General features: G+C 36.8%; 5 protein-coding genes across 14 annotated transcripts; 3 read left to right on the forward strand and 2 right to left on the reverse strand.

Moving 5' to 3' along the window:
- Nucleotides 1-2,494: 2,494 nt before the first annotated feature.
- On the forward strand, nucleotides 2,495-6,620 carry bokb (BCL2 family apoptosis regulator BOK b). The gene is made up of 4 exons (XM_056235571.1): nucleotides 2,495-3,002; nucleotides 3,430-3,558; nucleotides 5,083-5,246; nucleotides 5,941-6,620. The coding sequence occupies exons 1-4, from the start codon at nucleotides 2,768-2,770 to the stop codon at nucleotides 6,058-6,060; spliced, it is 648 nt and encodes a 215-aa protein (XP_056091546.1). The 5' UTR covers nucleotides 2,495-2,767; the 3' UTR covers nucleotides 6,061-6,620.
- Nucleotides 6,621-7,435: 815 nt separating this feature from the next.
- Nucleotides 7,436-9,118, reverse strand: thap4 (THAP domain containing 4). The gene is made up of 5 exons (XM_056235572.1): nucleotides 8,964-9,118; nucleotides 8,569-8,722; nucleotides 8,373-8,482; nucleotides 8,155-8,258; nucleotides 7,436-7,994 (listed from the first exon to the last, which is right to left on the reverse strand). The coding sequence occupies exons 1-5, from the start codon at nucleotides 8,986-8,988 to the stop codon at nucleotides 7,878-7,880; spliced, it is 510 nt and encodes a 169-aa protein (XP_056091547.1). The 5' UTR covers nucleotides 8,989-9,118; the 3' UTR covers nucleotides 7,436-7,877.
- Nucleotides 9,119-9,885: 767 nt separating this feature from the next.
- On the forward strand, nucleotides 9,886-19,022 carry zgc:161973 (uncharacterized protein LOC556635 homolog). Its single transcript, XM_056235510.1, has 10 exons — nucleotides 9,886-9,955; nucleotides 11,165-11,312; nucleotides 12,782-12,886; nucleotides 12,945-13,178; nucleotides 15,390-15,575; nucleotides 15,659-15,785; nucleotides 16,900-16,982; nucleotides 17,083-17,216; nucleotides 17,775-17,896; nucleotides 18,162-19,022. Exons 1-10 carry the CDS (start codon nucleotides 9,886-9,888, stop codon nucleotides 18,426-18,428), a joined length of 1,476 nt encoding a protein of 491 aa, XP_056091485.1. The 3' UTR covers nucleotides 18,429-19,022.
- agxtb (alanine--glyoxylate and serine--pyruvate aminotransferase b) lies at nucleotides 18,787-22,669 on the reverse strand. Its single transcript, XM_056235560.1, has 11 exons — nucleotides 22,370-22,669; nucleotides 21,522-21,714; nucleotides 21,372-21,436; nucleotides 21,136-21,236; nucleotides 20,733-20,803; nucleotides 20,537-20,621; nucleotides 20,326-20,424; nucleotides 20,167-20,236; nucleotides 19,470-19,565; nucleotides 19,249-19,377; nucleotides 18,787-19,161 (listed from the first exon to the last, which is right to left on the reverse strand). The coding sequence occupies exons 1-11, from the start codon at nucleotides 22,625-22,627 to the stop codon at nucleotides 19,054-19,056; spliced, it is 1,275 nt and encodes a 424-aa protein (XP_056091535.1). The 5' UTR covers nucleotides 22,628-22,669; the 3' UTR covers nucleotides 18,787-19,053.
- A 5,516-nt stretch (nucleotides 22,670-28,185) lies between these two features.
- kif1ab (kinesin family member 1Ab) lies at nucleotides 28,186-58,563 on the forward strand. Of its 10 annotated transcripts, XM_056235542.1 has the most exons (49): nucleotides 28,186-28,512; nucleotides 30,663-30,849; nucleotides 33,005-33,078; nucleotides 33,225-33,404; nucleotides 33,520-33,585; nucleotides 33,674-33,852; nucleotides 35,084-35,195; nucleotides 35,442-35,519; nucleotides 35,611-35,676; nucleotides 35,770-35,787; nucleotides 35,873-35,951; nucleotides 36,113-36,191; nucleotides 36,839-36,981; nucleotides 37,183-37,221; nucleotides 38,693-38,895; nucleotides 38,992-39,071; nucleotides 39,181-39,256; nucleotides 39,335-39,414; nucleotides 41,579-41,769; nucleotides 41,870-42,050; nucleotides 42,256-42,328; nucleotides 42,420-42,513; nucleotides 42,659-42,807; nucleotides 42,941-43,119; nucleotides 44,094-44,231; nucleotides 44,599-44,901; nucleotides 46,705-46,823; nucleotides 47,345-47,430; nucleotides 47,584-47,704; nucleotides 47,949-48,123; nucleotides 48,474-48,564; nucleotides 48,665-48,783; nucleotides 48,873-48,928; nucleotides 49,009-49,117; nucleotides 49,245-49,311; nucleotides 49,977-50,061; nucleotides 50,212-50,317; nucleotides 50,592-50,615; nucleotides 50,743-50,857; nucleotides 51,034-51,167; nucleotides 51,344-51,405; nucleotides 51,513-51,658; nucleotides 51,799-51,984; nucleotides 52,298-52,369; nucleotides 52,671-52,789; nucleotides 53,595-53,708; nucleotides 55,350-55,542; nucleotides 55,671-55,789; nucleotides 57,637-58,563. In XM_056235542.1, exons 2-49 carry the CDS (start codon nucleotides 30,744-30,746, stop codon nucleotides 57,677-57,679), a joined length of 5,427 nt encoding a protein of 1,808 aa, XP_056091517.1. In that variant the 5' UTR covers nucleotides 28,186-28,512; nucleotides 30,663-30,743; the 3' UTR covers nucleotides 57,680-58,563. The 10 variants fall into 10 exon arrangements, with proteins under 10 accessions (XP_056091517.1, XP_056091519.1, XP_056091520.1 ...); XM_056235544.1 differs by lacking the exon at nucleotides 37,183-37,221; XM_056235545.1 differs by lacking the exon at nucleotides 37,183-37,221 and having other exon boundaries at nucleotides 28,187-28,512; nucleotides 38,762-38,895.
- The last annotated feature ends 2,560 nt before the right edge of the window (nucleotides 58,564-61,123 follow it).

Here is a 61,123-nt window from a genome sequence, read left to right on the forward strand (position 1 = left end):
GGTTTGAACATAAAAGGCTAAAAGTTTTTGAAATTTTTAGTGCGTGTCTGGATGAGGTAATCGGAGCTGCTAATGCAAGAGCTCTTGAAGCTCCGCCCTCTGTGCCAGTAGAAGCAGCTAATTTGCATTTAAAGGAACACACAAAAACGGTCCGTTTTTGCTGTGGTTTTTGCACACCCTCAAATGCTATTTACAGTACTTGGTGCATGAGCAGGATAAACCAAATAGTCTATGAATTATAGTTTGCATTAATTTAATATCAAATGTCGGTCAAAACAAGCAGTTTTGCTACACACTGAATCCACACAAGTACTTTTTTTTATCAGTCAGATTACATTATTTTAGTTGTAGTATGGCATGCAGTGAATGAGCCAACTATGAATAAAACATGATGGACGCAATGAATGAAAGTGACATCTCTGTAAACTTGAAAAAAATGTAGCGCGGGACTTGATTTTGTCCATCGGGAATTGATTGGATTGTTGGATGGTTGTGGTTTGCTATTGCTGTGATCTCATATGAGTGACACTTTGTACCGCCCTCGAGCCAATAAACATGAATTTGAAAACAATGATGATATGCAGGGATTAATCATTTAGAATACTGCAATATTCCATAAAAAAATAAGCAGAGAAAGACAGTAACAAAGTAGGCATTTACTTGAATACTGTATATCTTGTGAAAAGGGCATTATACCACCCCTTTAAGTACACTTTTTGAGTATGTACTTTACTTGAGTATTATTTTTTCTAGAAACTTTTTACTTTAACTTCACTATTTGAAAGACAAATATCATACTTTTTACTCCACTACATTTCTGTCAAGGTCCTTGAGTAGAAAGTAGTACCGTCAGTCAGAGGATGATTTTTTTTCATCTCTAAAACGTGATTGAATCAGCCAGGTGACAGACAGCCTATCAGTAATCACTCTTGTAGGGTCACTTGTCGTGAAGTTCAGCGATTTTCCATCATTTTCTTTGAACACAAATCAACTGGTGGCAAAATGGACAAAGACAGATCCTTGGCGCATCCATGGCAAATAGGTATTTCTGTTTTGCTGTTTGTTAAAGCAGTATTGCTGTTATTGCAGTTATGCAGCTATGGTTGTGTAGCTGGGTTTTAAACCAGGTTAGATTTTTATAGATCACTTGATTCAAATGTGCATGAATGGATACACATAGATGTGTACTTCTTTTGTTGGGGTGGTAGGAGTGTTAAATAAAAAATAAAAATTAGGATGATTGTGGCTGTCTTTTTTTTGTCAATTCAGTTGTTTAATTTCTATAGGTTTTATAACATTCTAAAAGCTCTTAATTCCACAGATACTAACTGGTATAGGTGTATTCACTAGGTTGCTTCAGAGGCATAAGGTACTGTAAATATTACATACAACATGCAACAATAATAAAACAAGTATTGACATTTACTTTTGATACTCAAGTACTTTTAAAAATGAGTATTCTGTACTTTTACTTAAGTAAAAATAGGTCTTTACAACTTTTACTTGTAACAGAGTAATATTTGACCAGTAGTATCTGTACTTTCACTTAAGTAAGGAAGTTGTGTACTTTGTCCACCTCTGAAAATAAGTATTGTCAATTTTGATTTCATGGTGACTTTAACCATCCCTACCACTTAAATACACTAAATAGATAGCCCTGGCTTAAAGGGGTGGTTGATTATGATTTCACTTTTTTTTAACTAATTAGCGTGTAATGTTGCTGTTCGAACATAAACTGAATCCACACAAGTACTTTATTTGTAATGTATCAGATTACATTATTTTAGTTATAGTATGGCATGCAGTGAATGAGCCAATTTAAAACATTATGGATGCAAGGAATGAGAGTGACATCTCTGTAAACTTGACTTGCAATTGAACTGTCATACATTTTCAACTGTCTTCTGGGAATACCACTGTCACCATTATGTGAAATATGACTATCAGATAAAGATGTGCACACACACACACACACACTGAGGTCTATTCACGATCAGGACTTTAAACTGTTGTGTTGGTTTGTAGTGAGAGGATTAGCTCGCTAAACATAGACAGATAATAACTTAGCCTACATGGTCACCACTAGAGAAAAGCATGAATGAACTTCCCACTGATCCTTAGGGAAGAATCATTATATGAAATAATATGAGAAGCCTTCACGCCTGGGTCTGTTTGATAAAAGTCTCCTCTTTTAATACGAGTGTGATTTTTAACAAATTAATATTAATGTTGCATATTGTTGTATGATTTGATAAGTGACCTAGCATTTGAAGGAGTTGATATTAATTTATATAGTTCCATGGACTAAAAGCATTGTGAGCCGTGCCAGGATGCCATTTATATTCGGACTAAGCCGTTCACTTGGTTGATTAGTGGTTACCTAAGCGTTCCAGGTAGAGAGCAAAATCGCTTCCAAGTGGGAACAAGCGAACAGCAACCTCGGACAGAACGATGGAAATATTATATAACTAAAAGTCTATTTCAACATTAGGTTGTCGTGCGAAACATGGAAGAGACATTGGAGATGAGAAATGATAAAATCGGTAAGCGGAGCGAAAGTTGGTCGATTGATCAATTTGTTACCAAGGGAATTTAGTTTGGGTTGTAATTTGTTTTTCCTGATTGGCTCTTGACGTTTCGGCGAACCTGTTTCATATTTCATTTGACTAAACTTTCGTCGTAGGAATGCGCTCCGTATTGTTCGTGGAGTCTGTGGAGTGTTTATGTAGGCTACCTGTCCAGTGAACACAGCTCGTGCCAAACAAACATGCGGGACATGAGCGTGTTCGAGCGATCCACCGTGACCGTGTTCGCCGCGGAGATGAAGGTGTTTGATCGGACTCACACGGAAAAAGAGCTCGTCTTTCAGTCTATGGAACTTTGTAGAGCCTTCATTCACTCCAGAATCATAAGGGAAGGATTCAGCTGGTCAAAAGTTGAGCCAGATCTGCCGGAGCCACACGGTGCTCTTATAGATGTATCTGTGGTGCTTCTAAAACTGGGTAAGAGAACCAGGAGTGAGTGTGAATTGATGTTCGTAACAGGTGTGATATTTCAGTAACGTTATTTATCATCTCTGACATAGCAATCTGTGAAATTTCTTTCTTTCTTTCTTTCTTTCTTTCTTTCTTTCTTTCTTTCTTTCTTTCTTTCTTTCTTTCTTTCTTTCTTTCTTTCTTTCTTTCTTTCTTTCTTTCTTTCTTTCTTTCTTTCTTTCTTTCTTTCTTTCTGTAGTTTTCTTTATAGTTTATTTTATTTGGGGTATGGGATTAATTTGTCTTTAATGTTTTAATTTTATACTGTGATTTATAACAAGACTGTATCAAGGCTGCACTGTAAAAAAATGATATGATCAATAAATTATGACAACACATGTCCCTCTCATTGTGTATATTTAAGACATTTTACAGGTTTTGCTTTGTTTTACAGGTGATGAACTGGAGTGTATGCGGCCATATGTGTATCGTAATATCGCAAAGCAGCTGAACATCTGTGTAGCAGTCGAGGCTGTGGTTTCAGATGCATTTCTCTCTGTAGCAACAGAGATCCTAGCCATGGGTAAGTGAGCTTGAAGACAATATAACAGGTGTTTCATAGGCAGTGTTTGTGGGCATGACCTCGCAGGCACTGCATTAAAGTATTTTTGTTTTGTTTTTTCAAATATTTCGTGCTTTTAAAGTCGGCATGAAATATTGTCCATCCAGAATTGTGCCAAGAAACATGTCAGAAGAGATGTTTCAAGTTGAAGGTGAAGTTATTTTGATTAAAGTTTACGAGGGCATCATATTATGATGCCATGAGTAGGCTAAATCATTTATAATGAATATTGCAATGTTCCATAAAAACTTTGACTTTAAAGTATTTTATTATTTTTATTTATTTTATTATTATATTTTTGTTATTATTATTAATACATTACTATTATTATATTCTGTACATAATTGACAATTGAGGCTGTTTTGGGAACAAAAAAATAAACTGCAGCACTGCACATGAGGGCATCTTTACTATAAATGGAGGGAATTTGGAGATTGTGGGATTCGTTCCAAATGTAAATTAAGCGATGTTAGCCTGAGCAGAATTTGAGCTTTAAAAAAAGAGTTCAGGACATTAATTTCAATATGTTTGTTTTTATTAAGTTACAGTAAAATTGTCTTTACTGGAACAGCGATTGACTTTAACCTATTATTGGATTTCAGTAGTGTGTTTGAGAGGGCCACTTTGATCATTACCATCTCTTGTGGTTTAATGACAAGTTCTTCAGTGGTCTTTTTTCGGAACATGGAAAAAACCCTAAAAAGGACATACCCACATTCTTCTCTTTGTACATATTTGGTCACATATTTTATCTTGGTTCTGCTTCTTCTCGATGTACATGGTGGTTAGTGATTGAGCCCAAAACCATGGCAACATCATTCTACTCTGCCTGACAACCTTCCCACAACCTATCTTCTATAGTAAGGGATAGATCTGTGAGGAATTATCTTAAATGAATGCTGAAGATGTAATGTAAACAACTGGCATAGTCCCTGACTCTTGGCTCATCATTAGTGAAGCACGACAGTGAGTTAATGCTGAGACTTAATGGTTTTAGCCTTCCTGTTACATCATCAGCACAGCGGAGCTGTGCCTCTATGTTGTTGAATAGATTTTCAAGGAAACTAATCTAAACTGTTAGATGCTGTCTTAGATCTGGCACTGTTTTATAGTTCAAATGTTTTTCCTGGTGGAAAGTCTTTGTTGTAAGTTGTAGACAGTAATTGGAGGTTGCCAATGTCCAATTTAAATGTCCTCTGAAGACACTTTTGATTGAAAGAGCATAAAGAAATATGAATATTTTGTGGAGAAAAAAAGGTTTGATTTCTTATGCGATACATTGACATTTAATTTGCATTAGATATGAGCAAAGCTAGGATTTGCTGATTCTTTACTGAATTTCTCATTATAAACTTTTTAAAATATTATTTAGGAATTTCATTTCTAAAACGCTAGTATGATTAATGCGAAAGCAAGAGAGAGTTTGAGATGCTCATAGCTCAGTAGCCCTCTAGTTCTGCTCACAGAATTGCTTTTACTTTCAAGGGATCACATGGGGCAAAGTTGTGGCCATCTACGCTGTAGCTGCTGGGCTGGCGGTGGACTGTGTGCGACAGGGCCATCCAGTCATGGTGCACACCATTGTGGACAGTCTGGGAGAATTTGCACGTAGGAGCCTGGTCCCATGGCTCAAAAAGAGGGGAGGATGGGTAAGTGTTCATTCTCTGTACTGCCTTCTGCATAAACTAAGATTGATCCTGACCTCTAGAGGCCATATGAGGAAATGAAGTATTGCTACCCACCTGTGGCCATTCTGTTAAAAGCGCATCTAATTATGTTATTTGTGCTACTGCAATTTCATACTCGCATTTCAGAGCATAGCATACTACACACTACTGTTCAAAAGTTTGGGGTAAGTAACCCTAATTAAAAAAATGTATTCAGTTATTCAGCAAGAATAATGTCACAAAAGATTTCTGTTTTAAATAAATGCTGTTCTATTCATCAAAGATTCCTGAAATAAATGTATCATGGTTTCCACAAAAATAGTAAACGGCACACCTGTGTTCAACATTGATAATAATGAGAAATGTTTCTTGAGCAGCAAATCAGCATATTAGAATGATTTCTGAAGGATCATGAAGACTGGAGTAATGATGCTGAAAATTCAGCTTTACCATCACAGGAATAAATTACATTTTTAAAATGTAATAAAATAGAAAAGATATTTTAATAATGTTACTGTTTTACTGTATTTTTGATCAAATAAAGGCAGCCTTGATGAACATTAGGGAATTATTTAAAAAACATTAAAACAATCTTACTGACCCTAAACTTTTGAATGGTATAGTGTATGTAATGGCGTATCAAATGATAATGCTTTCTTTTCATCTTTCATTCCAGGGGGACATTTCAAAATGTGTGGTGAACATAGACTCTAGAGCTCATGCCCATTGGTTATCAACAGCTGTGTTAACATGGAGGGAATTCATAAAGACCATGTACATCTACCTGACGAAGTAGCCTTCTGCAGGAAGTCATCCTGTTGACTGAGAACTGAATCTTTCCATCCCAGAACTATTTGAATGGACCATTGTACTGTTTGTGAAGCCCTGGGGAGCAAACGGCCCCTCACAAAGGTTATAGCACGTCACCCAGGTTTAACTGCACCTTAATCATCTTTTACTTTTTATTATTTCTTTTCCTTAAAATACTAAACATAGAGTGAAAGAAATACTATGAGCTGATATTGTGTAGAGGGGATGTTACTGCTATATTCATTGGTGGAGGTACATAATGTCTGTCTTCCTTTGTTTAAAATGACCCTGAAATAAGCTCTGCAGGTAAAGGAGCTCCTTTCGTGCTGAAGATGCATTGCATGATGAATTCATTCTACTGAGATTTTATACTCTATAACTTTGGCATGAGTGAAACATTTTAAATGTTTGACAATGTTCAGATTTTTTTTTATTTTGACAAAACTGCTTAAGATGTTGTTTGGAGTGACACTTTGCACTTTCGGTTTATACAGTTTGTGTGGTGGTGTGTGTAACACTGTTGTCACCATCTGTATACATATTTAAATAAAGGCACTGAGAGAGAAACTCAAAGTTTTTACACAGAGTTGGTTCCAGCATGGAAAACCTGGAAAATAATTGTGTGCCCAAAAACTAATAAAGTCACAAAATACAATTTTAATTTCACTTGATTGGTGAAATCGGATTGGTTGATTTGTTTTTGAAAGAATTCTCATGCTCACAAAGGCTGCATTTATTTGATCAAAAATACAGTAAAACAGTTATATTATTATTTAAATATAAAATAACTTTTCTATTTTATTAAAATTTTAAATGTAATTTATTCCTGTGATGGCAAAGCTGAATTTTCAGCATCATTACTCCAGTCTTCAGTGTCACATGATCCTTCAGAAATCATTCTGAAATGCTGATTTTGTGCTAAAGAAACATTTATTATTGTTATTATCAATGATGAAAACAATTGTGCACCTTAATATTTTTGTGGAAACTGTGATAGTTTTTTTTTTCAGGATTTTTTCATGAAAATAAAGTTAAACGGAACAGCATTTATTTGAATTAATTTGATCATATTTTGTAACGTTATACATGTCTTTACTGTCACTTTTGATTAAATAAATGCATCCCTGCTGAATGATAATATTACTTTCTTTCAAAAAAATTAACAACCCCAAACATTTGAACGATATTACAGAGTGGATGTTTTTATTGACCTTATCATTGTGAGTGCAATCTCTATTAACTGAATTCTTTAAATTATTCTCCATTTGTTCATGATTAGTAGAAATGCCATGACAATTCATCAAAAGGTAAAGAGCTTTATTGACTCTATAAGTGAATTAATGCATCTCCATGAATTACCATTAAACATATGAAAGAAGACGTTTAGTGTTAAGTTTTACTGGAGAGAAAATGTATGTGATGTGACATATTTTGATTATTATTCAATTTGTAAACTTAATCTTACGGAAATAGACGTGATAACGAACAGCATTTTCTTCAGAGACAGACTTTCCCATGAGCTCCCTCTAAACAATTTAAATTTGTAAAGGGATTGATTTTTATACTTTCACTGTGATTGCTTTACATTATACCCCTTTATTTATTGTAACAATATTTGCAAAGCTTTTTTTGTTGGTAAGACAGGTCGGATCACATCTATTACTTTAGATTACATTCTTAGTCACAAATATATTGCCATCACCTGCAGGTTGCTATATATAAACCATCAATATTTTAGGTCAGATGAGTACATTACTTCCAAGTGCTTTTCAGAAATACATCTTCCTCCCATGTGACAGATAGTTAATCAGTCCTGCGGTAAGTGATGTGCAAATGCTGCGTCAGAGGCTGTCCTTCCAGTGCCATAGAGACGGTCTGTTCCAGCCTTCCATCCGGCTTCAACTGGATGTGCCTGGAGATCTGATTAAAAATCAAAATTCTTAGTCGAACATTTGTTTGATTAAATACACTAGTTCAGCACAATTCATGCCACATTTTCTGTATAAAAATATTGCTACATTCGAGTTTATTGTTTCATTGATCTAACAAGGCACAAGTCAATCAGTTTGATTCGTGAGACCTGTTGAACATGAGGCTGCTTGGCAAAAGATGTTCTAGCCAGGGCAGCACTGTGTAGAGTCAGCTGCTGTCCAGTGAGTTCCCCCTCCTCAATCTCCACAAGACCTGAAAGAGGTTTAAACAGATGCAAATTAAAAAAGAAAAAGAAAAGATATGCCGTAATATATATGTAGGCCCATAGATGAACCTATCTGATAAATGTTTTTATGAATCAGACACCTGAGTTCTGGGCAATGATGAAAGCCACCCTGTTGGTGCCCGGCTGAAGCCTGATGAATCCACACTCCCTGTGAAGAGGCCTTTTGCTCTCAGCATGGAATGCATTAAACCTGAGGAAAAAGTTCACAACTTTCTGAATGTCTGCACTGCATTGTGAGTTGCAATAACAATACCTCTGGTTTATTTGGTTACTTACATGAAATTGACCACGGGCTGTCCCACATGTGAGAAATGAAGAGTCTCTGTGTAACGAAAAGGTGCGATGGAGGGGAAGGAGCCCTCTCCTGGCTCATCGGACTGCCAGGTTCCCAGGAGCCAGTCCAGCGGCAGCACTGCGGGGTTCAGCTCCGCTGCGGAAACACAGGCTGTGGGTTAAATCAGATCGAGGAGCGCTTATCCGTGATATAAAATTATGTTCACGGACACGTTCACATTCTGATGCACCTGCAGTTTATTTAATGCTTGATTCATTTTAATGATAACAAATTTGATGTTTGATCTACAGACGACAGCTCGGAAATAATAAGCCATTAGAAATAAGACAAAAATCAGGCGTCTATTCATTTAAATGTAATCGTCATGTTGTCCTACCAGAGTGATTAAATGGGCATGACATTCCGCTTGAATAATTTCAAATAACTAAAATTTTAACTGTATAATTGACACTAAATGTATTACTCGCTGCGGCTGGTGAACAACTATCTGTTTGCCATCACAGTGCGTATCTACTTCCTGATTAGACACTAAGAACTCTGGGAGATGTAGTTATTAGGCGTTCTGATGATGACGCGGAATCAAGCTACGGAATCAAGTACGAAGACTGGAAAAAACATTTCCTCACTACGCATTTCACATAGCACAACAAAAATTCTTGTATATTTACATATTATATAAAAGTAATACAGTTTGATACAGGCTCGTCTGCAAATATCTGAAATTGTAAAAAAAACAATAATGCATTAATGAATGAAAAGACTTACCAACAGAGCTGTCAAGCTAAAATGTATAAATACACATAACGAGATTAAAAACATTTTATTTACTTTAATTTGTACTTTTAATTTAAAAATAATTGTAATTTACTATTAGCCTACTTTTATTTTTACTTTTAAAACACGGGGTGGTGACAAAGCCCTAAAAGGCTTCTTCGTGAAAAGAAAATATTTAAATAAAAGAAAAGAAAACAAAGCTGTTTATGTGTTGTTTATAGAAAGGAAATATATGTAGCACAAAGCAACACAGTCATTTAATACATATGAGGGAGATTAATATATCAAACTGTGAGAATCCAATATAACAGATACACAATTTTAAACCATTAACCATTCATGCATATGTCACAGTGGACAGCTATACAAAAAGCTTTTTCTTGCATTTGCATGGGTTTTGATGGCATAGTTGCACATCAACCTCCACAGTGGACCCTGGTGCATCATCCTGACCTATAGGCCTACATTGTCACTAAGTGGCAAGCCGTTGTGTGGATTTTTTCCCCTCCAAATCAAGATGGCCAATGGCCAGTCAGAAATGCCAAGTTGCTTCGGATATCCACCCATTCCTTCTATCCTCGGAGACTCTTGCAGGTAAAAAAAAAAAAAAAGAAAAAAAAAAAAAAAAAAAAAAAAAAAAAAAAAAAAGAAAAGTTGTTACATCGAGCAATGTAATGAGTCATATCTGTAGTGGACCTCATGCATCATGGCTATATTTCAGCTGTAATTCTACTATTACTGTGACTGTTGTTTTTGAAAATACTTAATCTGCAGTAACTTTTTTGACTGTAAATAAATATTTTATTAGAATGTAATTTGCATTGACATAAAAGTAATGTGATTACACAATGTATGTGACTTGTATTACTTTACTCATTACATCAAAAAGTAATCTGATTACGTAATGCACGTTAATGCATTACTTTACTCGTTAGATCAAAAACTGATTATGTAATGCACGTTACTTGTAATGAATTACTTGTTATATCAAAAAGTAATATGATTACATAATGCATGTTACTTGTAGCGCTGCTCATTAGATTTATTTTTTACAGCCATCTTTGATCATATTTACCAAGGGGGCAAATAATTCTGACCAGCACTGTAGTTGAGAATCATCTTTATACAAAAAATAAAATAGAAATTTGATTGGTGAATGAAAAAAAAAATCCCATTGTTTTTGCTATACATATAATTTCATGTCATTTTATTTTTTAAACAACTGAGTCCTGGTGTCCACTACAGAGGACATTGCATAACATATTAATGAAATAGGCTATAATTTTTCAAAAATGTTTTTTTTTTTACCATTTGTTTCTTATGCTCTAAAGTCTAAACAATGTGATGACATGGAAAAAACAAAACACTTTCAGGAGGATATATAATTTTATTGATTGGTTTGTTAAATACACACAATATTGCTGTGTTATTACTGTGTTTAATACGGTATATCTTGAGTTTAAACCATAAACGCATGATGTCCACTCAAGTGGAAATTTGAAAATCTCTTTGAAAAAATATGTGTAAAACAAACAACATTTTAAATCTTGTTTTTCATGGCCTAAGAGCAATAAAAACACATAAGGAAAAAATCCTGAGGTTAACATAATTCATGCATGAAAGGGTTAAACTGATTTTAATTTGATCTTACATTTCATATTTTAATTTAATATCTTAATTTTAACTTAATTCTAAAATCATCAGTTACATTTTAACTGGAAAAAAAACCATTGTCTGCGATATCTCTTCAATATATTATATTGCCCTCTAGTGTGTTAAGTTATCAGTCGGGTTATCGGTGAGTGAGTGAGTTCAAACGCCTCGAAGTCATCATGGCTACTGGTATTGGTGATATTGTCCGACGTTTAAGACAAGGCCACGTGAAAGATGAAGAAACTACACCCGGAGAGGCTCAGAAAGGGGAAACTGCGCGTCCTGAAGGTGCAAGAAGGTAGACAGCTGAGTTATTTATAAACTTGTGTTTTGGGCTACTCATTCACTATAGACTGAATGCTTATTTTCCATTTGGCATAGGCGGAGAGATCGTAACACCTCCTCGACGGAACCAGAGCCAAGTAAAACTTTGTCTGAATTTGAACAGTGCGGTTGGGGCAGCCATGGAAATTACATCGAGAGGCAAGTTAATCAATATTTTATACATATTCCCCCAGTTTCACAGACAACCCAGTCCCAGATTAAAATGCGTGTTTGAGTTTTTTTTTTTTTTAAAGGGGACCCTTTGACCTTATGCCCCTTTTTACAAGATGTAATATCTCAGGTGTCCCCAGAAAGTGTCTGTCATTTTTGAGTGGAAGGAAAAACATGCTGTTTTCATAGCTTAAAATGCAAATGAGTTGCTGCTCCTCACCTCTTTCCAGAAGAGGGCGGAGCCTATGTGCCTCTATCTGTCAAAAACGAACAAAAACATCTGTTTGGAAATTGGTTTTAATTATCATCTCTATCACGGTCAAGCTCACACGACATTGATCATCATGAAATTTTATTATCTGCATGCGTTTTAAAGCCATATCAGTTTAAACTTCTTTATTTATGGTTTTCTGAGCGCACACATCCGAAGCACACGGATGTCAGGCGGCGCATCCCATGAGTTGTCTTTTAAACTAGTTCTCTTTCACGTGTTATTGCACTTAAATTGTCAAATACACACAAGGTTATGTCAAAAACACACAAAGTCCACATCAACATTTGATGACAAAATATGTGAATGTAAACAGCAAGTAAAGAAATCACAAGTGTATATTAGATATGTGTATTAAAGTGCAAACAGTGTAACATATGCTGTTAAAATGAATTAAACAAAAGAAAAACAGAAAATCAAATAAATAACTTTAGTAGCTTTAATAAAAATAAATGTCTTACTCGAATGCTGCTGTTAAATGCTCTATCAAGGAGATAAACATGGAGGACTGTGTACAGCTCACTCAGCAGTTGTGGGAGAGGCCTAAGCATTTGTGACATCACAAAAGCTACAATCTGCAAATGGCTTGTTCTGAGACACTGCTTATGATTTATGGGGATTCAAAAAAGAGGAGTGGGTGGATTTTTACCATTATTGGGTGGCTGTGTACACACACTGCCGACACATTTATGTTCAAACACCATGTAAAAGTGAATTTATTATAATAGGTCCCCTAACTCAAAGTAAATTGCACTGACATATCTTAAAATTTGTCTCTGACATTGTTTCTAGTGCACATTTAAAAAACTACTCTCAAATGTCCTAATTAAACTAAGGCCAATTCCTGGCTTAATCTAAGCCTTGTCTGTGAAATCAGGCCTATAAGTTTAATATGTATTTTATTGCATGCCATGTTTTTATTGCATTTTATTTTGTTGCAGTTTTTATTGCATGCCAGTCTTTCATCATACAAAAAGCTGCACTATTCCTTGTCTGTCCAGGTTGCCTTCTGAGATAATCCTGAAGATTTGTTCTTTTCTGGATGCCTCCTCTCTGTTGAATATCAGCTTTATCAACAAGCGGTTTCATGATCTGGCTAACAGCAAGTGAGTTCATGATAAAGAATTCGAATAAGGAATAATATATATTAACATAGATGTCCAGTGCTCTGTGGTCTGTGTTGTATGCTTCTCAGCTTGAGAAGAAAAAGTGGAGGCCCAGAGGAACCGTGATGACAGAAGCCGTGAGCAGCACAAGTGTGGAAGAGAAACCTGCGGGATACTGGAAGAAGCTGCTACTCAAGGAGATGGCTGGTTACAAGGACACCATGTGGAAAACAGAGCTAAGACACATGAACCCGCGCACGGGCATGCCAGCTCAAACAGAGCATGTTCTCAGGTAGGAAATAAGTACTCACTGCCTTTCTTTGAACAGAGCAGAACAATAAATCTTTTGAGACCACAAAATGCATATTTCTTAACCTGCATAACATATATTTAATATTACCCAGAACTAAAGCAGACCCCAAAAGTAACTGAGGACTTTAGCCACACCTAAACTGTATAAATGCCTCAAAATATCAAACCAAGTGGGAAAAAAATAACACAAACACACATTAAGAAAAGCATTTATGAAACAACAAATTGTTATTCACAATTTAGTAGAGATTGAGTAAAATAATTTTTTTCCAATCAGTACTGATGTTTAAAAAAAAATTGTTTAATGTTTGTTTCCAATAACAGATATAACAAATATGCAGAATATTTGTAATCGAGCTAATATAATTTATTACAATAATAAATAAATAAGCATTGCTTCACCACGAAAACATAAAATGTATTATTAAATATTTTAAATATTATTTTAAAGCTGCAGTCCGCAGTTTTTCCTCTTTATCGCCATCTCTGTTCAAAATCTGCAATTGCAGTTATTCGCGGAATTATCAACTTTACGTGGGTTGTGCCTCGGCACGGCACAGCATGGATGAATCCAATGTTTTGAGGAGAATGTGCGGCTGTCAGTCACCGTGCCGGTGTGGATACTGGCATTTGGAATCACAGATTCTACTTTTTGGAAGTATGACCCCTAAAATGTAATTTGAACAAGTAAGTAACATCCACTTTTGTTCTTCTGACCAACTAACTGAAAAAAAGCATTGCAGTAAATCGCGCTGATTAAATCTAACGATCGTTTATCATTTCAAAAAAGCTAACTCCATTGGTACTGGTGGATTTCTGCGGGAGATTCGAGCATGTCTTTGCGTTATTACGTCACATCTGTACACATAAAGGAGTCTCGGCTAGTAGGCTATATTGCGTGTGAGGATGCTGGAGGTGGAGATTTATAGCCTTTTCTCACAGCACTTGATATAATTAAACTTATTAATTTGATGGCGCATCCAGAAAGTTTCAAACGACAATCACCAGTGACAACTGGAGATTCACCCAGTGTAAAATGCGAAAGACTTTGGACTTCGGAGTGGCTACAGAAAAAAGAGACTGCAACCGGCCCATGCGAAAACAAGGATAATATCTGAAGGGCTTTAAATGTAGTCACGCAATGGTGATGTTGTTAACATAAACATTTGAGAACAAAGTATAATTTGCACGGTTTGACGTGATATGATAAGCGATCGTTAGATTTAATCAGTGCGATTTACTGCAATGCTTTTTTTCCCTTAGTTGGTCAGAACAAAAGTGGATGTTACTAACTTGTTCAGATGACATTTTCCGGTGAAAATTATTATGTTGGTCATACTTCCAAAAAGTAGAATCTGTGATTGCGAATGCCAGAATCCACACCGGCACGGTGACTGACAGCCGCACACTCTCCTCAAAACATTGGATTCATCCGCGCTGTGCCGTGCCGAGGTACAACTCACGTAAAGTTGATAACTCCGCGAATAACTGCAATTGCAGATTTCGAACAGAGATGGCGACAAAGAGGAAAAACTGCAGACTGCAGCTTTAAATATATATAATAATAAAAAAAGATTTTGTAATCATATTGCATAGTTGCGCTTGGAGTCATTTGTTTTATTTGTGATAATGCAAATAAAACATACCAAGTTATGTGGACATTATTTTTGGCCAGGCTGTCTTACAAAGAAATAATGATCACATGCAAAAACAAGAGAGAACCAATGAAATATAAATAACTGATTATGTTGTAGTCAGTGTATGACTTATTGACAATTATGTATGACAATTTATTTTTATTTTTGTATAGTAAAATAAAACTTGTAGCTGTAGTTTGGTGCTTTTTTGCCTTTTTGTCTAAATGGTCAGACATTTAATTTCATTGTTTCTCTCCATTTATTTCCTTTGTTTTGGAATGCCTCATATAACATATTTAAACATATTTAAAATATATGTCTTGCTATGCTAAATTGCTCTAGCTATGATATGAGAGACAGATAAAAGTAAATGCATTTTTAAACCTAAATAGAGTAAATCTATTGAAGTAGAAAAGGGTGAATAAAGGTTAAAAAAAAAGTATCGGTTAAAATAATTGTTAGTCTATCTATAAAGTTTAGAGCATCTGTCAAACGTAAGTGGAACATCCATAGTAAAAACGAGGAACTACATCTTTGGTTGGTTTATTTTACAGGAGATTACACATTCAGTGGGAGATCACACTCATAAATAAGCAAGGACATGAAAGTGTCTATAAGCAGACGCACACTTTCTTTGAAGATTCATCGGTTACGGTGTACTGGAACTGTGGTTTCTGGCCGTTCATGAGCAGTCTTAATGGCATACAGCTTCATGGAATAATGTGTCCACCAAGAGACAAGTAAGGAACACAGCTGAAAAATCTGAAGCATGCATACGCTCATACATTCATACCCTCATCTGACTAATGCCTCTTACATGTAGGCCAAGGTGGCGCTCTCTGATTCACAAGACCAGTTTAAACAAAAGTGTACACTGGTCATTCCTTGGTGCTGACAAGCTTGTGAAGTTGCTGCGCTTTAATAATGGGATCATTGTCGGAGTCTGGCGGGTATGTTGATATATGTAGATAATTTCAATATATTAGGGATGCACAATTCAGTACTGTATTTCTGTACCATATATATATAAATATATATATATTTACCGGTTAATATCAGATTGGTTGATTGGTTAATATTGGATATTTATTTATGCATTTCCCATTTTACATTTAGATGCCATCATCTAAGCACACTTAAAGGTAATTATTAAAATACTGATAATAGAGCTGCACAATTAATCTTTAAAAGATTGTGAACTTGATTCAAACACCCTCGCGATCTTATTCCTAAAGGACTACAATTCAGCTATGTCTATTAAACCTTTGACAAGTACGATCACAGCGGAACATGAATATGTGTTGCCGCTTCCGCTAACCCAGAGAAAACCGTTGTCATGTTTAGTTATGAAACAGCTTCACAAACAAATTTTCAACCACACAGTATCATTATTTGCGTGTTACAATAATTCATATTATCACTGAAGTACTGGGATAAAAGTTTATAGTTCGAATACAACACTGTTGTCTACAGTCGTGATCAAAATAGAGTAAATCAGTTTGTGATAGTACTTTGATGCTTCAAATAAAGATTGTATCAATTATGCAAGATTAAGATTGTATTAAGCCTTTATGAGTCATTGAATCATTCATTCAAACGGATTTTTCTTATTTTCTATAATCGATTCGAATTAAAAACATTTTTTAAATAGACATCAACATTTTGTCAGTACCTAGTAAATGGCAAGTTATTTTGTGTAGTTGTCCATTCAATATCATGGGAGAATTGAGTTCTCTATTTTAAACAAAATTTCCAGAATTGTGGAGCTTTAACTTATTTAATAACACTGGAAAATCTAAAAATGTATGTCCATTATTCACATTGTACCTTTTTATATTGTGATGCCTATGTTTACTTGCAGCATTAAAACTAAAATCAGTCATTTAGACAAAATAGTGTAGTGTATTTGAATATCAGCCATTATCAAACATGAAAAAAAATATCTATTGGCTGATTGGTGCATCCCTAATATGAATTATTCAGATTTTCTTTTAGAAAATAAATAAACTTTATTGCAAACATTATTTAACTTCACGTCTATATGTTCATTGGTGGTGTTTGTAGGGCAGTTGGAGAATTGCCTTTGTCATGGTCAACCTTCACTTCCACAAACTGATTGAAAGAAGTCTCCTTGGGTCAACATTTTGGTACTGAACTCTTAATGGGCATTAGGGTTATTTAGTATTCTGCTGAAGTTGATAGCGTATAGTCCCTTAACATGTAAAGTTTCTTCGTTCACATCAATAGTCCCTACATCCCCACGGAGGACACTGCTCTGGACTCTGACAGTGGACAACATGGATACACCCTGCACATTGTGCTTCACAATCCACTTCAGCGAATCATGTGTCAGCGCTTTTCCCCACTCTACATCAGCAGAGGTAAATATATCATTCACTAATTTCAAAAAGTGTGCTAAAACTGTGCTAAGTTGTTTTCAACATATTTTGATCAACGTTTTGATATTTAAATAAAATTATATAATTTATTTTCAACATATTTTGATCAACATTTTGATATTTAAATAAAATTATATAATTTTAGTGTTTTATATAAATAAATAAATAATCATGTTTCACCACTAAAACATAAAATGTATCATTAAATATGATTTTCAATAATATATCATTAAATATGATTTTCAATAATAGTATTATTTTCAAATATTTTTAAATTCACACCATTTTATGGTCACGCATTTAATTTCATTGTTTCCTTTCATTTATTTCTTTTGTTTCGGAGTGTCTCATTTAGCCATAGCAAGGCGTATATTGACGAAAACCCATTTTTACTTTCTTTTTTCGTAGTCTAATGTGCTACAACTCGAAACTTCACTAAACGAATTTATTTTCAACAAATTATGATCTAGATTTTGATATTTAAATAAGATGATATGAATAATATGAGTGTCTGCACAATTTTGTTCTTGTGCTTTACAGTGCACGATCAAAGGGACTATGTGCAGTTGATCGCCATTGATTTGGCTGATGTGCCTCAGCACAAGCCTGTGGCAAAGATCAGTGTCCCGTGGCAAGCAGAGGGATTGCAGGGAAATGTTGAGGTACCTATGATTGATTCCTAATTCTTACACTCAAGACTGTATTTCTCCCTGGTACTGACTGGTTAGTGCTGGCATGCTATTCTTTGGATATTGTCTATAAAGAGATGGGTAGCTATCATGCTGTGTGTGAATGCTGAAGACTTACTGTATGCATTTTAATAGACAAGTGTGCACTGTTTATTATTATGTATTTTGTTTAGATATGTATGTCTTAAACATTCCTTCTTTATCGAAGTATTAATGTTTACTTGCTCCACCCGTCTAGCGTTGCTGCATGATGACTTTGACAGTTCTGGATGAGGCTCAGCGCCCCTTCTGGTGTGTGGGTTCTCCTGTTAAGATGTCCAATAAGCTCAGAGTGGTGGACTTGGAATACGCAGGTGAGCAGTTCGTCATCACGTACGAGGATTTGGAGGGAAAGGTCAAAATGACCTTTGTGTGGATGGAAGACCTTCAGCAGTGCTTTTTGGTGCAGTTAATTACTGCATTCCCAGCAGCAAAAGTGAAAAGGCACTTTGGGGGAGAATCTTGAAAATGTTGCAATATCTGGTTGGTTTCCATTTAGAAAAGTTGGAATGATTCTGCCAGTGCTTTGAGTTGTAAATATCCAAAGATGATTTTGAAATATTTTTATTTTCCTCAAGCTTATTTCTTGTTTCTTGTTTATGAAAATGTTGCCTCTTTGTCAGTTTGTTAATGTATATGTCTGACATTTTTTGTTGTTGTTGAGTTTCAGAGACTGTTGTTTAGCAGAAGTTTAAATTTGGTAAAAGTTGTTCATTTTTGGCATCCAATTTTTCATAGTTTCATGAAGTAGAGTAAATTCAGTTAAGACAATCAATAACACAATGGTGTGAACATCATGTTTACTGTGTAACTAAACTCAAATGTTGAATTTGTATGAATGATTTATTTCTCAGTAATGTTTTTATGAAGGTCATTCAAGTGATGGAGTGACATTGAGAAACACTGTTCAAAACAGCTGGTTTTGATTGATATAAGGAGGAGGCACAATTTAAAATTCTCCATTTCTCCATTATACCAGCCGTTATGAAAACATCATATATAATAGCTCTTCCTTTACATTAATGTGTAATATCCACACTACAAGCATCACCATAAGAAATTGCAAAAATGAACAGGTAAACATGTTGCCTTTAGGCGTTGGTCTTTCGACACTGCTTTAAAGCGTCTTCCAGAGCTGCGAGAACCTTCGCAGCATTGGCCTTGTTGCAGTTGTATCCCATGAGTCCAATCCGTATTACCTAGAAATCAGTTCAGCAGGTAATTATTCAGTATGTAGTTGAATGTGTTGTCGTGCACTTATGTCTTGTTGAATACCTTTTACTCACCATGCCAACAGACGGCCCTAGACCTCCTGTAAACTCTATTTGGTGATGCTTCAGGATGTAAGCCAGCATTTCCTTCCAGTTATATCCCTCAGGGATGGCAATGGTGGTTACTGAGGGTAATCTCAAATCCTTTGGAAATGGGAATATAGTTTAACTGCTTTCTCTTTTAGGGAATATTATTATTCTCAGAATTAGTAAGTGAATTCAGCAACAAAAGGTACCCTGTCCTTGATGAACAGCTTCAAGCCCAGGTCTTCTAAGCCTTTCCAAAGATACTCTGCAACTTCTCTATGATGCCTCCACGAGTTCTCAAGACCCTTGAGCAGGCATTTAAGAATTATTAACCCCATGACATCACATACTACTCATTAAAGATCCTTTAAATGTATTAACTGCCATATTGTGTGGAACCGATAAACCCTTCTGTTCAAAGGTTTACTGTCGGTAAGATTTTATTTATTTATATCAAGGACATGTTAAACTGATCAAAAGTGACAGTAAATACATTTATAATATTACAAAAGATTTATATTTCTATTTCTCAAATAATCCTGATAAGGACTGATAATAAATGTTTCTTGAGCAGCAAATCAGCATATTAGAATAATTGCTGAACTGTATCATGTGACACTGAAGACTGGAGTAATGATGCTGAAAATTATTTTAATTTGTAATAATATATCATAGTATTTCTGTTTTTACAGTATTTTCGATCCAACAAATGTAGCCTTGGTGAACATTAGAAAAAAAGGAAATCTTACTGACCCAAACGTTTGAATGGCAGTGCATGTAATATCATAAATTCATAAATCTAAGCACCCATTCTGTTATAGTTTAAACAAAAACACATAGTTAAGAAAACAAGCATCTAAGATTTAATTATTATGTCCAGCTAGGTGTTATACATCTAGTCCCTACCGTTTCAGCAAGGATGGCTAGACTTTCCCTCAGGGCAAAGAACCCAGACACAGGTCCTGTGTGATGATATCTGAAACATAGTTCAGTTAGTTTTACGCAATCCTTCACTCAATCCACTATTGAGTCTTGCAAGAGAAACCGTTTGTTTACCATACTTACATTCTGTCTGGCTTGCCATCATTGCCCCAGTAATTGGATAAGTAGGTCATATCAAGGAGGTAGGATACTGGCTTTGTTTTCCTGTTGAACATCTTGTGGCTATATCACATTTGAGGGGAAATAAATAACATTAGTTGATTCCACTAATTGTTAGAACGATTCTATGTGTGCAAAAACATACTCGTACATATATTCATAAGTCTCTCCTCACCATGCTCTTTCGTTAAATGAAATTGGTGCTGTGCCGGGTGGAGCATTTAAGGCTTTTTGGGATCCAGTATACAGAATATCAATATCTACAAAGAAAAAGAGGATTCATTATGTAGGACACAAAAGGTTGAATTTAATCCACAGGCTTTTACATTGAGATTTAGAATATGCATGTGATCAAATGGTCTTCCACTCACTTTGTTGGTCCATTAAAAGTGGTGCAGCTCCCAAGGATGCCACTGAATCCACTAAGAGCAAACAGTTGTGTCTGTATAAACAAAACCATGCAAGAGCACATCAGTGGACAATACAGATATTTAACTTTCGTAGAACACAAAACTACTTAATCGTGTTTTTAATTAACCTTTTATTTTCCCTTTACATTATTTTAACAATCCTCAGACCTCATTTACACCCAGTAGCCAGATGTGTGTTTATGTTGTTTTACACTCCTGACAGTTGATTTGTGAATCTCTACAGTGTAGCAGGCACCAATCATAAAATCTTCAGAACAGACCTCAAACAAAATCATTAACGTTTTTAGAAAAATAGCACAATAGAAGTCAGACATTAAGCTAAATGATTGTTGAATATTGTTACTTGTGACACGTTTCACCAATGCCGTCCATTGGGTGCGCCAGACCAACTGATGACTCTCCATGTGTGAGAAAGAAGAGAACAGGCTTATGTTTAGCCAGAGCCTGTAGAATGACAAATGTTGGTTACAGAGCAGTGATTTGCTTTGCTAGTCATATAACATACAGTGGCCATATTAGAAACAAAATGCAATGGAAACTTGGCTTAACATAATTTATGTATGAAGTGAACATTTTAACCTGTTCAATTTCTGCATTTGTAAAATATCCTCCAGGTGATTTTACCAAGGTGTGAACCTTTGCACCTATGGAAAAAAAGATGTTTAAAGTGTGCTCTCATCAACAGATAAAGAACCAAACAATGGGATGACATTATTATTAGATTCATACCCATCCGCTCAGCGATTTCTGCAACTCGTTCTCCCCAGATTCCATTGATGGCAACGAGAACACTTTCTCCAGGCTCCACAATGTTGAACACTGCACATTCCATCGCCGTGTGGCCAGAGCCACTCATGACCAGAGTCATGTTGTTACTGGTTTGAAAAGCATACTGGATTCCTTTCTTGATATCATTCATAATCTATGACAAAATGTGTGCATTGACTGTTAGAATCTTCAAAACAATAGTTTCAATAGAGTTCAATAGTTTCCACAAAGGTAGCTCAGATCTGTGAATCAATGATTAAAAATATATTAAAATGACTTGATTATTTAGATTTTTTGTTTTGTTTTGAAAAATCCAAACAAAAGTAAAACATATAGGTGGTGAAGCAGTCCAGAGATTGTGTCCAGAAGTCTCTTTTACAGGCTGGCATTCTTAAAGAAATGTTCGCACAAGTTTGGCATGTTTTTTTTTAAATTATTATTTCTTAAATGCTTCATTGCTTTTTTGTTTTAAAATATTATACAATTTATATAATAAAGTATTTGAAATTTTTTGTTAATAAAATATAATTTCATATTTCAATATTTCATTAAGCATCAATTTATTTTTTATTTTTATAAAAGGACGTTTTGAAGATATATTTTTTTTACCTTGAATAATGTTTTAAATACGTTTTTGAAAATGCTTAAGTTGTTTTTATAGTCATGCAATAATTTTAAACATAAATTATTAGTTTTAGGCTAAATGGTAGGCTATTAACGAGCGTTTTAAACCTAGACTTTCTTATTTGCCATCGACCCATATCGAAGTTATAAAATGCATTGGTGCAAAAACGCAGCGTAAAATTTACCTCAAACATTTCCGAGTGCATATGACCTATTATAGGTCTCCCCCCTGCCGCTAAAACACGAGGCGGCACATTGGAGGGTCCTGGTCCAAACAGGTACCGGAATGGAGCCTCGAGCGGCCGGAGCATGCACGCCGGTGGAGGGATAGTCACGGAGGAGGACATCCCGCGGTGGACGCTGTGTTTGGTGGACCGCGCGCATTCCAAAGGCACATTTTTCGCCAAACGCGCGCATCTGGATAGGACAGTCCTTGGCATCATGTTTCTTCTCTCTGCAGTTCGTTAAAAGGACAAAACTTTGAGTTCGTCCATTTTAAACAAACGGGTCTCTGACCCCTGGAACACAGAGCAACATGCGTCATGTTTTTTGGCACACAACCCCCCGCCCTTCATCTTCCAAACAAGGTACAACGGTTCAGAGGTAGATAAGAGTGATGCTCTGAACAGCATAACAAAATAGAACAGGGTGGTAGTAGCACAATGATCGAGAAGCTGTCCTGTATTATTATATAAGGATGTGTTTTTTTTTTGTTTTTTTTTGTCCTTTGATTCGAGATTTTAACCCTAGTTTCCTGAAACCTCACAAAAATACAGAGCACGTAAACAGAGCACAGGTGTTTATCTGAACTTTTTCACAAAGTTAAACTGCCCTGTACTGAGAGATTAAAATGCTGCAGTCGATTAGTCAGTGGGTCGACAGGGATTTAAATGCAGTATTTTATATTTTTAATGGCTATCTAGCCTATATTTATTCATATTGTTAGATTAGGAGATAAGTGAGTTCGATGCTGGTTTAGTTACTTTAAAACTTCTATCCTCTTCAGGTAAAGAGAAATATGTAGAAGTAATAAGGCCCATATTTGCATAATTGTTTTATCAAACAGACAAAAGTGAGTTTTTGTTTACATCCTTTACAAGGTGCTCTATTGATTCATTTACTGTCCACTTGTTTACCAGCTCAGTACAGTCAATTGGTTGTTGTAAACAAACACACATGAACAACATTGATACTTACAACTCATCTCATTTGTCTCTCACTTGGGTCTGTGTGCAGCACATTAGATCTTCAGAGCATGTTAATGTATGGCTGGTGCACATATAATGATATTTCAGTTTACAAACTTTAAGCACATTTTTTTTTTTTGATTCTCAATTTTTAATATGGTTTTATTTCAGTGTTTAAAAGAAGCTATAAAAATATTCAGAATTGTTTCGACATTTGTTGAAACAATTCTGAATATTTTTATAGTACATGGTAATATGGTAATAGTACAGTGAAGGGCAACTGGCTACTTAGAAAGTTCACATCAGCTGGACATTATTAAGACTTAGTATATATATACACTCACCGGCCACTTTATTAGGTACCCCATGCTAGTAATGGGTTGGACCCCCTTTTGCCTTCAGAACTGCCTCAATTCTTCGTGGCATAGATTCAACAAGGTGCTGGAAGCATTCCTCAGGGAGTTTGGTCCATATTGACATGATGGCATCACACAGTTGCCGCAGATTTGTCGGCTGCACATCCATGATGCGAATCTCCCGTTCCACCACATCCCAAAGATGCTCTATTGGGTTGAGATCTGGTGACTGTGGAGGCCATTTTAGTACAGTGAACTCATTGTCATGTTCAAGAAACCAATTTGAAATGATTAGAGCTTTGTGACATGGTGGAAGTAGCCATCAGAGGATGGGTACATGGTGGCCATAAAGGGATGGACATGGTCAGAAACAATGCTCAGGTAGGCCGTGGCATTTAAACGATGCCCAATTGGCACTAAGGGGCCTAAAGTGTGCCAGGAAAACATCCCCCACACCATTACACCACCACCACCAGCCTGCACAGTGGTAACAAGGCATGATGGTTCCATGTTCTCATTCTGTTTACGCCAAATTCTGACTCTAACATCTGAATGTCTCAACAGAAATCGAGACTCATCAGACCAGGCAACATTTTTCCAGTCTTCAACTGTTCAATTTTGGTGAGCTCTTGCAAATTGTAGCCTCTTTTTCCTATTTGTAGTGGAGATGAGTGGTACCCGGTGGAGTCTTCTGCTGTTGTAGCCCATCCGCCTCAAGGTTGTGCGTGTTGTGGCTTCACAAATGCATTGCTGCATACCTCGGTTGTAACGAGTGGTTATTTCAGTCACTGTTGCCCTTCTATCAGGTCGAACCAGTCTGGCCATTCTCCTCTGACCTCTGGCATCAACAAGGCATTTCCGCCCACAGAACTGCCGCTCACTGGATGTTTTTTCTTTTTCGGACCATTCTCTGTAAACCCTAGAGATGGTTGTGCGTGAAAATCCCAGTAGATTAGCAGTTTCTGAAATACTCAGACCAGCCCTTCTGGCACCAACAATCATGCCACGTTCAAAGTCACTCAAATCAACTTTCTTCCCCATACTGATGCTCGGTTTGAACTGCAGGAGATTGTCTTGACCATGTCTACATGCCTAAATGCACTGAGTTGCCGCCATGTGATTGGCTGCTTAGAAATTAAGTGTTAACGAGCAGTTGGACAGGTGTACCTAATAAAGTGGCCGGTGAGTGTATATATATATATATATATATATATATATATATATATATATAACTGCAAACTAGTTATTCCTTATTATTTGCATTTGAATAATTTCTATAATTTATTAATGTATCTAACTAAAATCAAATTTTATTATTTTAATTATGTAATGATTTTGTGAGTTTAAATATATTTAATATTCAGCTATATTTATATATCTGATCATTTTTGTATAAATGAATGAGCAAAGTGTTAACATGAATAGATTGTGCTGTTCCCATTCAGTACTAAAATGCTTACTCTGTACAAAACCTGATCAGAACACAGTGATTCTCCAAAACACACCAGTCTTGTGTCATAGGAAGCAGATGCTGATGTCAGAGCAGGAACTTTGACCAGAGCACTGGTCCCCATCACTTATCCTGCAGTAAATAATTAGTCTGCACAGTAAATAAGTGGAAACGCAATGTTTACCCTTGTGTGCCCTTTGCACTGGTGGGGCTCAACACCCACTTCACAAGCCAGAGTAAGAGAGATGCAACTCTTGCCATGCTTTTGTGAAAGACAAGACATGTATGCAATGCATATTGACTAATGGAGACGTGGTTGACCTTCAAATGCTATTTCAAAAATTGAGTATATATTTAAATTGACATCCACTTTTGTAATAGTGAGCAGAATGATGTCAGCTGCCCAGTAGATGGGGCTGTTCTGCTCAAACTATTTTAGTCCATTGAAATTATTACATTTTTAATTTGACTAGTACAATAATAGATTTATCTTCAAAATAGTTTTTTCTTGCTTATGCATCAGAGTAAAAAAGGAGATAATTGTGTTTATTTCACAATGTTACTTTTAATATTATCTCAAAATTACTTTTTATGTTTTACATTGAATATTTACCAAGGTTTCATTAACTACGGTTTTCCCCAAAATAACCACCAGATAAAGTCGAGATATATTTTTGTTGTTGCTATGGACTAAGTTGACAAGAGTGATTTAGAAGTATTCAATGTGAACAGAAAACGGATTTCACGTTAGTGATATAATTTTCAGCAATAAGAAAAATTACTAGGCTACTTGTTGTTTTGCAGAACATCACAGTTATAGATTATATGAGAATAGTAAGGGCCTGTAGTTAGGGAGTACACGTTATTTAGGGAAAATTTAATTAGCCTATATTTTTAGGATGAAAATTTTTCCCCCAACCTGGATAAAACGCCCCCAACTTGTGGTAAAACGCCCCCCCCAGGGGGCATTGCTTCCCACTATCATAATTACTGTAGTTACTATGGTCTGAACATCACATCCTTTGTTTTTCCATCAAATGTAATCTATCTAGGTGGTTGAATAAAAATATTTCGACTTTATATTTAAAAATTACCTCAAGTTAGCATCAGCTAACAAATATTTTTCAAATAGGCTGATTTTCAGCATGGTTCATAAACCATAAAGTTCATATTTATATTGTTATTTTGGCTGGCCTTTTTAATTTTAAGCTAAAACTGCTTGTACTCTGACTTTGCAGTAAATGTATAAAGCAAATGGCTTTTTTTTCAGAATGGGACATTTTACTGTAGCTGTGTGGGGCAAAACGAATTACACAAATACAATTTTTGTTAAAAATCTAATAACATGAAAACTCTGGACATTTTTCACACTTGGTTTATAATTTATGTCATTGTCACTGAAAACTATTCAAGACACATTTAACTTTTGTTTTTAGAGAAAAAAAAAATGACATGCTTAAAGGGTTAGTTCACCCAAAAATGAAAATTATGTCATTAATGACTCACCCTCATGTCGTTCCAAGCCCGTAAGACCTCCGTTCATCTTCGGAACACAGTTTAAGATATTTTAGATTTAGTCTGAGAGCTTTCTGTCCCTCCATTGAAAATGTATGTACGGTATACTGTCCTTGTCCAGAAAGGAAATAAAGACATCATTAAAGTAGTCCATGTGACATCAGTGGGTTAGTTAGAATTTTTTGAAGCATCGAAAAAAACAAAAACTACGACTTTATTCAGCACGGACGCACCAGATAACACGTCATCAGCGTCACTGAGCGCGGATTGACAACAGAACTGGAAGAGAATACAATGCTGAATAAAGTCGTAGTTTGTTATTTTGGACCAAAATGTATTTTCGATGCTTCAAAAAATTCTAACTAACCCACTGATGTCACATGGACTACTTTGATGATGTCTTTATTTCCTTTCTGGACAAGGACAGTATACCATGCATACATTTTCAATAGAGGGACAGAAAACTCTCAGACTAAATCTAAAATATCTTAAACTGTGTTCCGAAGATGAACGGAGGTCATCTTTGGGTGAACTAACCCTTTAAGGGCGTTTCCCCCCACTCTACCCTACACACACCATTGACAATGGTTCAGTCGATATTACTTTGTACAGCTATCAAAGTATTTAACATTTTTTACAAAAAATATACACACTGAACCAAAACTTTTGTATGGAAGATTTTTTATTGTTTTCGACATAAGTCTCCTAATGATCAATAATTTATGACAACATATGTTTCTACATTGCTTTAAACTTATCAAAATAAGTTAAGCAATTTGTAACTTTTTTATGTTATACAAGATTAAACTTTTTTTTAAGTCAATTTAATGTAATTTAAGTTGAAATTACTTAAACATCCAAAATGTTGTACTGAAAAATTTAAGGCAGCGACTTTTTTTAAAGTGCATGTTCACCAATTAAGGCGTTATTTATTTGATCAAAAATATAGTACAATTATGTGAATATGTTTAACTGTAACTTGGTTTACTTTAACTGTTTCCAATTTTTACTTATTTTAAAATACGATTTATTCCTGTGATGGCAAAGCTGAATTTTCAGCAGGCGTTACAGTCTTTTCCCCAATTTCTTACTATTATTATTATTATTTTAAATAATTCAGATCCCTTTTTTTAAGTGAACCCAACTTGTTTGTCTCCTTGCATAAGCTTAGCTGGCACCCTCTACCGTTCATGATGAGTTCATTGAGAGGGGTCTGTGCTGTGCAGGCTGAGACACAGACTCTGCTGGCTAAGCTTGGAATTTAAAATGAGCTCTTTGTGCTTTTAACACTGTGGTTTACATTCGAGGACACGGAAGCAAATCCATGACCGTGGTCTTTTTTAACAGCGTCCTCCTTTCTGTCTGTGGCTCTCAGCCTCCCATTCTCTCTTTCGATCCCTCCCTCCCTCCCTCCCACTCCCAGTGCTGCATCAATGCCGCTAGCTCCCACACTGATGATGTCATCAGCGACTCACGGCTGATCAGCATCCTTGGCTCCACCATAAGAGCCATTTTGTGTTAGTCTGAAGAAACACTCTCTCTCAACACATCCTCACATCCATTAACCCCTCCCTCTGCTTGGCCCTTCTTGATGCACCACTGCGTACCAGGCCCTGCAAAACCAGTCTCCCTCAGTCGGATGGTCTTGCCAGGGGGGGCTCCACCTGCATTGATGTCGCTGGACTAGGGAGAGGCTGAGAGCCTATAGATAGGAAAAAATAAAACAACTGGGTGAGGAAGAAGACGACGGATGGAAGCAGACTTGATGGAATAACTCACTGCTGTCCGCAATCTCAACAGGATATTGCCATCAGGAATCAGTTAAGTGAGGTTTTGATTATTGTTTGTTTAGGCCTATTTTATAATCAGTGTTGTTCATGTCTCTAATGAGAATAAGGAGGGTGGTGCACTATTCCACTCTTGTTTTGTCCGGAAAGCCACACAGAGGCTGGTGGAATACAAAACAGTCAGCAAAAAATGAAAAAGATCTGGAGATAGATCTAAAAGGAAAACTGTCTTCACAGAATGGATAGAATTATTTGTTCAAATTTGATCTTGTAGCTACTATAGTGATACTATTTTAGCACACACATAAATTGTTTTATTATTATTGGATATCAAAGGACATTTAATGTATGGCTTTAGCCAGTCTTATGTATTGACAGCGCTGAGATTGGCCACCGTGCTGAAGGATGCTGTTTATGTTGGAAGGGTGAGGCCATGAAATCGGGGCCTTTTCCGTTATTTAGATGTTTTCAATTTCAAAGGCCGGTCAGATTGAACTGATAATTACTCAGTGAAATGCCTTCGGTATGAATAACGATCGTATTATTTTTTTTATTTGTAGGCTATTATTATTTTTATTATTATTTTGAGGTGCTTTAGTGTATTTAAAGTAGCCTACGCACTAATATTTGTGGAGGAGGGAACGATTTACGTAGGATTTAATATCGGAAATTCGAAATTCTGTATTTGGTTATTCTGCTCTGGACTCAGGATTCTGAGAAAATAGTGCCATACAGACTTTAACACCACAAGTCTACCGCGACGCGACAATCTCGAGCACCCCTTTAAAGCCTATGCAAACTAGTAATGCCGATTATAATTGTGTAGATAGTTTCATAGATTATATTGGGAGCGTTTTTATTTGTCGCGTCTCAGTGTATATGGGGTGTTACTGCCGCATCGCAGCATCTACGCAGAGGCAGCTCTAAATAAACAGATGGAATACATATTTATATATTATAACCTTGTTTAGGATATCTGCTTGTCCTCCGTGATTTGCTTAATGGCCGTTGAAACGGATTCATTGCGTTTGTTTTGCCGGGTGGACTGAAGTAAGCTGACGCAAACGCCCGTCCATCACAGCTGATCATGACTGTATTGGCTGACGGTCAGGGCAGCCATTTTCAGTAGACTATACGAGGACTGTGTGCGCGAATAACAGTAGCTCAATGCGCCGTATTGTGTACAAACATAACTGTGATTTTCCACTCGAAGGATGGCACCCAGCCCAGTCTTTTTCAGTATGGATAAATCTTGTTCAAATTTAGGCTAACGTACCACCACAGCTTGTTTTTAGGCTACATTTTATTTTTCATTTTTAATATTTCACTTAATTATTTTTGACAACGGGTAGGTAGGCCATATATCCCACTTGAAGTTGCCAATAAAACAAAAAACGAATCAACTGTAAATGAACAGGATAATTTTTCCATACTAAATGTTGAAATATAGCCTATTTGGTTCTTTAAAGAACTTGGACAAAATTTCTAATGTAGTACAAAATAATTTAAGTTATATAATTTTGACCCACTTCCTTTTCTTTTCCCCCCTTTTTCCCCTTTAATGGATTAAGTTTTATGCCCACAGTTGGGCAGTTATCAAATGGGTTATTATGTAAGATGTAATAGTCTCTTAAGAGTTGTTAAAATGAAATGTCACTAACCCAGAGTATGATTTACAGCATGTAGGCATTGTAACATATGTTGTGAACAGGCTGTTGGTTATTTTATTAGTTATTAAATGTGCCCATATGAATCCTAAACCTGTTTGTAAGCCTGTTTTGCTATATAGCTAGTTTTAGAGGTTATGAATTCACATAGCCATATCAAGTGTACAGTAATCTGCTGAATGTGATAGTCCTGATTAGTCATGGTCTGGATCTCAGAGAGCTCCATTACCTAAATTAGATTATCAATAGCATATCTTAGCCAGTACAAGATCCTGAACAGATTCATGAGATTTTTCCTTAATTATTTATTTATTATTTCTAAGTGAATTGAGGTACTAAATCTAAAGTGTAGGCCTTAACACATTTCTTGCCTCGGTTTGCATCTATACTGTAGTATTCTATAGTGAAGTAAGTTTCACATATATTTAAAGAATAGAAATGCTCATACCCCTTTTTTTTTATAATGAAAAAAAAGTATGATTGCAACACATAGCATGTCAGTGTTTCTCTCTACAGGTGGCAGGTGGCCTCTGATTCCTGGCAGGGCTTCGTCCAATCAGATCCTGTGCAGTAGCAAAGCCCCAGCACTCAGACACCATGGCATGTGCCTCGGTGAAAGTAGCTGTGAGGGTCCGACCCTTCAATTCACGAGAGATTGGAAAAGATAGCAAGTGTATCATCCAGATGTCAGGCAACACCACCAGTGAGTGCTCTTTCAACACATCTGTTTTCACTTGCTGTCAATGATAATTTGAACTAATTTAAGTAAGAGATGCATGCCAGTGTGCCCAGTCTGCCCACTATGCTGTAGTAATAATTTATGATCGTAATGAAATATTTATTCTGATGGTCTCTCATCAGCACCCCCATGAGAGAAAACATTGCATCTCTAGGCTTACGGGTTTGAAAATGTCAAAGGGGTCATGCTTTTGGTTTCGGTAAAGGTTAGCTTTAATTGATTGGGTGTGCTGTCACCACCTGACTAGATTTGTTGACTTACTATTTGTTTCATAGTAAAAAAACTCTTTTTTTTTTTAGTATTTAGTATCGAATTTTAGTAATTTATATGTAATATTCTTGGAATAATCCATGAAAACAAAAATATGAGGAACAAAATCACATTTTCACTTAGAGATGGAGACTGGTTCATCTCATATAGTTTGATGCGGAGAGTGGCACAATAACACTTATTATTAGATTCTATGATGCTAGAGAAACACAACATAGCAAGATAATATTGCCATAATTATAAAAAAAGTGTAATATTTTTAATGGAAAATACTGTTTCATGGACAGTAAGAAATATGGTAGAAACACTTTATTTTGATGGTCCCTTTTGAATGCTTCTTGACTATAACTAATTTTGTAACTACATATCATTAGAGTATTAGTAGACTGACTGCTATTTGCTAATTCTTAATGGTGATGGTCCTCTAACAGACATTCTACTGACTATAAGTAACTTTGCAACTACATGTCAACTTATTCTAACCCTTCTAGTCTACTAATACACTCTAATGAGAGTTAGTAGACATGTAGGTGCAACGTTACTTTGAGTCAACAGAATGTGTTAAAGGGACCATCAAGATAAACTGAAACCAGAAATATTCATCTCTGTTTCATTTTCTTAACTCATGGAGCAAAAATCTTTGTATCCTAGCTGTACATGTTCAGAAACATTGCCCATTTCAGGCCAATCTGTTGCATTTCCAGCCAGCGTTTCTAGAGCAGCTCCAAAAACTGTAAAGCGTCCTATTGTTCTGCCTGCAGCATGAGTGGGAAAACAGAGTCAGCTGATGCAGAGTGTGAGGTCAGACACACTGCACGGCTTTGTGCTAGTGAGAGGATGCAGGGAGGTTCATGACCTCATTCCCAGAACCCAAGGGATGGCATGATTCACGCTTCCTTAGACTCATCTGTCTTGAAACATGCCTACATTATGCATATAGCCTTATAGGGTATATTACCAGTATGCTGTTAGGATGACTACATTGAGATATTGAATGATTTTTTATATTTTTTGTCATTTTTGGACATGGCTTTTGTGGATAAATAAACAGAAAGTCAGGTCTTAATTTATATAAATGCCATATCATTTATAATTATAGTTGAATATAAATTATTTGTTTATTTGGAGTGTACTTTACTGTTCAAAAGTTTGGGGTTGGCAAGTTTTTTATATAAGTTTTAATATTTAGGAAAGAAGTCTGTTATACTCACCCAGGCTGCATTTATTTGATCAAAAATACAGTAAAAATAGTAATATTGTGAAATGTTATTACAATTTAAAATAATAGTTTTTCTATTTTATTAAAAAAATATATATATATTCCTGTGATGTCAAAGCTACATTTCCAGCATCATTTCTCCAGTCTTTAGTGTCACATGATCATTCAGAAATCATTATAATATGATGATTTGCTGCTCAAGAAACATTTCTTATTATTTTCAATATTGAAAACAGTTGTGCTGCGTAATATATTTGTGGAAACTGTTTTTTTCTCCCAGAATTCTTTTATGAATAAAAAGTTTAAAGGAACAGCATTTAACATAAATCTTTTGAAACATAAATGTCTTTACTGTCACTTTTGATAAATTTAATGCAGCCCTGCTGAATTAAAATAATTCTTAAAAAAATTTTTTTTTTGGACAGTAGTGTAATATATTTACAAGAATAATGACGTTCTTCTATCCTCATTATGAGGTTTTTAGCACCATCTTTTGGCATAAGAGATTTCAGGTCTGATCATGAATGAAATTAAATGAAAATGGGGAAATAGTTTAATGTATGGTAGTTTGTTGTTTTGTCCAATAGATTGTAGATTTATTCTTATAGACATGTTCTTTTTGCTTTCTAGCAATTATAAATCCAAAACAGCCAAAGGAGAACAAGAGCTTCAACTTTGACTATTCCTATTGGTCGCATACGTCGGTGAGTTTCTTGACACATTAACTGGTGAATCTGCCTCTTATGCAACTCACTGCTGCTATTTTGAATTCTACTATGATCATGATGGCTGTTCTTGAGACATTTAAGATGATTTCCCTTGGGGCTCTGTGTGTTTCTGTCTTCAACAGCCAGAAGATGTGAACTTTGCATGCCAAAGGCAGGTTTATAAAGACATAGGGGAGGAAATGCTTCTGCATGCCTTCGAGGGATATAACGTCTGTATCTTTGCCTATGGGCAAACTGGGGCCGGAAAGTCATATACCATGATGGGCAAGCAAGAGAAAGACCAAGAAGGCATCATCCCATTGGTAGTATACTATAATACCATGTGTTATTGACATTATCACTGTCTTTGTAGCAAATAGCTCAGATGCTTCCAAGTTTGTGGAAAAACATTCTCAATGCTTAATCTCTCTGTGACAGCTATGTGAGGACCTGTTTACCAAGTTCAATAACAATAATGACAACAGCATGTCATACTCAGTTGAGGTAAGAGCAACACCTTCATCATAAATTGCATTCTTAACAGAATCTGTAGAGCAAGTGAAAATTGTTCTGTTTTTTTTTTTTTTTTCAGGTCAGTTACATGGAGATCTACTGTGAGCGTGTGCGGGACCTTCTGAACCCAAAGAACAAAGGGAATCTGCGTGTGCGAGAGCATCCTCTGATGGGGCCGTATGTGGAGGACCTGTCAAAACTGGCTGTTACTTCCTACAATGACATTCAGGACCTGATGGACTCTGGAAACAAGGCCAGGTGACACAAATTTAAGTGCAGTATGGGGCATCTCTGAATTACACTACCCTTCAAAAGTTTTAAATGTTTTTGAAAGTAGTCTCAAGACTGCATTTATCTGATCAAAAATACAGGAACAACAGTAATATTGTGAAATGTTATTGCAATTTAATAATAACTGTTTTCTATTGGAATAGATTTAAAATGTCATTTATTCCTGTTATGGCAAAGCTGCATTTTCAGCATCATTACTCATATATTTTCAGTACCACATGATCCTTCAGAAATCATTCAGATATTCTGATTGGCTGCACACGGAACATTTCTTATTATTATCAATGTTGAAAACATTAATATTTTTGTGGAAACCATGATACATTTCTTTTTTTTCAGGATTGTTTGATGAATAGAAAGTTCAGCGTTTATTTATTTTAAAGGGGTCATGAACTGGCTTTTTAATTTTTTTTATATTGTTGTCTGGGGTCAACTTATGACGTTCGCTTGGTTTTTACATTCAAAAACATCAAAATGAATAAGTAATAGGCTATTTTCTACCCTAGTTTTGAGCCTAGCTCAAAAACGCTCGGTTTTTATGGGCGTCTCGCATTGAAGACTTGGAAGTAAACACCCACTGCTGTGAGTGGATAATAGTTTTGCATATTATAATGAGTTTCGTGTAATGCGCGAATCGGAGGGCGGGGCTAAACCGGCCGTGTTGAAGTAGGCGTTGATGATCTTCTGCGGGGGTGATGTTTTATCCTCTTTGTCGTCATAGTTCCCCACTTTGAAAAATGAGTCGTTTGCTGAGCCTGGTGTCAATAAAAGCTTTTATTGGACTAACAAGGACGTTTTCAGTTCTGAAACTTACAGGATATTCTTATAATATGATGAACTCTTAGATGTCAAAAGCTCAAAGAAAATTTGATTTCTCAGTTCATCACCCCTTTAAATATTTTGTAATATTATAAACATTATAAACTGTCACTTTTGAATTAAACTATTAATTTCTTTAAAAATATACCGTATATACTACTGTCCCCGAATTTTTGAATGGCAGTCTATTGCTGCACATAATTTTGAGGGTATAGAGCCTAAATGTAAAAAAGTTGAAAGTTGTACTCATCTAAAAAGAAGCACAAATCCTTACTTTGTATTTGAATGGCAAGAAAATGTATTTATGTTAAATGCACTGAAATTAAACAAATCAATTCACCACTGCATCACTTTTGCTTACCATGCTGTTCATTCGCAGGACTGTGGCGGCCACCAACATGAATGAGACCAGCAGCCGCTCCCATGCTGTATTCAACATCATCTTCACACAGAAACGACATGATAGTGATTCAGAAAACACGTCTGAAAAGGTACCTCATCCTCTCCTTCAGCCTTTCCCAGCAGGCCTCCATGTGTAGCTGTGTTTAGCATTGTTCTATATGAGAATGTGTGACTGCCTTTTCAGAAATAGACTAGAATGTAGAGGTAGGTGAGTGGACTCCCTGCAGTTCGAACATCACTGATGGATGTTGGCAGTTTGACAGTTGCTGAACTTGCTGGTATGTGCATTAGAGCGCTTTACTGTTCTGAGACACAACATTTTCGTTCTCAAACAGGTCAGCAAAATCAGCTTGGTAGACTTGGCAGGGAGTGAGCGGGCGGATTCTACTGGAGCTAAAGGCACTAGACTTAAGGTGAGTCACTTTAAGTTCAACAGAGTTTCATGAAATGTGTCATTTCAGATGAGTGCATCCTTTAAATGTGAATGCTTTGTCCCTTTTCTAGGAAGGAGCCAATATCAACAAATCTTTAACAACACTGGGCAAAGTTATCTCTGCGTTGGCCGAGATAGTAAGAATTCTTTCAATTTAAATAGGAATGTTGTTGTTAAAAGAAAAGTAAAGATCTGTAAACGTTTTTAAAATGTTTTCTTTTCTTTTGTAGGACTCTGCACCAAACAAGGTGAGGATCGATTGAATCTTTCTGTAATAATCAAGCATTATGGCTGTAGCTTTGACAATTGACATGGCTTCTGTTCTCCCTACAGAACAAGAAGAAGAAGAAAGTTGAGAGCTTTATTCCATACAGAGATTCAGTTCTGACATGGCTGCTGAGGGAAAACCTTGGTACGAAGCTTCATGCACTTTGCACACACCTTTTTAACAATAATCATTGCTCTCCATTAATTAAAGCATTTCATATTGCAGTCAACATGGTCAGTTTAACTGTGGTATGGTCCAAAAACAATAAAAACGTTCCTGAAGGTACAATGTTTTTCATTTATCAGGAGGTAACTCTCGCACTGCCATGGTAGCAGCTCTAAGCCCTGCCGATATTAACTATGATGAGACACTCAGCACGCTCAGGTAAGAACAACATGATGCCATAAAGGTATTACTTAATATTAGATTACGGTAATAGGGTCACGAAATACTACACACTTTTTCAGTATGTTACAAGAAATGCACTTTATGGAAAACAATGATCATTACCCTCATGTTGTTCCAAACTCATATGACTTTTGTTTGTGTTTGTGAAGTTTAGCTGAGTGTTAATGGTACTCTTTTGTCCATTTAATGAAAGTAAATGGCGACCAGAAGCTGTCAAGCTCTGAAAATGACTAAAAAGCACCATAAACATATTTCAAACAAATCATTCCAGAAGACTTTGGATTCAGTGTGCAAGTCTTATGGGTTACTTGGTTATATGGATAATGTTGCTGTAAAGGTGTTCACGTTCACTTTCATCGTATAGAAAAAAATGTGTGGGCATGCTACATTTCTTCTTTTCTGTTCCATTGAATAAAAATAACAATTCAGGATTTGAAAAACAAATTTGAACAAAATGACAGAAGTTATTTTATTTTTCGGGCTAAAAAGCCATTCTTCCGGGCTGATGTAGGTGTTCAGTCAGAGTTGTGATTACTACCAGTTAATGTTGATTCTAAATACTGGACTATTTATGACATTCTGATGCTGTTTTGGGATAGTTAATAGCAATATCACTGTCACAGATATGCTGACCGAGCCAAGCAGATCCGTTGCAACGCCGTCATCAACGAAGACCCCAACAACCGCCTGGTGCGTGAGTTGAAGGAAGAGGTGGCTCGTCTGAAGGATCTGCTTTATGCTCAGGGTCTTGGAGACATCATTGAGAGTGAGTCACCTGTGATATATTTTAAACAGAGGAGTTACAACATTTCATTCTTCTTAAAATTGAATTTAAAATGCAAATGCTGCCAAGACAATGATCCTAGAAAAGCAAATATTCTCTACAATTACATTATCAGAAACCTGAGGGTCAGACAGCTCTAGGAATGTGTCTGAAGGATTTGTCTTCTCTCTCTGTTTCTCTCAGCATATCGGGCACAAGCTCCTGGGATGTCTGCTCTCAAATGTGTGTATTTTGGCACTCTAAATGCTTCACAGCTTACAATAACCCAGGGGTCGGCAACTTTTTTTTCCCTTAAGTTTATTTTATTCAAATTTTTTATTTGTAATAAAGCTATATTTTTTGAGTGGAAAAATAAACAAAGCAGTGCCAAAGTTTGTCACCCATGCAGCACTGTGAACTGGACTGCGCAACTCATAGGATATATACATTTATTAAGGTTGCACAGGTCAGTTTTTGATTTGTCTAATACATTATGATTTTTCTTACATTTTTGCTTTGGTGGCTTAAAGAGATCCCTATTTAAGATTTCACCAAATTTTTTTAATTCTGTCATTATTTGATCACCCTCATGTCATTCCAAACCTGTATGGCTTAATTTCTTTTGTTGAACATAAAAGAAGATATTGTGAGAAATCACGTATTTTTTCCCAATGGAAGACAAAGCGGTCCAATGTTGATTGGTTACCAACATTCTTCAGAATATCTCCCTTTGTGCTCCATAGAAGACAAGACAGTCATACAGGTTTGGAGCGACACGAGGATGAGTAAACAATGACTACATTTTTATTTTTGAGTGAACCTTTAATATGAGGAATATTGCCACTTAGAGTTTTGGAGAATTATGGATAAAATTTATGGAATTATGCAGGTTTATAGGAAATTAGCATGCCTTTAATCTGAATTGTCAGTAAGTGTATTATTTAAATATTTAAATATTATTTTGTTTTGCAATTCAGATTCAGATCATACAACATTTACTCTCCAAAGACTATTTTTACCCATATTTACTGCTTGACGAGTGTTCATTTTGGACTTTGACTTCAACATTTTAGAATAAACAACTAAATAATATTACAATCATATAACAATCATAAATCCTCTGTCCTTTTCATGTGTCTGCCAACATTGACCATTCGTAATGTTGCCAACCCCTGCGATAACCAAAGCAGGAATCTCTGGACCACCAAAGTCTATGCTGTGTGATTTTATCTAATCAGTTTAAATAAATCGTATTATTCTGACATAATTGTACATTGCTGCTCTGATGGTCCAGAGGCGCTCTCGAGGTTTGCTTGAAATTTGCCTCTTTGTAAAGCATAGGCATGTAGTTCTGTGCAGTCACAGATCAATATTACATTGAGTGTTCAGTTCATCTCCATGCTCATTATCTCAAGCATGGTCCAATGAATTTGAGGCATGAGGGGAAAATCCATTAATAATCATGTTTTTGATCTTCTGATTTACTTTAAAAAAAAAACACACACACACAACAGCGTCCGAAGTCCCCAAATTGATGCCGTCTGCCTCGCGCCCTGCAGCTTTATAACCTCTTTTAATTTGTTGTTGAGCTTTATGTTTGACACTTTCTACTCTTCCTCCTTCCCCTTCTTTTCTGTTTCCATGGTTTTCCTTTTTCTCTTACCTCAATTTTCTCCCTTGACTCTCCAACCTGTCATTCCCACTTGTTGCCCAGACTTGTCCAGTTACAAGACTAATATCAATAGCATCCAGGCTGTCAATCAAAGGGGTGATTTCTCCACAGTGACCCATGCCATGACAGGGATGAGCCCCTCCCCCTCTCTCTCTGCCCTGTCCAGCCGAGCTGGCTCCATCAGCAGCCTGCATGACCGGATCATGTTCAGCCCGGGAAGCGAGGAAGCCATTGAGAGGCTGAAGGTGAGCGAGAGGATGGTGGGACGACTGGATGGATGGTTTGATAAATTAATAAGGGCCAGTGCTGATCTTTTTAATGTCAACCTCTTTTCCAACTAGGAAACTGAGAAGATAATCGCAGAACTCAATGAAACTTGGGAAGAGAAGCTTCGCCGCACAGAGGGCATTAGAATGGAAAGGTTGGAGATCCCTGGGAGGGCTTTTATCTTGAAATGTGTATGGAATTATGTGTATGAAATGATTCAAGTTTCTTAGTTCATTTGTAAAAAAAACATCTATTGTCATTAGGGAGGCACTTTTAGCTGAAATGGGTGTGGCGATGAGGGAAGATGGAGGAACTGTTGGAGTCTTTTCACCAAAGAAGGTTAGAGGATTGTTTAGTGTATTCTAAAAGGAAGCTAGTCAAGTCATATGCTTCAACAAGCACTTCTTTATGTTTCAGACTCCACACCTGGTCAACCTCAATGAAGATCCACTGATGTCTGAGTGCTTACTATACTACATTAAAGATGGAATCACCAAGTAAGAATGTTGTTTATTTACAACCAAGATATTCACCCATGGACCTTTGGGGGGCCTCAAAGACATTGCACGGTCTCTGTGGACAAAAAGGCCCACCTTGCCACCTCGTATATTTATACGATTTTTAAACAAAACAAACAACATTTCTGATTTAATTTTTACCCAAAATCTGTTGCCCCATCAATGTTTAATAAAAACATGTATATTTTTTTCTGCAATCTCACACTATGGGGAGCACATTTTTGTTGAGGTGTGCCTTTAGCCCCGTTGTACCCTAAATTAAATCCAGGATAAAAATGATGGTTTAAATGTAAACCTGCTTATTTTTAAACAAGGTTTATAGTTTGGTGCACATAATTATTAGAGAAACCTTGAATTTAAGCTTAATCCTTATTGGTGCAAACCACCCTTTGTGTAGTAAGTGATTCACATAATGTTATATTTCTGTGATTTACCATCTATTAAGTGAACTGAACAATATTAATGATTATGTTAAATTAGTGTTAGTTTTATAGTTTTGAGTAATTAATTGTTAGAATTGTGTAATAAAGACAATTTGACCCCCTGTTCTAATGTGAAAAGTATATCCAAATTAATTATTGATTTTTATAAAACGGTTAGTTCCAATCCTTGATTCTGATTGGTCAATAGCTGTGCTTTATTCACGATAAAACACGGCTATGACCGCTTCACCCAACGGTTCTATGTATCACTACACAACACCCCTAGCAACCACTCTTAGCAACTTAAACAGATGTTTCATCTCATTGATATTGTTCATTTAAAGCTAGAGCAGAGCATTGTGAGAGATCGAGTAAGTGAGTGTACCTGCATTTACAGTAGACGTAGCATTTTCCTTCAGGTCAGTCCTATATTCATAATAAAAAAATGCGTTTGAATGTCCGCTGCATATTTTGTCCTTTTAACAGTCATGGGGTTTTCCGTGCATAACGTTAGTCATCTGTCAGTTGCGTCTGTCTTCTCCGTGATCACAAGTTCGAGTCCTTTCAAAAGCCTTCTCTACAGACTCACTCACTCACTCACTCACTCACTCATAAAGACAGTCTTTGCCGCCATCTATTGGCGAAATAATATATGTAACTTCTGTTGCTGTTCACGTTCCGGGACTATTTTTTCCAGCGGAAGGCAGGCTTTTAGTGATTTTACTTCATGAAAGTTGCATAGATACATATTTTTCGGCTTTAATATTTTTATTGTGTGGCAACCGTTTTATAAAAGCAATAAGGTACTCGAGGCAAGTGCTGTATCGTGAATAAGTAACGGCTGAAGGGGTTGCAGGCACTCCGCTTCGCGTCGTGCCTAACAACGCCCTCCAGCCGTTACTTATTCACGATACAGCACAGCCTCTCGTACCTTATTGCTTACGTATGGCACTGAATAAGCCAGTAATTATGGATAAGTTGCTAGTAATACAGTACTACTAAAGATATTTCTTGTGTGTTCATGCTTAACTACTCCATAATGGGTAATATTCCTGTACTATATATGTTCAGTTAATCATTAACTACTGGTGTGTAAAAAAAATTATATTTATTGATATTAAATGATCATTATAATAGAATTTTAAGTAAGCAATACGGTACGAGAGGCTGTGCTGTATCGTGAATAAGTAACGGCTGAAGGGCGTTGATAGGCACGACGCGAAGCGGAGTACTTATTCACCCCTTCAGCCGTTACTTATTCACGATACAGCACTTGCCTCGAGTACCTTATTGCTTTTATAAAACGGTTACCACACAATAAAAATATTAAAGTAAAAAAAATATGTATTAGTGCAACTTTCATGAAGTAAAATCACTAAAAGCCTTCCTTCCGCTAGAAAAAAAATAGTCCCTGACCGTGAACAGCAACAATGTTCCAATGTGTAATATCCATGAAAGCTCAAATAAAAACAACATAGGAACTGCAGTGTTGCGCAGTGATAAATAGAACCGTTGGGTAAAGCGGTCATAGCCGTGTTTTATCATGAATAAAGCACAGCGATTGACCAATCAGAATCAAGGATTGGAACTAACCGTTTTATAATGAGTATTAATCAATATCTGATTTTTCCAATATCTATTTTGTATTTTCCCATGGCATTTCTCTATCTGTATCTTTTCCCCTTTATTCTGACATATGGCCTCCGTATTTTCCTCTGCAGGGTTGGCCGTGAGGATGCCAGCAGTCGGCAAGACATTGTCCTGAGTGGCCATTTCATTCAAGACGAACACTGTATCTTTACAAGTAGTACAAATGCCTCAGGAGAGGGTACGGTGGTCCTGGAGCCCTGTGAGGGAACAGAGACTTACGTTAACGGCAAGAGAGTGACAGAGCCCACTATTCTCAGATCAGGTAGCTCTTCAGTTTCCAGGCTAAAAACAGATTCAGTCTGATGAACCACACTTTTTTGGTGCCTGTAAGACCCAGATTGTGACTCCGTCTGTAATCTTAGGTAACCGTATCATTATGGGCAAGAGCCACGTGTTCCGTTTCAATGACCCAGAGCAAGCACGGCAAGAGAGGGAGAGGACCCCATGTGCAGACACACCTGTGGAGCCGGTGGACTGGGCCTTTGCCCAGAGAGAGCTATTGGATAAACAAGGCATTGATATGAAACAAGAGATGGAGCAAAGGTAGCACTTCTGTCACTAGCCCTTTTGTGGTTCTAAAACAGCATGAATTTTTATCATCCATGACAATTACATCAAAAGGCACAAATAACCCATCTAAAAACACCAGATAAACCAAATAAAACTAGCAAACCAACCAAACTATGATTAGTTCCAGGTACAATATCTAGTTTTTGTGGCTTTATTCTGATGCTTACATAATTTACAGGTTACAGGAGCTGGAGGATCAGTACCGCAAGGAGAGAGAGGAAGCAAGCAATCTTCTGGAACAACAGAGACTGGTAAGCCATTTTAGAACTTAATTAGTCTATAAGTGGTTAAAACCTGAAGAAGCTGGCAATTTAACCATATGTAACATTCATTTTTGTTTAGGACTATGAGAGTAAGCTGGAAGCTCTTCAGAGGCAGGTCAACTCCAGATATTACCCAGAAACCACAGAGGAAGAGGAGGAACCAGAAGAAGAAGGTGGGTAAAACAGTTTGAATAACATAGGTATTATCTGATTAATATATATCAAATACAATAATAAGATCACAGATTTTTTTTTGAAAAAGTTTAGATGTTTCTGAGACATCTCATTTTTTAACGGGTTCATATTTTGATCCTGTAGTGCCGTGGACAAAGCGGGAGACAGAACTGGCTCTCTGGGCTTTCCGGAAATGGCGATTCTATCAGTTCACCTCTCTCAGAGACCTGCTCTGGGGAAATGCAATTTTCCTCAAGGAGGCTAATGCCATTAGTGTGGAGCTGAAAAAAAAGGTACATTGAAATCATTTTAGGTCAGCCTGATGATCATTGTATGAACTCATTGTATTTCATTGTTGTTGTTTTTTTAGATAAGTTACAGTCCAACTTTAAAAAATTTATAATTCTTTCCTTTTTTTCTCTGCAGGTTCAGTTTCAGTTTGTGCTGTTAACGGACACACTGTACTCCCCGCTGCCCTCTGACCTCCTGCCCCCCAGCATAGCGAAAGACAGGGAGAAAAGGCTGTTCCCTCGCACCATTGTAGCAGTAGAGGTCCAGGACCAGAAAAATGGTGCCACACACTACTGGACCCTGGACAAACTCAGGTCCAGTGAGATCAAATATACATAATATGGCCACAAGAGTGAAGTCTTAACCTGTAGTTATTGATCAGAAGTAAATGACCAATTAAAAGCAGCGACGCTGCTACTAATTACGTAGCTCATCTATTTTCAAAATGGTACGTCGCTTTTCCAGTAATGAGCTACTTTTTACACCAGAAGTGTAACATGAAAAAAATTCTTCATTGATATCATATGAATGTAGTCCAGACTGTTCATATAAATAGACAATTCACTGATTCCTTGTGCATCTTTGAGTTTAACAACCCTCGTTGTTTTGCACTAGCTAAATACTTATCTGATTAAATGATATATCATCTGTGTATGCATTCAAAATATATTGTCCTATTAAAAATCTATTTTTGCTACTTTTTTGGGTACTTTCCTGTTATCCGGACCCCACCATATACCATGGGCGGGGTTAGGGGTGGGCCATCGTCCCTGATTGGTCTTAACCCCAGTGACGGGTAGGTTTAGCGGCGGGGTTAGGGGTAGGCCATCGTCCCTGATTGGTCTACCCCAGTGACGGGTAGGTTTAGGGCCGGGGTTAGGGGTAGGCCATCGTGGGGTCCGGATAACAGGCAAGTACCCTTTTTTGTTAGTAAACGAGAGAACTAATTAGACACAGGTGCAGACAAGACAGAACATAATTGTGACAGATACACCATGTGCAGAATGTGCCATCAACATTTTTGCTGTTCTCCTAGAAGATAAATATTGTACATTTTAAATTCTTATAGCTATTAAAAGTTAATTTCACCTTTTAGGGCCGGGGTAGATTAGGATGTTGAAGATCTCAAAGCTAAAAGGCTAAAGCTAATGGGGTTTAAAAGCACGTTCAGACTTATTTTTTCTTTTGGTTTATGCTTAAAAAGTGAGCAAATAAAGAGAACATAGCAGATAAACATTACAGAGTATGTTTTGTTGCTTTTGCTGATGCTTTACTATTGTCCCTGCAGACAAAGACTGGATTTGATGAGAGAAATGTATGACCGGGCAGCAGAGGTACCCAGTACGACAGTTGAGGACTGTGATCATATGATGTCCGGTGGTGACCCTTTCTATGACCGCTTTCCATGGTTCCGACTGGTTGGTCGGTAAGTAATCAATAAGTCAAGCACAATCTCTATGCTGTGCAACTCTAAAGTGTCAAGTGGATGCTGGTTTTTCCACTGTACAAGACTGGAAACTGCCTATGATTTGCATTATTCCTTTCCTTTTGAGTGGAATGGCAAGCTATGTGCAGGCTTCGTTCAATTTTGCACTGATTTTTCAATATTCAGACAATCCATATGCTACACCTAAGCTTGAACACTCCTTACCAAACACACTAGATCATTAGCCGAACACAGATTTGGAGACTCATGGCTGGGTTTATGCTGGCATACAATAATGCCTTACATGTGAGCAAGTGTGTGCACGTGTGTTGTACTAACCCAGTTCCCGTGTCTCCGGCTGCACCAGCACTCCCATTCTCAACACGTGCATGAGCGAGCGCATGAGTGACCTTACCCTCTCCCCCACCCTCTCCGACCCCGACTCTGACATAACCGAGCTTGCCGATGAGCGGCATTATGGGAAAGTCGAGGTGGAGGATGAGGAGTTGGAGGACCTGGATGATGAGATCTTTTTGGAGGACCCTGGCTCAGAGCTTGGGAGAGAGGAGGAGGAGGAGGAGGAGGATGGTGTGGGGGAGCACTGCCCAGGTGTCAGCGATGGCCAGGACCCCTTTTACGACCGCTGGCCTCTGTTCAGTTTAGTGGGAAGGTTGGTGAGGTTTCAGGAGCATGCTGTCAGAGGAAACTAGCTCTTTCACACTGAGACACAGAAAACAGGGTCTGTTACAAGAATTTCCTACCAGGGAATCAAACACATAACAAACAACAATTATCAAACACATAAATAGCACCAGCAAGGGTCACAATATCTGTTGCCAAGATTGATTAAATAAATAAATAACAATGACATTATGTCAACAATATACATATCCATTTATTAGAAATAAAAACAATTCACAGTTCACTAGATTACATGATTTGAGTTTGAAAATGTAAAACTGCTGGCCTGATCTGAAGGAAGTTTTAATGCCTCTTTCTACATGGTTTGGACAACAACCCTTTTACCTTTTTCCTATGCACTGATATTCTAATATTGTGGCATACAGTGTTGAATAGGCCATTTCAATGGGATTTGAAGTGTTCAGTAACTGAATGAGAGGAAACCGAACAAAAGGAATAGCAAAGTGAAGATACTTCCTGTGAAAATCACAGTAGACTACTGGTGACAGATCCCTAATGGATGTTTATCGTTACAAGGGGCATCGGTTTTGAAGTAATTTGAACACGGGGGGCTCTACAGTACTAAATTAATATGCGAGTGGTTTAAATGCCAATCACATAAATTCTGCCTTGTTTTGAAAGATACTGCACCGAATGGCAGCATGATACATTTTTGTCTGCTCTTTTCTGAAATGAAATTGGCATTCTCTTCGTTGTTTCTGTGATCGATATAAATCAGCAGATTGTTTTTTCTGAAGAGCTACAGCGCTCAAGATGAAAGAGCTGGTTTCGACTACAGCAGTTTCAATCAGGCATGCCAGAGCTAAAATTTGTATCAGGGTTTTGGATTGGCTCTCACACTCTCACTTCCTTGCACACATGCAACATGCAAGATTTGTGACGTGTGTTGACTTTGATTTCTCTTTTAAGTTGATGGCGATCAAATTCATGTATGTTAATGTCATTTCAGTTTTTTGCTTTCCAGTTTGCATTTGGCCCAACAAGCCAAATTTGGAGTTTATTTTCTCACTAAACATTTTGTTTATCTGAGCATGCTATATTTGCGCCTCACCAATCTAGTTGTAAGCTCCTCCCCTCTGGCCACGCCTCCTGCCACTCTTGACCCCTGCCTGTCAAGCTTCGTCCAGCAGTACATTAGGATCAAGAGGGCAGATCTGAAGTGAATTATTGAATTTGTTGGCCAATCTGTCACCAAACTTGACTGCATACAATGTCAGGGATTTCATAGACACATAATTGTGTCATTGATTTGTAGTTAATCCTTCAATCAGTTACTGAAACATCAATAAAATCTAGATGTGTGACAATGTTAATCTTCACCTGTGAGTATGACTTGACAATTTAGACAATCAATCAGTCAAAAGTTATAGTGTACAGTAGCTTGTGGTGCAGTTCTCCTCTATATGCATGTTCTTGAAACACTTCACCAACCCCAACAGAGACCAAAACCCTCGCTATCACCACTTTCTGTATCATTTTATGAGAATAGGGGCTATAATAAAGTATTCACAGATGAACCGCAGACCGACAGGGCACCTTTTAGCTTTCGCTGGAACAGCTTCTTATTTCGTTGCTTTTTTGTGTCTGATGTTGTGTTGTCTAGTGGCAGTGTGGCTGAGTTGATCTTCACTGACATTTTTTCCCAACTTTTTTTTCCATTAATTTTAATCCTCTTTCTTTTTTTCTTTTCACCCCATCAACTGTCTCAAAACCCTCTTCTTTCTTCTCCTCTCCTCCTTTTTCCCATCATCCTCTACTTTTTCTCTCATAGGGCATTTGTGTATCTGAGTAATCTGCTGTACCCTGTGCCATTAGTGCACCGTGTGGCCATTGTAAGTGAGAAAGGCGAGGTCAAGGGGTTCCTCCGAGTAGCAGTACAAGCCATATCAGGTAAGATCATCTTCATGATGCTTTGACAAATCTATTTTGATCAGATTCCAAACAGAAATGAAACTGACACTGAAACTGAAAATTGATTAATCAATATTGTTCAAAGGTTTTTTTTTTTTTGTAAAGTAGTACTACAAGGCTCAGTATTCAGACCGATTTTGTTTTTTTATTTCATTGGTTATTTCCTTGTGTTTTATGAATACAGGATTTTTTTTGTTTGTTTTGTTTTGTTTCTCATAATTTGTTGCCTCTGGTCCTAATTATGTTTAGATATGTTTTGTATCTCACCAAAATGATATACAAAACATAAATAAATTAAATATGAATAAATATTAAAATGTTGATAAAATACAATCATGTACAGACTCCTTGCATGGCATCGCTAAGTTTTCTGGTCCCTGTATACAGATCAGCCCTCCAAAAGCTCTGGGCCCCCTGTACTCAGTCCCACTTTTCCCCCTACTAGCGAGGCCCCTGTACAGATTAAATGTTCAGCCATAATCATTTATTTCTTGTCACAGCTGACGAAGAAGCTCCTGATTACGGCTCCGGTGTGAGACAATCAGGAACTGCTAAGATTTCATTTGAGGATCAACAATTTGAGAAGGTTGGTTGTGTCACTCATTTTATGTAACTGTTCATTCTCACAATTATTATCTCAATATTTGAGTAGGGCTTTGGACTTTCAGGCATTAAATTGTTTTCATAGAAGGTGAGACACCATCAAGAGTAAAACCATCAACCTTTTCTCTCTGCTCAGTTCCAGACAGAAACATGCACCGCTGGGACAAACACATCTCAAGAGGAGCTGCGCATCGTAGAAGGAGAAGGACAAAACTCAGAGATCAGTGCTGATGAGGTCAACAACAACACCTGTGCAGGTAATAAGTAAAATATCCAATACTGGTGAAAAAAAATCATATTCATTTATTGATTAGAGATTGATATCAATTTTGCACAATGTATTATGATTAATTTATGCATGCCTCAACATTAAATAAAATGCCCAATAACCATGCTGTGATAATTCACTGTTAAAGTAGTGGTATATGTGTAAATAGTGACTTGCACTATTTGTGTTTGTATTCTAATCTAATCTGTTTTCTCATGCATTGCTCCATCTAGCCTCTCCTGATGTTCCTAACAGTCCTCTGAAGGGTTTTCTGGAATGTCCTCTTGATGTGGCTCAGGAAAAATCATTTCAGCACTTAAAAATCGGCAGCAACTTCACCTTTAGGGTCACAGTGCTTCAGGCCTCCAGCATCTCTGCTGAGTATGCAGATATCTTCTGCCAGTTCAAGTGAGTACTTGTATTCCAAGTTATTTGTGTTCATTCATAGATTTATCAGGGCTTTCCATAATAAAAACTGTGCTGCACATTGTCGTAGCTGACCGATTTTATGGTTAGAAAGCCAAACACTTATGCAGATTATGCATGTTTCTGCCATAGTGTTTTAGACAAACGCTTTTTAAAAAACAAGCAAATAAATAAATTAACATGCTGCTTAATTTTTAAATCTATGTTTTTGTGAAAGTTGCCACTCGAAAATAACTCAGTTTGAATGGGATTGACGCTTCTGCAAACACTGATACAAGAAACTTGCAAGACATCTGATGCAATCTTGTCTCAGCCACCCTGTCTTTTCCCAGCTTTATTCATAGGCATGACGAGGCATTTTCCACTGAGCCATTAAAGAATACCGGCCGAGGGCCTCCTCTGGGATTCTACCATGTACAAAATGTAAACACAAACTTTGTGCCATCAAGTAATTCACCCATATTTAAGATTTTAGAAATAAATCAAACATAAATTATTTATGTGCGGTTTGCTACTATTGCAGATAACCGTAGAGGTCACCAAGTCTTTTGTGGAATACATCAAGGGTCAGCCAATCGTTTTTGAGGTATTTGGCCACTTCCAGAAACAGCCCTTCCCTCCTCTCTGTAAGGACTTGATTAGGTGAGCAACTTTTTTTTTTTTAGATTATTATTATTATTTATTTATTTTTAGTCACCTAAAATGTCAACTAAAATCTTCCCTGCTTATAGTTCATTACGTCCAACAAGAAGGCAGTTCCCTAGGGTTATGCCTTTGTCAAAGCCAGGTGAGTTGATATTTTGACTAATTTCTTGACTATTTCTTGTGGTCTGTCCATGTCTGAGCTCTGCCTCTGTCTCCCCCCAGTGCCTGCCACAAAACTGAGCACACTCACACGCTCCACCGCTGGCCCCTGTCACTGCAAATATGACCTTATGGCATTCTTTGAGATCTGTGAGCTGGAGGCCAACGGGGAGTGAGTATCTGATAAACTCATGACTTGTAGGATATCAGTACCTAGTAAGTTACTCATTGAAGTCTGTATGTATGGTAGGTTATTCATATGTTATGTAACCCTTGTACCTGTTTGTGTACTTCCTTAGCTACATCCCAGCTGTTGTTGATCACAGGGGTGGAATGCCTTGCCATGGTACATTCCTGTTGCACCAGGTAAACATGAATCCATCTTTCTGTCCCTAACAACTCAGTGAATGGTAATACAGATGATAACAGATTATATATGATTTACACTACCGTTCAAAAGTTTGTTGTTGTTAAGATTTTTTTCAAATGTTTTTTTTTAAATAAGTTTACCAAGGCTGCATTTATTTGATCAAAAATAAATAAAAACAGTAATATCGTAATGGTATTACAATTTATACTGTTTTGTATTTGAATATATATATATATATATATATATATATATATATATATATATATATATATAAAAAATGTATTCATGTGATGCCAAAGCTTAATTTTCAGCAGCCATTATTCCAGTCTTCAGTGTCACATGATCCTTCAGAAATCATTCTAATATGCCATTTTGGATAATATTTAATATTATCAATGTTAAAAACATTATCAATTTTAGTGCAGCTTAATATTTATGTGGAAACGGTGATACACTTGTTTCAAGATTCTGAATTTATTTGAATTATTTGAATTTATTTAAAATAGAAATACATCCTGAATACTGTACATCCTTGCTGAATCCTTGTATTAGTTTCAGTCCAAAGAAAAAAATCTTACAGACCCCAAAGGTTTGAACAATTGTATAGTTTGAAATTGAAATGAGAGATTTGCGATTTTCACCTTTGACACATTTTCCACAGGGCATCCAAAGGAGAATTACAGTCACTATAGCCCAGGAAACCGGCAATGATATTGAGTGGAAGGAGGTTAAAGAGCTCGTCATTGGTTAGAAAATGCTTTTTTTTATCTCTTAAAAAATAATTTATCAGAATTTCTGGCTTCCATCGCATTAAACGCCAGCTTGCATTGAGGAAAAATGAAGATGTTATTATGGCGAGTTTCAGATGACTCAGCATCACATCTGTTCTTTTTTAGGGCGCATCCGTAACACACCCGAGGCAGATGAGACTATCATTGACCCCAACATCCTGTCCCTCAACATCCTGTCTTCAAGCTACATACGACCATCTTATGATGACAGGTACACCACTGATATGTAAAGTGAGATCCAGTACCTCTAAATAATAAAATGTTTTCAAAATTTTTAATTAGCAATGTTAGCAATACCAAAATATTTAATGTGAATCAATTACAGTTTTTTTTAAATAACTAATTAAAGTGTTAACAACACTAAACCTTCATAACTTTGTTAATTGAAAAAAAGTATTTAAATTATATATATATATATATATATCTCAATTAATTAATAACAAAATTGTAATTCACTAACATGGTAATTTAATGTTTCCTGTCAGAGTGTCATTGGGAATTGACCATAGGTATGCTTTTTTACCCCCTTCAGTATAAAGTACAGTTGTTTTTTTTATTGTAACCCTTCAAAATTGTTCTAATAAAGAAAAAATGTAAGCACTGATATAATTCACTAAACTGTTTCCTACTTTTCAGGACATTTTACCGCTTTGAGGCAGCATGGGATAGCTCCATGCACAACTCCCTTCTGCTGAACCGTGTCACTCCATATGGAGAGAAAATTTACATCACCCTCTCTGCCTATCTTGAGGTGAGGAAAACTCAACTTTTTCTACAATAAAGTTATCAAATTAAGACAAACAATGTGGGATATTTTGGAACTCATCAAAAGCAATATCAACACAATCACAAATATAATAGTGAATTCAAACGTATGTCTGTTTGTTGGTTATGAGATGTTCCACTAAGTTTTTGCTATAATTTTAGATGGAGAACTGCACTCAGCCCACTGTCATCACTAAGGATTTTTGCATGGTGTTCTACTCCAGAGACGCTAAACTTCCTGCGTCTCGCTCCATTCGAAACCTCTTCAGCACTGGTGCCTTTAGGCCATCTGAGAGGTGAGGAAAGTTTGCTTGCCTCTTTCTGCAGTCAAGTAAATTGATCAACCAATGCACCATTTCGAAGCTTTAATGCTCGAGACTTGATATTTGAAAACAGTTTTTCACTTGAATTATCACCGCAATAGCAGAATTAAATGTTTTGTTAAACACTACGGTGGTGTTTTGTGTCTCAGTAACCGTGTGACTGGAGTGTACGAATTAAGCCTCTGCCATTTGGCTGACATTGGAAGTCCTGGTAAGTTATCGTGTACAAATTCAGACCAATAATTATCTCATATATTTGTAGATTTAACCTAGTTGTTTGATTCATTTTGTTGTTCCACTTTGACCTTGATGGTGCAGGTATGCAAAGGAGGCGCAGACGGGTGCTGGACACCTCAGTGGCGTATGTGCGTGGAGAGGAGAACCTTGCGGGTTGGAGGCCCCGCAGTGATAGCCTCATCCTGGACCACCAGTGGGAGCTGGAAAAACTTAGCCTCCTACAAGAGGTACAATATATATATATATTTAAGTATTTAAATATATTTATTTTATACAATAAATATGTTTAAGGGCTTTTAATCTTGGCTTTAATCTGACTTTTGTTTTCAGTCAAGTGCATGCCACTGAGGTGCGTGTTTGTTTACAGGTGGAGAAGACCAGGCATTACCTTCTGCTGAGAGAGAAGCTAGAAGCATCTCTGCTGCTGGGACAGGACTCTTTCTGTGGCAAAGACCTTATGGACTCACCTAAGGCCTCCAGCCCCCTGATCAGCCCGGTAGTCAGTCTGGGTCTGGACAGTCCCAACGAGAGGCAAAGGGAGCTGGCTGCCAAGGTGATCGTCTGCAGCTACATATCTATCTACATAATGTCACACTAATAGCCTATTCCCACCAGTCCAGTTTGACTAAAACAAATAAAAGTATAAAATATTTGCCAATAATGTTTTGCACAAAAACAACTCCGCAAACTAATTTTCCTAATTACTCTTATTTTCAGTAAAATATCATCCCACCAATCAGATACATTTATTTGAGAAGCAAAATTGCATAGATGGATGGATAGATAGATATGTTTTTATTACTGTTATATTAAATGAAAACTTTATGTACTTTATTCCTATTTTTCCTGTTTTTTTCTCTCTTCAGTGTGTGCGACTGCTCATGCACACCTTCAACAGGCAGTACAGCCAGGTGAGCAGCAGTCTCAGTGAGAGCAAGGTGAGCATTTACTGCCCTAGTGTCCATACAGACCTTGCCTCATTCTCTCGCCCGTGCAGACCAGATCTCTCTCTCTCTTTCTCCCTGTATCTCTCTCAGTCTCATTTAGCAGTCCTTTTGTCATTTATAGAGAATTTGTGTTCACTTCACTTCTCTCGTTTACTCATTTAGAGTAGAGCAGCATGATTAGTGTAATATGCTTTAAGGGTAAGCATGGCATTTTCTGGAATATGGTGTATGAGACACTTTAATGTGTTGCCCACTTTATCATTTGGTGGTGCTCTCTCTCTTTTTTTTTTAGCTGTCGGAGATGTCCGCATCCTTTTTAAGAGACGGTTCTTCTTCACCTCTGAGCACTCTGACACCCTCCTCCACCTGCCCATCACTGGTGGACAGTCACTATGGCAATCCAGACCTCAGGTCAGTGTACTTTCAACACAAAACCCAGAGTCCCCTTCTAATATGATTAGGGCTGGAACGACGCGTCAACATAATCGATTACGTTGATTATACACTGTTTATGTTCATCCCTAATCCCCTGTCATGTTTCACATATAACAAAACAAAACTCTAGAGCAGATGCTAATGGCAAGTATGGCTGTGCCGCTTTTTACGAGCCTGCACATTTTCAGGATTTTAAATGATTAGTAACTGAGAGCAGAGAGTATGTTTAAGCGCCTCGCAGCTCACACCCAATGCAGCTCCGGTGGATCTGCGGATAAACGCAAATCATTTCTCTGTCTCCGTGAGTAAACTGAACCCATCATGATTATACAGTTAACTGTAGTTCTCAAATTATATGACGTGTCAGACAACTAGTCCAGTGCGGTTCTGCTCATTCAGTCCGGATTAGTCGAGAATGCGGTTGTGAGTCCTGAAAATGTGCAGGTGTCAGTTCAATTATAGAATGGGGTTGTCACACTAGTAAAAAACAAACAAAAAAACGAGGTATGAACGCACCAGTGTTAAGCAGCGCTGCCATACTAGCCATAAGCATCTGCTGTAGAGTTTTGTTTTGGGTGAAACAATACAGGGGACTAGGTATGAACATAAATAGTGTGTAATCGACGTGATTACTTCGACACGTTGTTCCAGCCCTAAATATGATCACAGTATGTCTAATACGAGTTCTCTGAGAATCAGATTATGTACTGTCTGTTCACTCTCAAAACACCTTTAATACATTATTTCTAACAGGACTTTCTTGTTCTGTGTGATTTTACAGAGGAGCTGAGGCTAACTCAGGTGCCTCTAGCCCTGATCTCGACCCCTTCAGCCCCATAGAGCGAAAACACAGGAGCTGCGCCTTCATCCCGAACATCCAGGAGATTCGTGTCAGGTAGCACCCCAAACAGTCTGTCTGAGAAATTTAACTCGACTTTTTGAGGGATCTGACTGCGGTATCTGAGGGGGTAAAAAGCAAGGGGAAAAAAGCCCCGCCTCCACTCACTCACACCAGCTCAGAGATCCACTCGCTCAATGGAAGTAAACGCTGCACAATAGAATCGTTCCTTACAATGTCGGACACATAACTGTAATTAATATGATTAGCCTTTTTCTTGACTATGTTATCAAACAGCTAATAATGTGTTGCTAACGTTACACAAACCATGTTTCCATTCGCCATCTCAGAGTCAGACAGCTGCCTTCTAATAATCGCCATCCTTAGAACGCTTTGAACAATTTAGAACGTCAGTGGAGAAAGACATATTTCTATATTGCTATATTGCTAAATGTACCTGATTTTTCATATCAACATAAAAATATACCAGGATAACCTAACTTCTCTTGAGACTCCTCTGCTTCATAGAATAGTTAATGATATGCTAAAGTCCGCCCCCCTAATGACGAGATAGGTTACAAGGTAGTCTGTGACGATTTCAAACTGCTTTTTTAAGACTGTCTTTCGTTCACTAGAGTTGTAAGGAGAAAATACTCAGGAATGGTGTTGACATGAATTTGCACATGGTTTGCATTAAAGCATATTAAAAACACCACATAGACATATAAACAACATAAAAACTTGGTTTTCACCACAGGTGTCTTTAAATCATTGCTATATCTAGTGTATCTACATCAGTTTCAACTATCTGAATAAATGAATCAGACTGATCACTTGCAAAATGACCTAAAGATCAATTAGAAAAACACACCAGATTTGTACGCAGTTTGAACAAAGCCTGTGTAATAAATCTTTCCATCCAGTTTTACAACTTAAGAAGTAGTACTCGTATGAGTAAAATAATGTACACTCACATGAGAGTCATACAGTATCAGTAGCCTGGAAACCATTTTTTTACATAGCGGCTGCCATGTTGAGATCACATGACAAATACTGTTTCTTTTATCTCTTTAATTGTCCCAATGGACCCTTTTCATATTTCCAGGGTTCTTAGAAGCGGAAGTTGTCAAAAATATAACTTATGTGCTCCCGTTTGCTCTAGTAACCAAAGAAAAATCCATGATAGTTCTAAGTTATATGACTTTATAAAAAATATTGAGAGATTGATTATGTTTGTCAGAAGTGAGAAAGTTGCCGTCACTTTATCAGTCGTTGTATAATAAATACATGTATAGCAGTGTTAACTACTTTTCAGTAATTAAATGACAAGGTAATATAACACAATAGTGTTATAAATGTACTGTACATTCAATTTCATAAAAATTTGCATGCAAATATTTCTACAATGGTACTGATAACTGAAACGTTTGCTTATGTATGACGTTGCATCCCCACCACTAGGTGTCAGTATAAAGTCCAAGACCACTGTTGAATTGTACAATGAAACATATGTATATATGTAACTAAAATGTACTTTAGTGCTAACTGTTTTTTTAAAGTTGCACTAAAGACAATTAAATATATTTACAGCAAGTAGAAAAACTCACTGTCCTTAACTTTTAACATCATGTATCGTGTTATTGATTTCCCTGCAAATAGTTTGTTATATATCTGTTATTATTTTTCCTATGACTGCAGCCCAATTGTGTCAAAGAAAGGCTATCTACACTTTCTTGAGCCACACACCAGTGGCTGGGTGAAGCGGTACATTGTGGTGCGACGGCCTTACGTCTACCTGTACCGCAGTGAGAGAGACTGCGTGGAGAGAGCCGTCATCAACCTGTCCTCTGCTCAGGTGGAGTACAGCGAAGATAAGCAGACCATGCTGAGGGTAAGAGCCATTTATTCCTCATCTAATGATATTATACACATGATTACTGAGGAAAGTGGTCAGCTATCTATAGCTGTCTTGCTTTTTGTCAACTGATTTTGTTAACCCATGTGATGTTTTGTTGCCAGGCTCCTAACACTTTTTCAGTATGCACTGAGCACCGCAGCATTCTCCTCCAAGCAGGCAATGACAAAGAGATGCATGACTGGTTGTACGCATTCAACCCACTGCTGGCAGGAACTATCAGGTATTCAAAATAAATTCAGTGATTTCATTTCCTTTAGCACAGTCACAACAACACATATAAAGTTTTCATTCAATAATGGTCTCTCTTTACTTTTATGTAACACTTTAAATCAGTGCTTCTCAACTAATTTTGCTTTAGGATTTTCAAGATTTTACATTGAACTTTAAGTAGCAACCCAAAACAATAACAAATTTCTTTATAAAGAAAAAAATAAACAAAAAACGCCCTTAACTTTTCCCCCGCCTTTGACAGAATTATTCGTTGTTTGTGAGAAAATGTTTCCCAGACATTGACGGAATTTTCACTGTTATATGGTAGGGGGCGCTATTACGCATCTTCTGAAAGAGTACTGAATCTCCTGATCAAAACACTTGAGAAGAAGATGCAGAAACAAGCGATATCTATGTAATTATATGATAATGTAAAAGAACGCAATAATTAACATTAAAAAGCATGTAAATCAAACCTGCCTAATGTTACTGAAGGAAATGTCGACCCAGGACGAGGTATAGGACTAGGGGTGTTGATGTACTCGATCTACTCAATCTGTGTTTTGATCATCGTTCTGAATCCGATCTGGATATAGTCTTTAACAAAAACATGATTTTTCTCAGCTTTTTGTTCAAAATGTTAGTTTTTTTTTAATTAAACAGTTTTTTTTATGTCAAAACCTGTCTGTGTTGAACACGTGTTGTTATTATTAACATTTTTTTTCATTCATTGAAATACAGCTGAAATAAAATACAATTTTAATATTAGTTGAATACTTAGTTGAAAAAACTTGAAATGTTGCATAGCAACTCACTGAAATATATGAATAAAAATATGAATAAATACTATAGTAGTTAAAGTGCCCCTATTATGCTTTTTCAAATGTTATTTTCATGCAGTGTGTAATATAGCTGTATGTGAATGTAAAAATTTGGCGAAGTTATAAAAATTAAAGTGCACGACAAATAAAGTTATTGTCTCCTAAAATCGACAGAATCGATTCTGAACTGCCGAAATGAGACGTCAGCAATTCCAGTCTCACTTCCTGTTACATAGCTACGCAACAATGTAACAAATTTGCATAATGCCAGCCTATGGTGTTTATTGTCTGCCTGCGAATAACATCTACTTTGACCCGCCCTCGAACACTGTAATTGTAAATGAGACTGGAAGAGTTTGGTTTGTGTTGTCGACATGAAGAGAAGATGCTGTTTTCAGTGCTGTGAATCCACTTTGCATGCACTTCAAAAAGATGAGGACTCGCTCTGGAATTAATACGGAAAAACCAACGCCATTGTTAATCTTCGTATACTATGTATCAAAAACTGAGGAAGCCTTCAGAGCTGGAATTCAGATGTGGTAATAAGAGTTTCATTTCCAACACGCGCTGTAAACGGTAGACCAATCACAACAGACTGAGCCATCTGGCCAATCAGAGCAGAGTAGGCTCTCAGAAATGATGGGTTTAGAGAGACTGAATCTTCGAACAAACCGTTTTCAGACTCTTTGAGTGTGTTGTGCAATGTACATTATTAAAGTGTTTTGAATTGGATGAATGTAAACTTATTGTCAGAGACCTCCAAAACAAAATTAGGAACCTCAAAAATAGCATTATTGGGGCACTTTAAATAATACTAAATTAACACTGCTGTGTTGGCATCTGCCTAATTCTACCAAGACCATAGTGTCTTAGTGACATTTAACAGTTAGTTTAGACAGACACAAGGTCTTTGATGTCAAAACAGACCTGTGACCCATTTTTGGGTTGCAGCACAGCAGTTGAGAAGCACTGCTCTAAGTGGTCATGGTCAGTGATATCGCTGAATTTCTCCTAATCTCTCTCTCTCTACCCACAGGTCTAAGCTTTCCAGAAGAAAATCAGGACAGATGAGGATGTGAAATCATCTTTTTTTTTTTCTCTCGCTCAAACCATAAAAAGGCCTAAAAGGCCTTAGTGATGTAATTAGGTCATGTGATCATAAGTGCCCTGTCCCCATGTCATCACAGCTGCCTCTTGCCTGCCCGTCCCAGCATTCCCCCTCAGTCTGTCCATGCCAACCATAGACTGCGGGCTTGGCTTCACAGAATGTGTGTTTATGTGTGTGTTTCAGGCCCTATTTAGTGTACATTTACAACAATGAAATATATTTAGCACTTCCCGCTAACATACAGTAGCTAAAAGCTAGAATGGCAAAACGACATCATAGACACTGCCCTACTCTTAACTGCATTCGTTCATTTGTAAATTCGACTCGATGCTCTGTTTCTGTATGTGCTGCTTCAGAGTAATGTCAAGTGCTTTTACCTGGGCTTCAGTAGTTGCCTCTCGCTTTTGATCATTGTGCTTTTCGAAGGGATGCAGAGCTTATTTTGAAGTCGCGCATGATAGAAGATAGAATTGAGATGGATTTTAGACTAAAAGAAGTAATTGTCTGTTATTTTCGACAAAAATCAGCATCGCAAAAGTACAATACGTCTACCATACAGAAGTTTAGTTTGTGTTTTACTTTCATCTGTAATGTCTTTTTTACATTACATCTTTACGTTTACTTATTTATTAAGCATTGTATGTTTTATAAACATAATTTATTATGAGGTCACTCTTTGTAGTGTGCTACAAAAAAAAAATTCACCTTGCACTTTTGATAATGAGCTTTATTTACCAGGTTCGTTTTGGTTCATTTGCACTAGAGCTCTGCTGCTAAGAGAATCAGCTTCTTTAATGTTCACTTTTCATCAGCTTACTTTTACGCACAAAATTAGAGAGCGGTGTTGCTAAATTTCCTGAACGCAAATACATCAGTGCACATTATAACTAAATTTCAAATAATATTATGCAGGAGGTTTACCGTATGTTCAGAAACACTGCATCTTGATTGCATAGTTCCTCTTTTGTAGCTGTTTTGTTTAGGTCATCCCAGCCTTACATGTTATAATAGAATATCTGTATTCAAACCTATTACATGGTGTTTCCCTAGGGACGTGACATCTTGTAAGAGAAGATCCAGTTTTATTGTTACAACGTAAAACAGAAAGTCTATAAACTCAGATTTTACTAAAAGTCTTGTGATCCCCAATATAGAGAACGTTATATTTAGCTCAGCTGTAGAAATGTATCTGTTATATTGTTTTTTGCTCCACCCTTTGCCTTGTACGATGAAGATGTGTGTATACTAAGTATTGAAAAGCCGTGTTTCCTGTCATGGCAACTACATCTTAAAGAGGTATTACCAGAGGCCGTTGTATGCTGATGAACTCAGAAATCTCTTGTTTGGTTTGGGCTCATGCTATTGGTCAGTCAGCCATTTAGTATGTTGCTCATGAGGATTGATGTTTTGTGCAATGGGTCAGCCAACCCAAAGAGCACAACATGTAGCAGCTGTGAATGTATCTGAGAGATTTGAGCGGTTCTGGTCTCCACCTCTCAAAACGGTTTCTTCATAAGGAGAAGTTTAAGTATAAGTATGCCTTTATAGACTCTTACATTATGGATCTGAAGTGTAAATGAGGGACAGACAATTAAGTTTTGGACAATATGTTGACAGTCATACCTCCCAGTGCCCTGCCTTTTGTTTTGTTTTTACCCATTCCTGTCTTTGATTATGCTATGTATATGATAGCATGCTGTACATATTTATTCAGCTTTTAAATGAAATGTATCAAATGTATTCCATTTACCTCCATACAGTATAAGAGTAGCATTTACATAAAAATAATTGATTCAGTCGTATTATTTTACCGCTTTGAAGGATCACTGTCGACTATGAGCATTTAGTGTCCGCATTTACATGATGCCCTGAAGATGAAGCATTCAACAGGACTTTGTCAGCATACATATATATTGCAGATAAACAAGATTATTAGGGTTTGTAGTTGATGTGTCTTTCTTTCACTCTCAATGGAACCACATATTTTTGAGCATCATTTTGAATAAACATCTTTCATCCATCCAAATATTCCAAACTTAAAAAAGAGAAACTCAATATGAACTAAGTGTAGCTACTGTAATTGCTTCAATATTTGTTGATTTTCTCTGTATATAAACCCAACTGTGGTCTAGCACACGGCTGATAACCACTTTATACCATAATGAATGGGCTGTAGTGTACTCAGTGCTCAACTTCTTTGAGTGTTGGACCTGTGTCTTCTAATGTCTGTGGACACTTAACACTTTGTCTGGTGTGAAATAAATGTGAAATATGCGCAATGTTGCAAGAGTTTGGACTTCTTATTTGTCTAGATGCAGAGTAAACTTTTTTTACTATAAAGGGCCAAACATCAAACTTGATTGAAAGTAAACTTGATTGAAAGTATTGTTGCCTTGTTGCTTTATCAGGCAATGACTTTGCAGGGAGCATTTGCACACAAAGGTACCTCACGAAACTGATTCGGACAGGCTTCTAATGCAGCATAATGGTTTAATGATCTACAACAAAATAGAGTGAGCTTTGGTGATAACTAAGTGAATATTTAATTACTTCAATGGTTATTTCTCGCTAGAAAAGACATCAAAAGTGTTTAAAAACACATTTACACTCAAACTGACCATGCACCAACAGCAACTTTCATACGGCATCTTTATTTTTTTAGCTCAACTGTCACAGATCGGAAATTACGGAATTGTGGGATATCATAGGCAGTGAATGATACATCTATGCTGACTTCAAAAATCGATCTGATGAAGGTATCAGGGAAAAGGAAGTGAAGGTACGTGCCTTGATGCGTTTCTACCTTGGAATGCATCCTTCAAAGGCAGTTTTTGAAAATCAAAAATCAGTTGTTGAATATCAAAGTTTTTTGTGTCTATTTATTATAGGGATTTGTGGACACAATATTTCTAGATTTGCAGAGTAAAAATTTTTGTATTATTATTTTTTATGAAAAGCTAAAATTAGGCTCTCATGGGCAAGATGCACCCCTCACCCCAGAACTGGCACAGAAGGCCCAGAGTGGCATGTTGTTACAAGTGTTACTATTTTTGGTGTGGCTTCTTTATTTTACAGTATGTGCACTTACAGTGTACTTGCCTAAGAAAATACTGGTAATATAAGGTAACTACATGGGTAAAGGTTAGGTTAAGGGGTAGGTTCAGGGTTATTACCTAGTTATTATCCAGTTATTATAATTACTATAATAAGTACATAGTATGGGAAACGGGACTGTAAAATAGCTACCCTATTTTTTTATCTAATACTTATTGTAATTAATGGGGTTATTATTAAAAAATTCTATGAGTAGACGTACATTTCAGGCATCTTCGCTTTTCATTCAATTTGAATTCAAAGTGTTGCTATTGGGTGATTAAATATGTATAAAATTCGTAGAATAACTTTCTATAACTAA

Source organism: Rhinichthys klamathensis, unplaced genomic scaffold (genome assembly GCF_029890125.1).
Source record: "Rhinichthys klamathensis goyatoka isolate OS25496 unplaced genomic scaffold, OSU_Roscu_1.1 h1tg000422l_1, whole genome shotgun sequence".
Lineage (NCBI taxonomy): Eukaryota > Metazoa > Chordata > Actinopteri > Cypriniformes > Leuciscidae > Rhinichthys > Rhinichthys klamathensis.

Bases quoted from the DNA above. Each gene is read 5' to 3' on its own strand.
- zgc:161973 (XM_056235510.1), top strand. From the start codon at position 9,886: ATGGCCAGTCAGAAATGCCAAGTTGCTTCGGATATCCACCCATTCCTT. The intron at 9,956-11,164 runs GTAAAAAAAAAA...GTTATCGGTGAG, and splicing joins ATCCTCGGAGACTCTTGCAG to TGAGTGAGTTCAAACGCCTC. The intron at 11,313-12,781 runs GTAGACAGCTGA...TTGTCTGTCCAG, and splicing joins CGTCCTGAAGGTGCAAGAAG to GTTGCCTTCTGAGATAATCC.
- thap4 (XM_056235572.1), bottom strand. From the start codon at position 8,988: ATGTCATGCCCATTTAATCACTCTG. The intron at 8,483-8,568 runs GTAAGTAACCAA...CTTTTTCCTCAG, and splicing joins CAGCCCGTGGTCAATTTCAT to GTTTAATGCATTCCATGCTG. The intron at 7,995-8,154 runs GTCTCACGAATC...ATTTTTAATCAG, and splicing joins AGCAGCCTCATGTTCAACAG to ATCTCCAGGCACATCCAGTT.
- kif1ab (XM_056235542.1), top strand. From the start codon at position 30,744: ATGGCATGTGCCTCGGTGAAAGTAGCTGTGAGGGTCCGACCCTTCAAT. The intron at 39,257-39,334 runs GTTAGAGGATTG...TTTATGTTTCAG, and splicing joins GAGTCTTTTCACCAAAGAAG to ACTCCACACCTGGTCAACCT. The intron at 44,902-46,704 runs GTTGGTGAGGTT...TTTCTCTCATAG, and splicing joins CTGTTCAGTTTAGTGGGAAG to GGCATTTGTGTATCTGAGTA.
- bokb (XM_056235571.1), top strand. From the start codon at position 2,768: ATGCGGGACATGAGCGTGTTCGAGCGATCCACCGTGACCGTGTTCGCC. The intron at 3,003-3,429 runs GTAAGAGAACCA...TTTGTTTTACAG, and splicing joins TGTGGTGCTTCTAAAACTGG to GTGATGAACTGGAGTGTATG. The intron at 5,247-5,940 runs GTAAGTGTTCAT...CTTTCATTCCAG, and splicing joins TCAAAAAGAGGGGAGGATGG to GGGGACATTTCAAAATGTGT.
- agxtb (XM_056235560.1), bottom strand. From the start codon at position 22,627: ATGATGCCAAGGACTGTCCTATCCAGATGCGCGCGTTTGGCGAAAAAT. The intron at 21,715-22,369 runs GTAAATTTTACG...ATTTTGTCATAG, and splicing joins TGCACTCGGAAATGTTTGAG to ATTATGAATGATATCAAGAA. The intron at 21,237-21,371 runs GTTAAAATGTTC...GTCATTCTACAG, and splicing joins CAAATGCAGAAATTGAACAG to GCTCTGGCTAAACATAAGCC.